Source organism: Sminthopsis crassicaudata, chromosome 3 (genome assembly GCF_048593235.1).
Source record: "Sminthopsis crassicaudata isolate SCR6 chromosome 3, ASM4859323v1, whole genome shotgun sequence".
Lineage (NCBI taxonomy): Eukaryota > Metazoa > Chordata > Mammalia > Dasyuromorphia > Dasyuridae > Sminthopsis > Sminthopsis crassicaudata.
The window spans coordinates 581,600,173-581,672,261 of record NC_133619.1 but is presented as its reverse complement, the minus strand read 5'-3'; the positions used below and the strand labels follow the sequence as shown (position 1 = coordinate 581,672,261).

At 35.5% G+C, this 72,089-nt stretch overlaps 5 protein-coding genes across 5 annotated transcripts; all 5 read left to right on the top strand.

Moving 5' to 3' along the window:
* Positions 1-10,329: 10,329 nt before the first annotated feature.
* On the top strand, positions 10,330-11,286 carry LOC141559854 (olfactory receptor OR51C1-like). The gene has a single exon (XM_074297511.1). The coding sequence runs from the start codon at positions 10,342-10,344 to the stop codon at positions 11,284-11,286; it is 945 nt and encodes a 314-aa protein (XP_074153612.1). The 5' UTR covers positions 10,330-10,341.
* Positions 11,287-22,002: 10,716 nt separating this feature from the next.
* Positions 22,003-22,965, top strand: LOC141559853 (olfactory receptor 51E2). Its single transcript, XM_074297510.1, has one exon. It carries the CDS (start codon positions 22,003-22,005, stop codon positions 22,963-22,965), a length of 963 nt encoding a protein of 320 aa, XP_074153611.1.
* A 15,797-nt stretch (positions 22,966-38,762) lies between these two features.
* LOC141559852 (olfactory receptor 51E2-like) lies at positions 38,763-39,725 on the top strand. The gene has a single exon (XM_074297509.1). The coding sequence runs from the start codon at positions 38,763-38,765 to the stop codon at positions 39,723-39,725; it is 963 nt and encodes a 320-aa protein (XP_074153610.1).
* Positions 39,726-53,827: 14,102 nt separating this feature from the next.
* On the top strand, positions 53,828-63,165 carry LOC141563631 (olfactory receptor 51G2-like). Its single transcript, XM_074305004.1, is given in 3 exon segments — positions 53,828-54,089; positions 60,185-60,794; positions 60,797-63,165. Coding segments are annotated over 2 exon segments (1,107 nt in total). The 5' UTR covers positions 53,828-54,089; positions 60,185-60,583; the 3' UTR covers positions 61,693-63,165.
* Positions 63,166-70,886: 7,721 nt separating this feature from the next.
* Positions 70,887-71,849, top strand: LOC141559851 (olfactory receptor 51I2-like). The gene has a single exon (XM_074297507.1). It carries the CDS (start codon positions 70,887-70,889, stop codon positions 71,847-71,849), a length of 963 nt encoding a protein of 320 aa, XP_074153608.1.
* The last annotated feature ends 240 nt before the right edge of the window (positions 71,850-72,089 follow it).

Here is a 72,089-nt window from a genome sequence, read left to right as displayed (position 1 = left end):
GGAGGTAGCCCAGACTTTACAACTTTGAGGCAAGATAGTGACAAAAAGGGACAGTTATTTCCACCAGTCCCCATATTCCTTCATTAAAAGAATTTTAAATTGTGGCAGGGAACACATTTCCTTGGGGGTAGAGAATAGAAAGATTATATTCATTATGTTTCATTACAATAAATTTTCATACAAGTTGAAGGGAATTTTTTCTGCAAAGTAAGTCACAGGGGTCTAAAGCTTCTGAAAACATTCATATGAATAACTATCTTTCCAAGAAACATGATCTCCCTTGAGAAAATTACTTCAATTGGGTTGAAGAACAGAACTTTATAATAAATGGTAGCCATTATTACCTTTTTCCAACCTATTTTTGACATGTTTTACTATGTTAAAGTATATAAACATAATACAAATATTTAATAACCAGTGCACATGCTTATCTTTTATCCAGGGATCCTTACTATGACTAAAACTATGATGATTAAAATTTACTTCTCTCCCTTTGTTTTTTTTCCTCCTTTTCTCCTGATTTTTTTTTTCAACATTCATCCCCCACAAGGGGCTCTTCAGCATTTTCTAGGCTATTTGGTTCATAATGTCTGTCAGAGAGAATTACCACTGAGCATTACTGATTAAAGATCTCCCACGAGCAACTTTTGATATCTTAATTATTATCTCAATTAGAAAAAAATAAAAAAGATAAAAGTCAGAAACCCAGAGGAAAAAATAAGAATCATTCCAGATTTCACCTTCCTTTGATAGCTGTTCTAGAGGGAAATAAGTTTCAAAAAAAAGGTGGACTTCAAGCTACAGAGCTAGCAAGGCCAGAAGGAATAGAGCAGCAGAGCAATACAAACCTTTCTGTTCTTGAAGGCCTGGAGAGACTTACCTGAACTGATGCTGAGTGAAATGAGCAGGACCAGGAGATCATTACATACCTCAACAACAATACTATATGATGATCAATTCTGATGGATGTGACCATTTTCAACAATGAGATGAACCAAATCAGTTCCAATAGAGCAATAATGAACTGAGCCAGCTACACCCAGCAAAAGAACTCTAGGAGATGATTATGAACCACTACATAGAATTCCCAATCCCTCTAATTTTGTCCACCTTCATTTTGGATTTCCTTCACAGGCTAATTGTACACCGTTTCAAAGTCTGATTCTGTTTGTATAGCAAAACAACTATTTGGACATATATAGATATATTTTATTTAATTTATACTCTAACATATTTAACATGTATTGGTCAGCCTGCCATCTGGGGGGGAGGGGAAAAGTTGGAACGAAGAGTTTGGCAATTGTCAATGTTGTAAAATTACCCATGCATATATCTGGCAAATAAAAACTGTTATAAATTAAAAAAAAAACCAAAAAACTTTTCTGTTCTTGGTAGTCATCACTTCTGTTCCTTTATTTGCTTTCTTACTTATTTTATAAAGTTCTTAATTATTTTATAAACTGATCTGGCAGATCAGTTGTTGAAAACTATTTATTACCAGGCCAGAGAGCTGAGAAAATTCCAGAAGACTAGTTAAGAATAGCATTATTAAAACCAAGAGGATAGTCCTCAGTAGATTGAAACTGTAAAAGAGTTAGGCAGTGGAAAGACTATTGAATTTCAAGGCATGATGCTACTGCATTGATTCTCTTCTCTGACTCTTATAAACAATGCAATTTACCTTTCTTGGTATATAGGCAATTTATATAAAATGAGGGTAATAAGACTACTACTATTATTATTTCAGAACTATTACAAATAAAGTCTTTTATAAAAAGGAAAGCATATAATACATACATATAAACTCTTGCTTTCTCTCTCTCTCTATGTGTATGTGTGTAAGTGTGAGTGAGAGGTAGCAATGTATATATCTATATACATATATAGCTATAATTATAAAATATTGGGGAGTTGACCCTTTTGTAAATATGAAATCATATATATATATACATGGAGAGAGAGAGAGAGAGACAGAGAGAGAGACAGAGAGACAGAGAGACAGAGAGAGACAGAGACAGAGACAGAGACAGAGAGACAGAAAGAGATATAACAGACACATGGAAAGACAGAGAAAGAGACTCAGGGAGAGAGAAGAGAGAGATTTTATATATATATTCCCCCTTTCTCCACATATACATATACATACAAATATATATATACACATATACATACATATATATATATATGTATATATACATATACATACATATATATATATGTATATATACATATACATATACATACAGACATATATAAAGGGGTGGGGATGGGATCAGGGATGGCTTTGTATATATCTATATCTATATCGATATAGATATAAGTATAAAATCTTGTGGCTACTGAGTGACAATGTAAATAGGTTTCCAGGCTTAGAATTGGGAAGATCCATCTTCCTGAATTGAAATCTGGTCTCAGAAACTTACTAGTGTGACCCTGGGAAAGTCACTTATTTGCCTCAGCTCCTCATTTGTAAAATGAGTTAGAGAAGCAAATGTTAAATCCCTCCAAGTATCTTTGCCAAAAAACAAACAAAAATAAAAAAACATAAATGGAATTACATCCCCAGGCCCACCTGAAACTACTGAACAAGAAAGAAATCATAAAATTATTATGAAAAAAAGCCATTCGTAAATGATAAGCACACACATATACATATACATATATATATGTATATATAAATATAGATAGAGATATATTAGATAATAATAGTAGCAGTAGTAATAGAAATCTTCACAGAGATTTTGAACTCATCTATAACTATCCCATTTCTTCCCATCTGATCTATTTCTTTATACATCCCCTACACCAAAGGACCTCCTGATACCTTTGAAGCCTACTTAAATTGTCTTTCATTCCTTTTATACAGAGGGATTTAGTTGTTCATTGATTCAACTGTAAGTTATGCCATGCAAGAATCACACCCAAGATAGTTCATAAGGGAAAGTTTTGACAAGAAGCAATCCATCGGAAAAGAAAATATCAATCTATTTTAGTGTCTTTGCAAGTAAAACCCTATGGAAAGCATGAAAATGATAAAAGTTATGACACTAAAAGACAAGCCCCTCCTCTCCTGCTCTTTAAAAACTGTCAACACATGCTTTCTCTCTTTTTTCTCATTCATGAAGTAGAATTACTTTTCTCCTTGTGCAAATCAAGACTTCTGCTTGCAATTTGGATCCAATTCATTTCCATCTCTTCCAGGAGTTTATTTTAGTTTCTCTTTTTTCCTACCTTCTATCTGCTTACTGAATGCTCAGATTTCCCTCTTGCTCAAATTTTACTTCACCCTGCATTTTCTACCCACCACCCTTAATCTGTCACCCTATATTTTTCTATATTTCATAGCAAGACTATTGGAAAAAGTTGTTTACAGTCATCACCCATGATATCTCACCTTATATTATTCTCAATCCCTCTTATGCTATCTTCCAGATGCCACCGAAACACTGAATATGCTCTCTCCAAGATTATCACAATCTCTTAAACACTAAATTTCATGGTATTTTCTCAATTCTCATTCTCCTTGATCTCTCTACAATTTTAATACTGCCAAACATCTCTCTCTCCCTAAGTATTTTTGCTTCCTTGGTTTCAATGACCTTGACTTTTCTACTATCTATTCAGACATTCTTAATATCCTTTGCTACTCAAGTTTGTCCTATGTTATCTGTTCTTATTTCTTTATACTCTCCTTCTCCATGATCTCATCAACTCCAGTGGGTACATTTACTATTTTTACACAAATGATTCCCCAATTTACAAATTTTATTCTGATATCTATTTTGAACTTCAGGACTGGCAATAGGCAAATGCCTGCTAAAAATCTATCTGGATATTCTATTGATATCTCAATCTCAGTATACCTAAAATATAACATTATCTTGTTACCTAAAAACAACCATTTCTTTAAGACATTTATATATACATATATGTAAATATATATAACTTAAATATATCATAGTATACCTTACAGTGATATACATATGTAAATATATATAATATATATAGAAGCTATCACAAACTTTCAAATAATCAAGATTCATAGAGTAATCCTTGAATCTTCTTTGACAGCCATCAGCTGCCAAGGAATGCCTTTTCTACTTCTATAACTTTATCATCCCTTTTTTAGATTATTAAAATAGCCTCCTAATTTGCCTTTCTGCTTCCAATTTCATTTCTTCTATCCATTTTCCACAGCAATGACAAACTAATCTTTCTAAAGCCCAGAGATAACTATATTACTTTCTTTTTCAAAAAATCTTCAGTGGCTATCCATTGCATCTTATGAATTTTAACTGGAATTTAAATTTGTCCACAACCTTGTTTCTACTGCACCTGCCTTTTTAATTAGATCTTATTCCCCTTCCTTAATTCTACTTTCTAACAAAATTAGACAACTTGCTGTTTTTTTATTTTATGAATCATTTTTAGTCTCTATATATTTTTATAAGTCAATTTCCATGTTATGGCTGCTGTTATTAATATAATAGTGGTTATAAAATGAACCTGTGAAGTAATTCTGCTAAGGTTGTAAAATTCTTTACAATTATTATTTCTCTTGATTTTCATAACAAATCTATAATGCAAATGTATTTGTTATTCCCATTTTATAATTGACTAAACTGAGGAGCAAAGAGGTTGTAACAGCAAATAGATAAGTGAGATTCTAATCAATTTCCTTCTATATCAATGTCATTTACCATTATAATTTTTGGTCTATGATTTTATTTGGGAAATCAAAGCATATAATCAAGAAAATATTTCTACTAGTGCAAAATTTTTGTTACTGTTTTAATTTTCAGCTTCTGGTAGCAATATAGTTAGTTACCTAGGCAAAACTTCTTCAATTGTGAGCTGCAACTCCATATGGAATTGTGTAACTACATGTGGGTATATGAAATTATGATTTAGTATCAATAAATGTCTTATTTGAATATCTATTTTATATATGTAGGGTCACAAAAACATTTCTTGGGAGAAAGGGGGTCACAAATAGAAAAAAGTTTAAGAAACTTGACCTGGAATACTACAAGATTAGATGACTTGCCCAGCCTCAAAATGCCAACATGTGTCAGAAGTGGACTTGAACCTAGATTTGTCTCAATCTGAGACAACTCACCAATCTCTGTACTTGCTACTTTATATTGCTTCTCTACCTAATTATTAGTCTTCTCCTCCTCCTCCTCTACATCATCAACCTTATTTCATTCTTCTCATCCTTTCTGTAGGATTCAGTTAGAAGCAGTCCTGTGAAAAAATGTTGATCCTACTATTATTATTTAATGTTCTATAGACTATTGTACAAGTGGATAAAAATAGGTATTTTTATAGCTGAATACAGGTTAATACCAGTGCAATTGAATGTAAGCTGGATTTCTGTGGCCTAAGTGAAAACATCCTTGTTACAATATCAGTAGCCAACAGGACTATAGGCATAATGTTCACTCCTCATATTCCCACGTGATTTTAATCTCCCCTGTTGGGATTCTTGTAGTTTTTGTTACTATTCTTATTATAATTACTTCTCAAAATACTTAACTTTCTGCAAGGCTTATTTTCACTGTTTACTATTTTGTGAAACCTTTCCTAATCTTTCCCATTTATTAATGTCTTAAAACACATATAAAAATAGAGACCCTGAAGTAAAATAGTGACAAAAAGAAAAAGTTATTTACACCATTCCCCAAATATATTCCTTTATTAGAAAGAGAGCTAGAATTTCAGATTGTGGCAGGGAGTCCATTTCTCTAGGAATGGGGAATAGAGAGAATGAGATTCATTATGTTTCTCTGCAGTGAATTTACATACAGCTTGAAGGGAACATTTTGTGCAAAGTAAGTCATAGGAGCCTAAAGCTTCTGAAAGCATTCACATGAGTAACTGTCTTCCCAAGAAACCTGATCTCCCCTGAGAAAATCATTTCTATTGGGTTGAAGAACAGAACCTTATAAATATTTCCTTCCTACTCCAGGAACCTTACAATATCTCCAGAAACCAGGTCAGTGCACAGACTCTGAAAGTACAGGGACTTCACAATTAGAGACAATGTGGTGAGAGATTTACCATAACTTTATTCTTCAGACTTTGAATATAATATAGAGGTAAGCATGAGTTTCTTGTTATTAAATACTAATTGACTTGGGGGAATAGTAAAGAGGGGTGAAACCCTTTGAAATAGAGATTCTTAATGTATGTTTTTTTCTTTCTCTTTCTCTCTCTCTCTCTTTCTCTCTCTCTCTCTCTCTCTCTCTCTCTCTCTCTCTCTCTCTCTCTCTCTCTCTTTCTCTCTCTCTCTCTTTCTCTGTGTGTGTGTGTGTGTGTGTGTGTGTGTGTGTGATAGACCTCAATTGATTGATATGCTTGGACTCATTCTCTGAATAATATATTTAGGTATGCAAAATACATAGGAATATAAAATAAATTAATTATGTTAGAATATAGCTATACATTTTTAAAAAATGATTGAAGACTTCAGGTTAAGAACTCTTGATTTATGATGTATCCAAAATCAAAATAAGGACTTACAACCTCACTGTGATGGTTTTAGGTTGCCTTCTAGGGTTTGCTTCTTTAAAAAAATGCCTGAATCTATTATAGGTTAGTTCACAGCTTTAAAAAAATTGGCCAAAGGTCCTTGGAAAATTTCCAGATCAGAGTTATATGAGCTCTTCAGAATAAATGATCAACTTTAAGATAGGGGGAAAAAGTGCTTCCATATAAAAAAATACATAACACTCTAAAGCTGATGATCATCTTGCAAAATGATGACTTTCTGGAGAGTAAGAATTTCTTGGAGAGCAAGTAGGAGAACCTCTAAAGTCCATTATATTATGCTTGTGGGTTTTTAAAAAAAATAAACTTGTGTGGTTTTGTTTTGTTTTTGTTTTATCAGTGATTATCATCAAGGAGGCTAAAAGAAGACACATCAGATTAGGATTAGACTAGATGTTGTTGGAATTCCTTTCAAACTCTAACATTCTATGACTGACCTAGATCATCTGTAGAAATTTTCTGTGAAAATGGAGCAGCATATGGGAGAATCAGCCATAAATATTAATATTGGCTTGATAATTAACTGTGTGCCCACAAAATTAAGGAATTTAAAATAGGCCAAGGGAGCAACAAACCTTATAGTTCTGGAATTGGGTATTAGCCACTTTTGATAAATATTGTCAGGCAATAGGATATATAATTTAACTATGTCTGTTCATGGATATATAATTATGTTGTGAAAAGATATAATCATGGTACCTCAAACAGAAGCTCTAATTGAGAGGAGCCAAAGATTTCTGTATAGATCTAATTTTGGTGAGTGGATCAGGGAATGTTGAATACAAAGAGCATTATTAACTCAAAGCATTATCTGAACAAAGCAATTACCAAAAGAGATGTAAATAACCCAGAATTTAACCCTTTCAACAAGGTTATTCAAGAAGTTTGTTAACCTAAATTAATTCTAAGAATTAGACAGCACAGTGGACAAAGCAGTATCAGGATAACCCAAGTTCAAACCCAGCCTCAAACATTCACTAGGTATATGACCTTAGTTTTTTTTCCAATTAACAAATGGGAATGAAAATAACATCTGCTTCTCAAAGACATTGAGAGAGAAAATGGAAATAAGTATTTGTGAAGCCAGAAGCACAGTAACTGGCACATAGCAAGTACTATGTAAATATCTGTTATTATCATTATCATCTTCATTTGGTAGTGATTTGGGAAAGAATATATTATTGAAAGAACAGAGAGTTGACTATATTGTTCCTTCTATTTCTACCCCTTTTTCTTTAAGGGATGCTGTACTTTAGGAATCGAAAAAGTCACTATTGAGTAGTACATAATGGGATCAGATCACATATTTACATAAAAGATAATTAGGAAGGTTCCTATTTTTCAATAGTCACTAGTTTCTGGCAGTGAGAACTTTTAAGAGGGTGTTTGGAACAGGAGAAACTTGGATTCAAATCCTTGTAAAGCACTCATTAATTCTATGTATTAGTATCCTCATCTATTAAATAGGGATCATACTTTTTATACTGCCTAACTCAGAGGGGTTTGAGAAAAGTTCTTTGTGATCTTTTAATGCTCTATAGAAATGTCAAGACATTTTGAGAGAAAAGATTATAGAACTGCACATCTTTAGCATATAGAAAAAGGGAAATTGTTCAAGACCATTCAAAAGAGAAAAAAAATTCCTGGTCCATTATAATATCCTTTCATCTACAACATTAAAAGAAGAATGAAATTGTGGCCAGGGGTATGGGGGGACTTTATTTCACCTCTTTTATAGGGATTACCTTATATCTCCAGTTTTTTTTTTTCTGACACAGATAAATAGAAAAGTAGGGATTTTTTATTTCCTGAAATTAATCTTCTTTCAGGAAGCAATAAAGTAAGGTTACCCTTAACCTCACTTCAATTTCATCTTAATCTTAATGTTGTAATGTAGAGTATTTCCAGTAGTTTTCCACCCTTTTTTGTACTTTGTTTCCAAATTTCTGTTTCTCCTTTGTTGATGATATCATCCTGAGTCTTAATATTAATTGTTACTACAGCTGTTACTATAATAATAATAATAATAATAATAATAATATTTCAACAGGAAACTGAAAATTCTTACTTTTATTTTGTTATCAGCTATTACTGAGATGCTACTGAAGCTGTTTTTGCTTCTCATGCTAACTGCATATTAGTTGAGCCTAATTGCTATTTAGCAAGTAAAAGGTAACAGGGAGAGAAAAATAAAATGCCATTTAAATGATTATTTAAATGAAAAAAACTAGAAAATTCTGACACTTTTCCTCTTTAGTGGTTAGAGCATGCTTCCCTACATAAATTATTTTGAATCTTCTTTGAATTACACATATTGTTTTCCCCAAATAAATATAAGCTCCTTGATGTCAGGCACACTTTATTTAAAAAAATATCCTTAGCACATTTCAAAAGAATTTATTGAATCTTCTTTGAATTACACATATTGTTTTCCCCAAATAAATATAAGCTCCTTGATGTCAAGCACACTTTATTTTAAAAAATATCCTTAGCACATTTCAGGCACTTAATAAATAGTTTTTTAATCAATAAAGCAGTCTGATCTGATGATTTCTTTTTGCAGATGAGAAAACCACATCCAGAAAAGGGAAATGAGTTTTTCAAGGTCATATAGCAAGTTAATGATAATAGCAAGTTCTTTTTAGTCCAGGATTTTTTCCTCTCACCATATTACTGAATTTAACTGAATTTTGTCTGGGTCTGACAGAATGTACCTGGGTTCAATAATGCCTTGAAATTATCACAGATGAAGAACTGGGAAAGATCTCTGAGACCCTCTAGGTCAACTTTTTATTTTACAAATGAGAAAATTGAAGCAAGCCTTAGTTGAAATAGCACTTCCTATAAGAATATTTTCCTAATTCCCTGCAATGTGTATCAAGTATCTTTATCAGTGTACATATTAGTTTCTTTCCCCTAATAGAACATTCTGTAAACTGCTCAAGGTTTGAGACTGTTTTTTGTTTTGTTTTGTTTTGTTTTGTTTTTGCAGGTATATTTATAGTACCTAGATCAGTGTCTGGTCTATATCAGATAATAAGTGATTGTTTAACTAAAATGAATTTAATTAAACTTGAATAAGGTCAGACAAGTAGTAAATTACTAGAATTTAATCCCAGGTCCTCATTAGAAATTCAGATCTTATTCACCATAACTCATTCCTCCCTAGTTAACATAGATGACACATTAAAAGATTTATTAGATAAGTTTCCTTGGTTTTATCTATAAATCTAAAAAATTATTGGGATTATAGTAAGGGTGTAATGGTAAATTGATCAAGTAATTCTTGTTGGGGGGGGTGGGGGGGGAAGGGGAGGATGAACAACAAACACACTTTTAAGTTTAATCTGAATTATTAACACTTTCTTCCTTACTTTCTCAGGTCTAAACAGTCAAGCCCTGATTTGTAGCTTGGTGATTTCAGAAGCAAAAATGTTAATATTGGAAATATAGGTATCAGATCTTTACAAGCTGGTCCAGGTTCCAACGTTCCCATAAATTCACAGTCCTGCTGGGGCATTAGAAAAAATAATTGTCCACTAGGAAGACTTGGGTTCAAGTCCTGCCTCTGACACATACTGCCTTTGTGACAATAGCAAAAAACTTTTGGCTCTAAGCAATGCTCTAAGATTTTATGTCACAGAGCGAGTCTTGATCTGAATTGCTAAGAAACAGGACCAGATAACGATTCTAAATGGCACTGCCACAACCAATATGTGAAAGAATAATTTCCTTTCCATCCCAGGGTATGACTCATTCACCAAGATAATTCTGTCACTTCCATTCAACATGGCACCTTTCAACAACACCATGTTCTACCCTCAATCTTTTTTCCTCACAGGCATTCCTGGGTTGGAAAGCTTTCATGTGTGGCTCTCTATCCCCTTCTGCTGCCTCTATGGCATTGCTCTCTCTGGAAACAGCATGATCCTCTCTGTCATTATCTTGGACCCAAGCCTCCATGAGCCAATGTACTATTTCCTATCCATGCTTTCTTTCACTGATCTGGGTCTGTGTTTGTCCACTTTAGTCACTGTGTTGGGCCTCTTCTGGTTCAATGCACGAGAAATCAGCTTTGATGCCTGCATTGGCCAAATGTTCTTCATTCATGGTTTCACTTTCATGGAGTCCTCAGTGCTACTGGCTATGGCCTTTGACCGCTTCATTGCAATCTGTAACCCACTAAGATATACCACTATCTTAACTAATTCAAGGATTGCTAAGGTAGGGATGGTGATAGTCATCAGAGGCACAGCTGCACTGGTTCCTTTGCTCTTGCTCCTAAAACGTCTGTCATTCTGTCACAGCCATGTGCTCCACCATTCCTATTGTTTCCACCCTGATGTGATGAAGCTATCATGTTCAGACACTAAAATCAATAGTATATTTGGTTTATCAATTGTCATCTCCACTGCTGGAGTAGATTCAGTCTTCATTCTCCTCTCCTATATCCTGATCATCCACTCCATTCTCAGCATTGCATCCCCTGAAGAGCGCAAGAAGGCCTTCAGTACCTGCATCTCCCACATCAGTGCCGTAGCCATTTTTTACATTCCTATGATCAGCTTGTCCTTGGTACACAGATTTGGGAAACATGCCCCTCCTTATGTACACACTCTTATAGCCAATGTCTACCTGCTCATTCCTCCAGTGATGAATCCCATCATCTACAGTGTGAAAACCAAGCAAATCCGCAGAGCAATCCTCAAAATATTCCTTCCCAAGAGAATTTAGGAAGGCTATGGGAATTTTACAAAAGGTCATGGAGTGATTAGTTACAATCAGTAGCTATTTGGTTACAAAAGTGTAACCTCACTGAGACCAAAGGTTAAGAAAGCCCTTAACTAACAAATAACTACCATTAGAGATACAAGGGTCATGGATTTAGCCTTGTTGAGTATTTGACTCAATTGTGGATTCATGTTTAAGAATCATATTTTTCTTGCAAAAAATAGAATTACAGAATATTTGGGGTTTTTTTATGGCTCTTTCGATCAACAAGATAATGGAACATGGAACAGAGAACAAACTGATCTACACACAGATAGACTACACAAAGGACTTTTATCTAGGTTAGTAGACAGCGATGGATATTTTGATAGTGAGTCCCTTATTTTCCAAAGAATCTTTCCAGTCCAATAAGCCACACTCAGGGATTAAAGATCATTAGCAAAAAGAAGTTAGGGTAGTTAAAGATTTAGATAGCCTTTTATGTTAGGAAGTCAAGTGGGAAAAAGAACTCATGGAACTGCATAGTTCACTTTAACAATTTTAATGAAAAGAAAAGTCAGAAATTGTTCTTCCTAGATGACTACTCTGTGCCTCAATATCCCTCAGCTCCTGCAATTGCAAATTTGAATTAGGAACTCTTCTTCCTCCAAAAATGCCTCTGTAGTCCATTACTTATGTATCCAATCAAGCATAAGTTCTTTACTATTCAGAACTTGTTCTCCTACTGAACCTCAAGGATAGACAGATCATTCTCTGTCTCTCAAGAAAAATCTCTTCCCTCATTCAAATTTAGATGGCCTGGACTATATGATGCCTTGACAGAGCATTCTATCAAGCTTATTTTATGTTATGTCCTTTTGGTATCCATCATCCTAAAGAATTATCAGAAAAGGACCTCTCAGGCATTAATAAATAGATCCTGGCTTCCCTCTTCTCAGCTAACACTCTTCATTGCTAGGTGTTGTATAATTCAGCTTCATTCACCACTTTCCCTACTCTAAGATTTAAGCAGTTTGTCCACTTACCTGCTAGATATTTTTGAGGCTAAGCAAAACACTTTCAGTCTCCATTTGCCTTTTCAACTCTCCTTGCAACTTATCCTCATAATTACTCAGCTCCCCTAGAGCTAAGGCAGGCAAATTGCAATGAAATGCAGGGGATAAATAACTTAGCAGGAGTCATCAGGAAAGGTTGACATTCAAAAAACACGGTGGTATGTAAGATGATCCTTGAAAGATGACCCAAATTTTAATATGCAGAGAAACAGAAGAAAATATTCCAAGATGACAAAGAGAGGGAAAGAGAGAAGATGTCATGAGAGGAAATAGAAAGGAGGGAAAGTTTAAGGCATTTTGAAGAATGAGGTGAAGAAAATTAGCTGAACCAAAATATAAACAAAATATATAATAAAACATTGGGATAAGAAAAAGTAAGTTAGGGTTAGGTAATCAAGTGTTATCAAGGGAATCTGGAAGGAGCAAATGGAAATTAAATTGAACCTGGAAATATGGATAGTGTTTAGTGTTTATGGATAGTTTATGTGTTTATGGAAATATGAATAGTGTTTATGGATAATGATAGGGTTGGGAAGATAGGTATTCTGAGTGAGGAAAAAAGCATTTGACCATAGGTTCAGGAAGATGATGGAGATCATAAGGTTTTGTGGAAATAATGAATAGATTCCTTTGACTTAACCATGGAGTTTACATAGGGAAATGTGAGAAATAGCATCTTTTCATGTTTCTATACTCCTTATAGGAATGCAATTCCAATGTACATCTTACAAGGCACAAGGGAGAATAAGCATTATCATGTGTAACAGTTGGGGAAACTGGGTAGGAGTAGATGGGTAATTTGTATCATTGTCATGACTTCAATTTCAGAATTGAGTTACCTGTATTCTGCTGCCATTTCAGAGTTGTTTGAGGGAGATTGGAGATCATCAAAACCCTTCAGGGAAAATATTTTATGTGTAAACTCTATCTTGTAGTCAATTATGAAATATAAGAGGTTAACCAGCAGGAAAGTATCTTCTGTGTACCATGATCTTTTTCATAGTTTTTTTTTCTGTATGCACATTTTAGTAAGGGCAGCACCACAGTGATCAGAACCAGGACTTGGGAGTCAGGGAGACCTGAATTAAAATCTTATCTCAGAGATAGTACATTGGGCAAATGTTCTTCACTCATTATTTCACCATTACAACTCCTCAGGGTTCCTGGCTATAGCCTTTGACCATTTCATTACTGTCTATAAGATACTAATATCTCTCTCTCTTAATGAATCACCAAGGCAAAGATGGTAATTGTAATCAGGGGTCTGACAGCTCTGGTACCCTTGATCCTACTCCTAGGATCATAGGACAAGCCTGCACAAGCCATCTGATCACTTTTGATTTCAATTTCCTCTTCTATAAAATAGGTATAATAATACCATTTTTTCACAAGGTTGTTATGTGGACCAAATAAGATAAAGCATTGAAAGAGCTTTATAAAATTTAAAATGTTATATAAATTCTCACTATTAATATTATTTGTCATCTCATTAGATCTTTTTGAAATTATAAATTGTATGTTATTTTCTTTGAATCTCTACAAATCTAAAAGAGTGTAACTACATATAACTGGCTAGTTTTTAGACACACAATGTTCTTGGTATGGATCCAGAGAAGCAAATTTCAGGACTTGTCATCCAGTGAAAAACCCATGTTTTTCTCATAAATAATAACTCCTCCTCCAAGGAATTATCCAATATGATGTGGTTGTTGTGTTATTTTAGTGATGTCTGACTCTTTGTGACCCCATTTGAGGTTTTCTTGGCTAAAATACTTGGCTTGCTGTCTCCTTCTCAAACTCATTTTATAGATGAGGAAACTGAGGCAAAAAGGGTAAAGTGACTTGTCCAGTATCTCATAGCTAGCAAGTATCTGAAAATTGGTCTTTCTGAGTCCAAACTTGGTACTCCATCCACTTGCCACAAAACTGCCCCCCCCAATGCACTAGAACTTCTTATATTATTCTAGAATCCTTAAAATAGCACTCAGGTTTTGCATAGCTTTAATTACACTCTCAGTATCTAAATGGCCTTTTAAAAATATATATTAGAACATCTTTTATGTCACTTCAAGTAATATACTATTGTTAACAACTAGGGCTGGTTTTGGTTATTCTTTATTTTTGAGCCTGTTAACATCATATCAATAAGATATATAGTAGATGCTCAGGACACACTTGTCTATTAATTTATAATAATTATATGTAAATGTAATGTGTAACATAAATAGACAGATAGGTGATGTAGTGGATAGAGTGCCAGGTCTGGAGTCTGGAAGACTAATTTCCTTGAGTTCAAAATCTGGCCTCAAACATTTATTGTCTGTGTCAGACTGGGTAAGTCACTTAAAACAATCTACCTCAGTTTCCTCATCTGTAAAATGGGTTAGAGAAGGAAATGGTAAACTACGCTAATATCTTTGCCAAGAAAACCCCAAATAAGATCTAGAAGAGTTGAATATGAAAGAAAAATTACTGAACAACAACATGATATATTATCTCCCCTCAAAGAACTCATCATTTAATTAAGGAGATCAGATGTTATGCTCATGACCATGTTTGGCCAAGAGTTTAAATTATAGTCAGAACACTGCCTTCCTAAAGAAAGTGTCTAACAAAGGAAAGCAAAATCTAAATTGTCCACTAAGTGGTGCTCTCTTTTTAAAGTAAGTTTATCAGTTTCTAAAAACATAAGACAAATTACATGCATTAGAATGTAACTTCTTAAAGACTGCAATAGTCCAAATGTCCTAACTGCTCATATTATTAAAAATCCATGCTTCAGTAAGAGTGCTAAGCAGATTGAGCAAACTCCCATTAGTCAAGTTCAAAATATGTCTAGGGATGAAATGTAATATTGTTCAAAATATGAAAATATAAAATCAACTAATTTAAAATTAACTATTTTATGTTAATTTATCTTTTTCTGCCAATGTATTCTTTCATTTATGTGACTCAGACATAAAATTCTGTGATTATATAGTTTATTGAAAATAAATCAAAGAAGAAAGGAAATAAATCATTTCTGTATGAAATAATCGGCTCTCAGTACCTCCTTTGTCATTATCCCCCATGTTCCCAGATTGCACGTGTGTATGTGTGTGTGTGTGGGGGGGTGTTAAGTGAGAACAAAGAGAAGATTGAAGAATGAACTACATGAAACTATGATTGTAAGAAAGAAAGAAAAGGAGTTAGCTATACTAATTAGAAACAAATAGAGAATATTTTGGGAGAAATGAGTTCTATTCCCACTCTGCTCCAGTTTAACAGTCTATACAGATTAACCATGATCAGCATTATGACAAATCAGCATCTTCTCCTGGTCTTTGAAATCTTTCCAGGCTCCGGATCCATGCCACTCTTACACTTAATCTTCAATTCCCCACTCCCATTCCTCCAGGGATCTTATAGTCAAACCAACTCTGGTTTTTGTCTCTTCACTTCTCTTTGTATTCCTCCTAATCATAACTTACTTGCCTTGTGGTATTCTTATCAACAAGGAAATCTGAATCTATGAAAGCCAGTTTTGGATGCCACTATATACAGATCACACCTACCTCTTTATAATCTCAGATTTTTTTTTCATGTTTCTAGCAACAGTTCATCTGGATCTCCAGTGAAAGAGTATAGATAATTCCCTCTTGTGTGCTGAAAACATCTGAAAATTTTCCCCCCAGCCTCTGTCTCTGCTTCTTATACCTATCTCTTTTCTATCAAAATGTCTCTATTTCATTGGTTCTATGTTTCTTTGTCTGTCTGTTTCCGTCTCTGCTTCTCTCTGTGTCTCTGTCTCTGTCTCTCTTAGTGTGTCTCTCTCTTTACTTCCCATGCCAATGAATCAACAATTCAAAAGAAAAGGGGGCAAAGAGGCACAAGTTTATGTGGGAAGGAGGAGAATGGAGAACAATTGAGCTTAATATACTATAAAGGGTATATTGACTATGACCAAGTTTCCATAGCTAGGCTGCAGATATAATGTGATGTGACAGATAAAAGGGAGAAATCAGTGTGGAATTCTTAAGGAAGACTAAAGAGAGAGTAGGAGCTGACTTGATCTTTGAAGGATTGGTAGAATTTTTGGTGTGTGGGAGGAGAGGCAGATAAAGCAGACATGGTATGCATGATAGGAACTATCATGGTCACAACAGAGAAATAGGAATATGCCATTTGTACATGCATATGTCATGGGAGAAGGAGCAAGAAGGGAAATCCAGTTTGGATAAAGTATCAGAAATACTGTAAAGAAAAAAGAATTTCATTCAGGCATCAGATGGATTAGATAGCTTCTGAGTTTCCTTCTCTCTAACAGAAAGTCTGTTACCTTGTGCTACTGAATAGAACTAGTCTGGAGAATGAAAAAGAGTAAGTCACCAAATCTGTCACCAAATAAATTCATCATTTCACCTCATTGGCCCTCCCTGGTCTGTCAAATGAAGATAATCTTGTTGTTCCAATTTTTTCTTCTTTCAAGACCTCCAAAGATTTTTATGTCCTTGGCAAGTTTCTTTACTCCAATTTATCACCAACTGACTTCAAGTTTTTCTACTTTGGTTTCTGGTGAAATTCTGAGCCTCAGATTATCATGAATTTAGATTTATTTTTTTAATCTGCCACAGCACCAAACAAAGTTGTGAACTGAGTATATGTTTAATAAAGATATGTTGTTTGTTTGGCTATTTGTTTGACTGAATGAATGAGTGGAATATGAGACAAGATAGTTAGGATGGATTCAGACACTAGAGGGTCATTATGAAGTTTTGGGGCTTAAACTTATAGATTTTTAAAAACCTAAGAGTTTACTGTATGCAAAGAACAGATTATCATAAAAATGTATTTTTCTGTCTTCAAAGTCCTCTAGGGAATCCACCACCAGCACCACACATGCGCATAAGCACACTCAATATTTTTAGCACTATTCCTCACCATACCAATCCCCAGGAGGATTTCTTGGCAGCCGCATAAGAAAGCTGGAGCCAGATAGGGTCAAGCAGATTGTTCTTCTCATGGGTGGCTGGTCTATGCTGCTCTGTTGGTGAGTGGGCCAGCTCGGGTTGGTAGTAGGATAGGATATCCTTAGTGGAATGGAGCTCCAGGAGTAAGTGAAAGGAGGCCAAGAATGAGCATCAATTTGTTAAGAATGCATGGAGGAGGCTTCATATGTACAGTCTGGGCTGAGCAAGGGGAGAAAGAATAAAGCAACAATATATAGCATGGGATGATAGCTGAGCTAGAAGCTAGAGGATAAGAGGCTGGTAGAAAATTGATTTAGATTTAAAAAAATGGGGTGGAAAGTAGAAGACAGTGTCTTTGAGAGATATATTCTTTCTACAGGTGGTGAGAGGAAATGGAAGAATGGGAGCTTAGAATAATGAAAGAAAATTTAATAAAAGTAAGAAAAATAGAGAAATTGTAAGTCTTTATTCTAGGGAAAAGATGAACAGAAAGGACCTGAATTCATGAACTGCCTTGTGAACTTAAGTATCTCAGAGTGATGATGTGAGAATTTTAACTTAAAGTATTCTTAAGTAACTTAAAGGATTCTTCCATTATAAAATTTGGATTTTATAATGGTTTAGATCTTTACCTGATTGTGAAGAAAGGATGATGATACCTTCAACAAGCTCTGCATCTTTTAAAATTCATGACATTTAAAGTAGGAAGGGATGTTAAACACCATCATCTTCTAACTTGGAAATTTTGCAAGTGCAGAACTGAGGGCCAGAGAAATTAAATGATTTAACCAATTTCACACAGATATAATTAGCAGAGCTAAGGTTTGAACCCAGCTCTCAGAAATGCAGAATCAGAGTTCTGATACTTAAAAGGATCTAAGAAAACATCTTGTCCAATCATCTTGATATTGCAAATGAAAAAATTGAGAGCCAGGCAGGTGGATTACCTGACCCAAGATCAAATAGCTAAGTATTAAAGATAGGATCTGAATCAAAGTTTAATTAGTCAGAAGCAGTGTACCATGCTTTCAGTGTTTGGGGCTCTAAATTCAGAATTATTTTATAACACACCAGGCTGCCTCCTCCATTCCTCCTAATCCATAAATGACTTCTTCCCAAGTACAGACATGCCATTTCATTATGCTCTTTATTTCCCTTATCACTTCCAAACTATACTTAGCACTCAGCTTGGTATCAATCACTTGTGCCTCAGAAAGAATCAGACTCTTCAATAGCTATGCCTTGCCATCCCATCCTGAGATTTGCAATGTAACCCTTGAGGAATAAAAGACTTACCCTTAGGAAAGGAATTTCAGGGCTCATACAGTAATCTGGGAAGAGACCCAAAGGCAGAGACCTTCTCTGATCTATGTGAAGACTGCTATGATGAAGAGAGACCCCTCTCCTCTTCCGGGCTGAGTATGACAGAATCATTCACATAGTACAGATGGGAGATAGTCACAAATCAGGGAATGAGACCTGGGGAAGGATGTTGGACTAAGGGATAGGGGAAAGGAGAGAGACTTTGTAAAGAGTGAAAAGAACACTGAAGTTTGGATCAGAAGGTGAGTGGTCAATCTCATGGTCTAATGCTTAGGATCTTAGATATAGAATGAGAAGGGATTTCAGAGGCCATATAGTTCAAGTCCCTCATTTGGCAATGGAAGAATCTGAAAACTGGGCAGGAAATAATTCTTGCACCATCACAGAGTTGTATCCTGTGATTCCAGTCAGTTTTCTTTCCTCCAAATCATTTCCCTTTTCTGTAAAATAGGGTTATTATGTGTCCTTAAATCCCAGAGTGGTTGTGAGGATCAAAAGAAATTATGTATCTAAAGGGCTTTGGAAACCTTTAAAATCCTGTATAAATGCTAGCTAGCTAGAGTAGTGGTAATAATACCACAAAAAGCCAGTAGGTGGAGCAGTTAAAAGAGAACTAGACCTAGAGCGAGGAACACCCAACATGGCAATCAAACCTAAAATATTCATCAGCTGTATGATCTTGAGTAGATCAGTTAACCTCTAATTGCCTCATTTTCCTCACTTGTAAAACTGCAATGATAATAGCACCTGCCTCCTATATTTGTTGTGAGAATAAAATTGGTTAATCCTTATAAAGTACAAAGGTCTATGTAAATGCAAACTTTTTATTAGCATTGTTACTGTTGATTGGGTTAGTGTTGCTGTTGTTATGAATAAATCAATCAGTAAATACTTATCAAGCTCATTCTGTATTCCAAGCACTATGCCAATAAAAACAATACTTGTCATTGTCATATCACTAATATTATTATTATAAATCCAATGGAATATGCTGGGACAAATGTAAAATAATAATCAGTGATCTTTATATAGTACTTTAAGTTTTACAAAAGTGCCTTAGATACATTATCTTATTTGATGTTTACAATAGCTCTGTCAGGTAGGTGATTTTACATTCATGTTACAGATGAGGTTTTAAAGGATTTGCCCATGATCACACACCAAATAAGTGCCTTACACAGGATTTGAGCCCATATTCTTCAAGGCTTTTTTTATTCCATCCATTCAACCATACTGTCTCTCAAATGGCTGGAGATGGGGATAGAGGGAATAGTTAAAGGGCCCTTTTAGCATAGATAAATTCTATGGACAGTCCCTGAGAATTCACAGTCATCTCTGAACACCTTTCCTCCAATTTCTCCAACAGAAAAGTTAGCATGTTTTTACTTTTTCCTTCCTTTTCATTTCCACTCGTTCTACTTGAGACAAAATGACAGGATCTCCCACAGCAACTACACAAATACAGAAAGCTTCTCTAAGAGCAGCAGTTCAGAGACCAGGGGATGGAAATATACAGAGGAACTCTGGATCTGAAAGAGATCTTCAAAGGTGATTTCATTTCTGTTCCTGTCTCCAGGCTAGCTGGCCCCTGCAGCACAGCTGAAAGGTAAGAATTTATTCTAATGGTAATCCTGTTCTATTAAATAAGGGCAAGGCCCTCTCTAGTCAGGAATACAGGTATTCTTCTACCCAAACATTAATCCTTGAGGTTGCTGGTTAGTTAGCTCTTGTTTTCTAGGTTCTAGAGAATGTAGGTTACATTTTAGAATCAGGGGTAGTTTGAGGAAGCCAGGGAGAAGCATTTATGTGGGTAAATCATTTGGGGAGGGGCTAGAAAATGCCTTGAGGATGAAATATATGACAGGATAATATAGAAGTAATTTTTTTTTCTTGAAAGCAAAAATCTAAGTCTTATGCTTTCCTGGCAACAACAGGGAAGAACAGATTTTTGATTACCACAAGAAGAAACAAAGTGGAAAGGATTGAAGTGAATCATTCAGCTTTAGGAGAGCATTAAGGGGATCTGGCTCAAACTATTACTGCAAGAAGAGGGCAATCAGGGACAGTAGTAAGACAAATTTTTTCCTACTGATTTTTAAAAAATAATTTATTTTTTAAGTTAAAGCCTTTTATTTTTAAAGCACATTAATAGATAATTTTCAAAATTCACCTTTGCAAAATCTTATGTTCCAATTTTTTCCCTCCCCTAGACAGCAAGTCATCCAATATATATTAAACACTTGCAATTCTTCTATATGTATTTCCACAATTATCATGCTGCACAAGAAAAATCAGATCAAAAAGGAAAAAAATGAGAAAGAAAACAAAATGCAAGCAAACAACAACAAAAAAGTGAAAATACTTATGTTGTGATCCACACTCAGTACCCACATTCCTCTCTCTGGGTGTAGATGGCTCATGAAAGAATCTTAAAAGGAGGACAAACTAATTTCAAATTCATTCAATAACCATTTCCTAAGTGCTTTACTGAGCAGATACTATCAGTTTTTATAGAAATAGATTAGGCACTGCTCCTATTTACCAAAAGCTTATATTCATGTAAAATAATATGGAAACATTGCAATAATGCAATCCTAACTAAACATAGTATCCTCTGGGTTTCTAAACCTGCCCACTGCCTGAGATAACCATTTTTATGTTATGTTTGAATAGGATAATAATATGATCAAAATTTGCATTAGAAAGATGAAGTTGGTGATAACTTCCAGGATAGGTTAAATCCAGGGATTTCATATAGGAGTCTGCTGTAGTAATTTATGAAATTTATAATCAGTCTTAAATTGGATGTAAATCATGAGAATGTAAAATGGTTGAAATGTGTGAGTTCCCCCTAAAATCCTTGTACAAGGTATAGCTGCCATTTTAACAGTCCTTATTCTCTAGGAATTCTCACAAGTAGACTCTTCCATTCAGTATCTCAACAAAAAGCAAATTGTAGTCATATACTTTTGATAATATATAGAGGGCAATGCACACTGCCAACACAAGGTAAGCAGAACTCAGCCTGCAAAATTGCCAGATATTACCCATGCTTCAAGTTCTCGCTTTTACCCAAGTGTTCCAGTGTCTGAAACTGATCCATTAGAGATTCTTTCCTTTGAGGTAAGTCTTTCTCTCCACGAGCTACCATTTTACACAAAAATGACTAATGAAATTCAATACATTAATAAGAATTAGTTCATCTAACACAATTTTCTATGATATGGCTCTGGAGATTACAGGATCATGGAAGAAGGAAACAGATGATCAGAAATTGATGGAGAAATACTGGAAAGAGGCAGTTAGGTTGCTCTCCCTAATCATTTCCTTTTGTCTCCTATAGGTCTTGTGATCTTATCCCCTTCTTCAGTCTCTATCTCTCACTACCAACTATGAACTCCTGCAACTTCACCCACACCACTTTCATTCTCATAGGCCTCCCAGGATTGGAAGCTACCCAATTCTGGATAGCCTTCCCTCTTCTGTCCATGTATGTTGTAGCTGTGCTGGGCAACTGTACAGTGGTTTTCATAGTGAGGACAGAACATAGCCTACATGCCCCCATGTACCTCTTCCTTTGCATGTTGGCAGTTATTGACCTGGCCCTCTCTACCTTCACAATGCCCAAGATCCTTGCTCTATTCTGGTTCAACTCTCAGGAGATCACCTTTGATATGTGTCTCACCCAGATGTTCTTCATCCATGCTCTTTCAGCCACTGAGTCCACTGTCCTTTTGGCCATGGCTTTTGACCGTTACGTGGCCATCTGCCACCCTCTTCGGCATGCAGCTGTGCTCACCAACACTGTCACAGCTCGGATAGGGATAGTAGCTGTGGTGCGGGGTTCTCTTTTCTTTCTTCCACTACCACTGCTCATCAAGAGGCTTCCTTTCTGTGGCTCAAACATCCTTACCCATTCCTACTGTGTGCACCAAGACATGATGAAGCTGGCCCACACTGACACTATGCCCAATGTGGTTTATGGGCTCACTGCCATCCTGATGGTTATGGGTGTTGATGTTATGCTCATCTCACTTTCTTACTTTCTGATTATACGAACTGTGCTACAGCTCCCATCTCGGACAGAACGGGCAAGGGCCTTTGGGACATGTGTCTCACACATTGGTGTAGTTCTAGCATTTTATGTGCCATTAATTGGTCTATCTGTGGTTCACCGTTTTGGGAACAGCCTCAATCCCATTGTACATGTGCTCATGGGTAATGTCTATCTAATGGTACCACCTGTCATCAATCCTATCATTTATGCTGCCAAAACCAAGCAGATCCGATCCCGTGTGTTGGCCATGTTCAAGATCACCTGTGACAAGGAACTTCAGGCTGTTAGGAGTAGCTAACATTAGGAGTAGAAAACATTGAGGTTTTCTGTTACCATGGTGACTTCCTCTCAATTAATAGATGTTCTAATGGATTTCCATGTTCATGAGTGCATCAGAACTCTCAAAGTAGTACAGTAGGAAGAGTACTAGCTCTGGTGTCACAGAACTTTGGTTCAAATCCTACATCTAAAGCTACCTACCTGTGTGACAAATTAGCTAACCTCCTAAGGCTTCAGTTCCTTCAACTGTGAAATGAGAGATCTGGGCTAGATAGCTTCTGATGTATCTGATAGATCAAAATTATATGCTTAGGAACAAATTGTTCTCTGAATTTCATTTCTCTCTCTCTCTGAATTAGGGATGCATAGTTTGTTTACACTTCTTTCCCTTAGTGTAGTTTTGATATTCAAATAATATCATATGCCATGTACTCTGTAACTCCAGAAGAAGAATTTAAAGAACTCTAGAAATATTTGAGTTCTTTAAAATACTTTGATTTCATGATTTAGGAGACAGCATTATCTCCTAAGGCTTATAGTGAGGTTGTCCTTGCAATCAGTAAAATGTGGATTGAAACTCTACTTTAGACATGTTCTAAATATATATCCTTGGACATTTATCATTTGGATGCCTAAATTTCATTATTTGGAAAATGATTGGATTGGAAATGGTATCCTCTAAGGTGCTTACAAAGCTCTAAATTTATGATCTTATAATATTATGACATATATGAGTACTCTAATCCTTGAAGACTGATTTAGCCCCTTCTTTATGTCATTTTATACTTTCAAAAGTTGTAGTCACAGATTAATTTTTAAATTTGTTTATTTTTTTTTAATTAAAGCTTTTTATTTACAAAATATATTCATGGGTAATTTTTCAGCATTGAACTTTGCAAAACCTTGCGTTCCAAAATTTTCCCTCCTTTCCTCCAGTGTGATGACTGCATTAGCATCCTGGATACCTTAGAATCAGCCAGAATCAGGATAAGAAAAAATCCTTGGTCTTTATTCTTGGTCTTTAGCGGTAGTAGTGAGAAGAATGGACATGTAGGATCTCTGCGACCTCATTTCCTCGCCTCCCGCCCAGAAGTGACCCTGGCTAATCTCACTCCCCATCCTGGTTCCTACCAAAATTCTCTGTATACACCAAATGATTGGGCCAGCACAAGATAGTGGGAAGGGCCATTTTTCAAGCATATTCTTATAGAGTATTGTCCAATTGGTAATTAGCCTCAATTGCTCGATTGTGCGATCTCAGTGCATGAACTCAAGATTTTCAGCCCTTTACACTCCAGCCCCTCCCTTCAGTGACAAGCAATCCAATAGATGTTATACATGTCAAAATATATGTTAAATCCAATATATATAAACATATTTATACAGTTATCTTGCTGAATGAGAAAAATCAGATCAAGAAGAAAAAAAAAATGAGAAAGAAAACAAAATGCAAGCAAACAGCAGAAAGAATGAAAATGCTATGTTGTGATCTACACTCAATTCCCAGTCTTCTCTCTGGGTGTAGGTGGCTCTCTTCATCACAAGATCATTGGAACTGGCTTCAATCATCTCATTATTGAAATGAGCCACCTCCATTACAATTGATCACCATATAATCTTGTTGCTGTGTACAATGATGTTCTGGTTCTGCTCATTTCACTCAGCATCAGTTCATTTAAATCTCCCCAGACTTCTCTAAAATTATTCTGCTGATTATTTCCTATGGAAAAATAATATTCCATACCATTCATATACCATAACTTATTCAGCCATTCTCCAACTGATGTGTATCCACTCAGTTTCCAGTTTCTTGCCATTACAAAAAAAGGCTATGTGGTCATTGATTTAAAGAACAAACTGTGCTTGGTTTAAAGGAAAGCTATTTTTAGGGGGGCACTAATCTTTATTTGAGAGAAGTCATAGAAGAGAAATTAGACTTTTCCATAGAACAAAGTTGAGAGCAAGAATGATTTTACTTTTGTTACTTACATTTTGTCTATGACTCTTGCATGCATGGTATAATGAAAAGAAAAATAGATTTGAAGTCAATCTTGGTTAATATCTTGACTCTATTGCTTATTGTCTGGGTGAATCTGGGAAAGTTATTAAACTTTTGAAGCCTTAGTTTCCTTTGAGTGGCTTGGCCTAGATGACCTTTGAGTTCTTTTCTAGTGCAAACAATACTTCACAAGGGTCCTTGTTCTATCCCTAGTGCCTAATACAATGACTTGTGTGTATGTATTTATGTAATAAATACATATAATGTGTATATGTATATATCACACATACATATATCCTATTTCTACATATATATATACATACACATGTACCATCACACACACACACACACACATATATATATATATATATATATATATATATATATATATATACACAAACACACATATAGTCAATTGGTGACTAAACCAGCCTCTAACCTGTGGATGGCAAATGAGCAGATTAGAGACAAAAGAGTTAGGAATTAAACAAATTTAATTTGAAAGTCAAGGAAACAGCTTGCAAACAAAGTCCTCTTCCTAGAAGGGGGATTGACCTGCTTATGCAGGGGTAGTGTTTTAACTGCAAAAAACACTTATTGCTGGGCCACAACATAGGCATTCTTGGGTCTTATATAAACAGCCTTCAAATTAATGAGTCTTGTGGTTGTTCAGTAGGGGCACAGAGCCAGGTGAATGCGACTGGGAGCAGTAGGGCACCTGATTTGGTTCACTTGGCAGTTATAAGCATGGGAGATTACTGTTCTGCCACACTCAGGGAACAGCTTCCTTGCTGGACCTTAGCTCTGGAAAACAGAGCTCCTAGTAGAGAGATAGATAAATATGTATATATGTATGAACATGTGGATATGTGTTTGTATATATATTTATGTATGTTTATATATGACACTTAATAAATACTGGTTGAATTAAATTGAATTCTGCTTGATTACTAAAAGCAGTGGGTGGATATTGAAGGAACTCAGAGTTTTGCTTAATTAAAAAAATGTTCATTACAATTAGAACTCTCTGAAATTCAAAAAGGATTGATTTATAAAGCAATGAGTTCATTCTAACTAGTCGGTTTCAAGAAGAAAGCAAATGTTCCTCCTTTTTTTGAATGACTGTAGAGGAGATTCCAGTTCAGGTATACATTGAGTTTCACAACCTCTGAGGTTCCTTCCAACTCTTAATGTCTATCCTTCTATAAAGTTATTTAATATTGTTGAGCCTTATATCATCTATTAAATGGGCATAATACTGTGTATTACCAGATTGTGAACTATTGTAAGAAAAAATACCTTATTTAGCAATACCAAATCTTAAACTATATTATAAGGCAGTAATTATCAAAATTATCTGAACATATAATTATATATTCTAAAACATTTATAGCAGCTTTCCTTCTAATGGCAAAGAACTGGAATAGCCTTTTCTTTTTCTTTTTTTTTTTTCTGAGGCTGGGGTTAAGTGACTTGCCCAGGGTCACACAGCTAGGAGTGTTAAGTGTCTAAGACCAGATTTGAACTTGGGTCCAGCTGAATTCAGGGCTGGTGCTCTATCCACTGTGCCACCTACCTGTCCCTTAGAATAGCCTTCAATTAGGAATGACTAAACGAGTTGTGGTATATGATTGTGATAAATACTACTGTTCTATGAGAAATGATGAATTCAATGATTTGAGGAAAATAAAACATAGAAAGGCTTGCATAATATAATGAAGAGCAAAATATGCAGAACTAAGATAACGTATAAAATTTGAGCAACTAAGTCATTTTGGCTATTATAAATACAAATTAACTATGAAAAGCTTATGAAGGGAGATACTATCTACATCCAGAGAAAGAATTGATAAATGGAAGTATGTATAATATGGTTTTACATGGACATACACATATTTATGTGTAATAGTAGCCATCTTTAAGAAGGGGGAGGGATAAAAAAAGTTGCATGATAATTTTGTGCATATTTAAAAAGGAAAAGCAAAGTGTACATGATAGATTTGCAGTTTTGTGTGCAGTTCTCTCCCTTTTTTTTTTTTTTTTTTTTTTTTTAGGACCCTGAAGATAGAAAATCTCAAATTGGAAATTCACAATCTATATGTTGTCCTTATCTTCCACGTTTCTCCTTATTTTGTGTCCCTCAACCTAATAATAAAAAGCACATGCCTTTCCTCCATTTCTTCTTTATGACCAATGAAATGGGATTAGATTCAGGATATCTAAAAATTTAAGATGGCAAGTAGGAAGAGGCTTAAGAAATAATGGCTGAAAGGAAATAAAAGAAAGAAAAAGGGAGATGATTTCATTCAGGAAGATTTTTTTTTTCTTTCTCACTTTATTCTATGTATAATAAACTATGTGATCACAGTATGATAAATCTTTGTAGATTTGGTGGACTACATGTTCAGAGAGGGCCACCTAACTTGAATGGAAGCTTATAAGGCATATGTAAATACCATATTGTATGTTTTCATAGTTTGAACAATATTCTATTTCATCCCTAAATTAATTTCAGACCCATCTAATTAACTGATAATTACAACACATGATACAGGAAGGGAAGTCCCTAGGGATAAATTAACATCTCATGCCATATATGATACTAAAAAAATCAAAATGGATAAATGATTTTTTACACAAAAGTTGACATCATAAGTAAATTAGGGGAACATGGAAAAATGACGTATCTGTCAGATTTATGGGTAAGGGAAAAGTTTATGACCAAACAAGAAATAAAGAGGATTATTAGGAGTAAAATGGATAATTTTGATTACATGAAATTAAAATGCTTTTGCACAAACAAAACTAATAAAGCTACAATTAGAAGGAAATCAGGAAGCTGTGGGAAAATTTATAGCAAGTTGCTCTGATAAAGGTCTTTTTTCTCAAATATATAGGAAAATGAGTCAAATTAATTTTTTTAAAAAAACCATTTCCCAAATAATAAATGGTCAAAATATATGAACAGGCAATTTTCAGAAGGAAAAAAATCAAAGATATCAATAGTCATATTTTAAAAGTACTATTGATTAGAGAACTGCAAATTAAAACAACTCAGATACCACCTCATACCTATCAGACTTTTTTTCTCTTCAAGCCAATTCACCTGCCTAACTGCAGGACTCAAGGCCATCTTGACCTAGGTTAGACCCCCCCCCTCTAAGTGCCAGCCAGCAGATTGACAAAGATTAGGGAGGATCAGGAACAGTGTGCTGGGTATGTATTGTAAACAGGATGGCTAGAGGATGAGGTCGGTTCTTTAGAGAATGCCAAGTTTCTCCTTGGAACCCAAAAATACATTATCCCTTCATGTACTGACTGATTTATGTTTCCTGGATACTTTGCAGTTTTAGCGATTAAAAAGAGACTGCTTTGCTACAGTAAATGTCTTGACCATAAACACTAGAGTCTCTTTTTTTTTCTTGATTCCATGGTTGCTGCAAGAGCTAATACATCTGGCTTGTCTTTGGCAGTTCACAAGATTGGCAAACATGATAGAAGAGGAAAATCGTAAATGGTGAAAGAAATATGGAAAAATAGGTATACTAATTTACTGTTAGTAGAACTGTGAAATAATCTAACCATTCTGGAGAATAATTTGGAACAATCAGAAGGTCTATTAAATTTTGAGTTCTCTTTGACTCAGAAATACCATTACTAGGTATGTATCTCAAAAAGATCAGAGTAAAGAGAAAAGGACCTATTTGTATAAAAAATATTTGTAGCAGCTCTTTTTGTGGTTGCAAAGAATTGGAAGTTGAGGGGCTGTCTGTTAATTGAAAAATGACTGAATAAGTTGTGGGATGTAATTGTGATACAATACTCTTGTGCTATAAAAAATTATGAGCAGCAATGTTTCAGAAAACCTGAGGAGTCTTACATGAATTGATACAAAGTGAACTGAACAGAATTAGGAGAACCTTGTAAACAGTAACAGCACTGTTTAAGGATGATCAATTGAGAAAGAGTTAGCTATTCTGATCAAGGCAAAGATCCAAGACAACTCATGACAAAAAATGATATTTATCTTTAGGGAGAAACTGATGAATTGGAGTGCAGACTGAATCATATTTTTTCAATAATCCAGTGACTTTTCATCCTACAAAATTCTTATAAAGTGCTCTACCTCCAACTATACACACAATGCAGTAGAACTTACCATATTCTTCTAGCATCTCCAAAGTACTTGCAAGCCACTCAATTATTTTTATTATAGGTTCGTTTTCATTTTCAATACATAACTGAATTTTTGTTCTCAATTATCTTTTATGTAACTTCTGAGGAAAAATATATTTAATTTTATCTGATATTCTTTCAGTAGTCCTACATGTCTACAAGTCATGAAAATGCTACTATTTCCAAAGACACACAATTGAGAGTCATGTGAAGAGCAATATGGAGAGGTGTTTGGTGGATTAAATAGGCCACAAACTATTACTACCAATGAATTGCCCAGGAGAATTATTATAAAAATATTATCACAATGATATTACTATAAAAGAAAGCAGATCAATAACATAGTAAAAGTAAAAAAAAAACCTAGTGGTCTAGTCTGCATAGTCCATTAATATCCACAATGTCATGAGAACTAGAATAAAATTTCAGAACATTAGGTAGAACCTCGTACAGCATTTTCAGGAGAACATGAATTTCAGTCACAAAGAATTTTAAAAGTAATATATATATTGGCTCTGAAATCAGAGGACCTGCTGGTAGATACTACTTATATGATTTTGAAAATATTATAACTGCCTTGGTATTCTGTTTCCTAAAATGTAAAAAAAAAGGTGAAAGTGTATTAGACAACTTCCCAGGTCATTTCCATTTATAGATCTCACACACAGATGGAGGGAGTCCTCACAATAGTAAAATCAGCAATCTATCTTGATCATGAAGTATATATATTTTTTCATTTCAATTCTTCCAAAATCACAATGTTCCATGATGCATAACCAGAATATTCATTTTAAACATATTGGCTTTTGTGTCAGTGATCAGTTAGAAATTAATAAAAGCACTAGAAAATTTCCCACTGGAAACTACTGTACAAAATTGGTGCTAACTAGGGTGATCCTTTCTTTTTGAATTCCCTACCTTCATTCCAAATGACATAGAATAGAGGCTGGGGAAACACTTGTTAGTTGATATAAAAGTAATATATGACATCTTATCTCTTTTCAAAAAACTTATAGCCTAGTTAAGGAGAAAGATGTTTTATTTATTACCATGTTTAGCCATGAAACCATGATATAGTCAGAGTGCTGCCTTCTTTAATGCTAAAATAAAATAGTGTCACCATGATATTTATCCACCAAGGGAGGGAAATATTCAAATTGTCTATTGGATTGTGCTTTCCTTGTAGTACCAGTGAGCCAATCAGTTTCTCTCTGGTGCATGTACTTTCCTACTGCCCAACAGATGATTGTCAGCCTGTAAATACCCAGAACTTCTCCTCCTACTATAACTCTATGCTTCAGCAGTTTGAAGCATTTTGATCTAATGCTCAGTGGTCCAATTCAAAATATGTCTAAGAAATGAACTGGAAAATATTCCAAATTCAAATATGAAAATAAGAAATCAACAAGTCTGAATTCAGTTCATGAGCCTCCCATTCTATATTCTTATTTTTCTGCCGATTTCTTCCCTCCTTCACAGGACTTAGAAATTTAACACAATGTGATCCCATAGTATGTTGTACATAAACTGAAATGGAAAGCAGATAGATTTCTTATTTCCATATTAAGTCATATGTCTTCAGTCATTTCCTTTGCCACTATCCACTCTCTTCCCAGATTTTCTGGAGAGTGAACAGAGGACAGAGGAGTGGAATTTCAACCACATGAAATAATTTGTGGAGAAGGAGTAAAAAAGAGTTAGCTGTACCAATTAGAAATAAATGAATAATATGGTGGGAGAAATTAATCTCAACATAATCTCCAACTTCCCCCTCCCCCCAAAAATTTACCAATCTAATGGGATTTGCTGTTGCTTTGCACCATAAATGTAGTATCTTCTCCTTGTCTCTGATATCATCTTAAGCTAAGGATTCATAACTCTTATAGCTAATCTTCCAGAGGCTTCAGGTCAGTTCTGATTCTGATATCTTTCTTTCCCCTAATGTTTCTTACCATGAGCTACTTTCCTTATGGTTCTCTTGTAAACCACAAAAAGTGAATCCATGGATAATGGAAGAAAGAAGGAAAGTCATATAGATCATATCTGCCTCTCTATAATCTTAGAACTCTTTTGCTAAAATGATAGTTTACCCGATCCCCCAATGAGAGAAGACAGATACTTTCCCCTCCTGTGCCCAGAAAATTAGAAATCCTTTATTTTCTTCCCCTTCCCCAAACATCCCTCTCTCTCTGCCCCTTACTCTCTCTGGTTCTTTCTACTTATCTCTGTCTCTGTCTCTTTGTTTCTGCCTGTCTCCATCTCTGACTTTATTTCTGTCTCAATAAATGTCTATCTGAGCATCTCTAATTCAATGTCTGTGTCTCTGTCGGTCTGTCTTTCTATCTCCTATATCTCCAGGGATCAACAATTCAAAAAGAAAAACGCAAAGATTACAGGGCACAATTTTATGTGGGAAGTGGGAGGAGAATAGAGAACAATTCAGTATAGTATACTATAAAATAATAGATTAACTATGACAAGGTTTCCATGGTAATGGTGTAGCTACAATGTGAAGTGATAGTTCAAGCAGAGTAGTTTGGGATAGAACTGTCAAAACTAGAGAGGGGGGATAGAAATTGACTTGGATCTTGAAAGATCAGTAGAATTTGGGAGGAGAAATGAAGCAGATAGGATAGACACACCAGACAGGAAAAATCATAGTTCCATAACAGATATGGGAATTTATTGTATTTTTCACATGTATCAGATTGCTTGCTTTCTTTTGGGGGGAGAGGGAGAAAAATTTGGGACACAAGGTTTTTCAAAAGTAAATGTTGAAAACTATCTTTGCAAATATTTGAAAAAATAAAATACTATTTAAAAATTCAAAAAATTTAAAAAATATTTTGTAAGGCCTTCATTGGACTAGATGACCTCTGAGTTCCCTTTGTCTAACTGAAAATCTCCTGTCCTCTGCTGTTAGGTACTCTTGGTCTGGCCACAAAAAAAAAAGACTGTGAGTACCAGGGATATGGCTTTAATTCCAAATTTGTAACCAAGTAACTGTATTCTTAATCAGCTCATCCCTCATCTGTCAAAGGGAGATATTAATTCTATTAACCCATTTTTCTTTTGTTTCAAGGCTGGTTCAAGGACAGATCAGGTGAGCAAGGGCTCCATCCATGTTAAGGATTTTTATTATTTTTTCCCAGAATAACTCTCAAGTTTCCTGTCTTTGACATTCTCTCTTATCCTAATTTCTCATCAGCTGCCTTTGACCTTTCAAATAATGTTTCTGCCTTGGTTTCTGGTAAGACTCTGAACTTCAGAACAGCGGGACTTTGAATTATTTTAAAATTTGCCACAGTGCCAAACAAGGCTGTGAATAGAGTAGAAGTTCAATAAAGTTATGTTATTTGCTTAGTTTAATGAGTGAGTCTAAGGCTAAGAGTGGATGCAGACATTAAAGGACCATTGTGAAGAGTTTGACTTTAATCTTATATGTTAATTCTATTTGTGAAAAGTTTTTACTGTGTACAAAGAACAGGCTAGCATAGAAATATATTTTTCTGCCTTCAAAGTCATCTGGGAAAACACATACATGCATCACACAGAACATTTTTAGCAATATTTCTCCTGTCCCCAAATCCCATGAGGTTTCTTGGCAGTATCATAAGAAAGCTGTAGACAGACACGATCAATCAGATTGCTCTTCTCATGAATAGGTGATGTGTGCTGCTGTTTTGGTAAGTAAGACAGTCCTTGTTAGTAGCAGAGGATAGGGATAGGACATAAAACTCTCAATATCCTAAGTGGAATGGGGCTCCAGGAATAAAAAAGGAGACAAGGATTGAAATTGCATTCATCACAGTAGACATGCATAGGGGAGGTTGAGAGAGAAAGAGCAAAATCTCATAAACCTGTGTCTGATATGTTCCAAAACAACAAGGAGAAGGAGGAATAAAACAGCTATACTTAGACTGGGTTGGTAGCTGAGCCATGAGCCATTGGACAAAAGTCTGGTAGAAACACAGGAGAAATTGCTATGGATAAAAAAACAGGGAGGAAGGTGGATGGCAGGGTGTCTTGGTTTAAGTGTAATTTTCTATTGGGAGATGCTGAGTAAGAGTGGGAGAGTGGAGACTAAACATCATGAAAGAAATATGTGCAATAGTAAGAGAAATAAAGATGAGCCTTTGTTTTGAGGGAAAGAAGAGAAAGGACCTGAATTCATGAAGTAACTTGTAGAATTAAGTCTCTCAGTGTTCATATGAGAGCTGTAAGGAACTTAAAGGATCCTTCTACATAGATTTTGATATGGTGCTAGATCTTTTCCTGGTGGAAAAGAAGAGATGGTGATACCCTCAACTGGCTCTAAGCCTTTTATAATTCACAATATTTAAACTTTCAAATTTTGCAAGTTAAAAAACTGAGACCCAGAGATAAATGATTTATCCAATTTATTAACACAGGTAATAATTAGCAGGGTTAAAGATTTGATGCTAGGTCTCAGAATTATAGTAGACACTAAAAAGGACCTAAGAAAACATTTTGCCTAAATCATAATATTTCAAATGAAGAAATTGACAACCAGGGAGATAGATGACCTTATGCAAGGTAAAAAGTTAAGCATCAGAGACAGGATCTGAACCAAAGTCCAATTAATCAGAAGGGGTGCACCATGCATTCAATGGTTTTTGATTCTAAGTTCAGAATTATTTTATAACACAAAAAGCTGTTTCTTCTATTCCTCCTAATCCATAGGTGACTTCTTCTCCAGTATATACATGCCATTTCATCATGCTCTTTCTCTATTTCCCTCTTTCCCAAATACTTAGTACTCAGCTTGGTATCATTCACTTGTGCCTCAGAGAGAATCAGACTCTTCAGTTTCTTTGCCCTGCCACTCCAGCCCTGGGATTTGCAATGTAATCCCTATGTATCCTTGAGAAAAAAAAGATTCCTCTCAGGGAAAAGGATTCCAGGGTCAGGCACTAATTTGGGCAGAGATTGAAAGGCAGAGAACCTTCCCTGCTATGAGTGAAGACTGTTCTGATGGAGAGTAGCTCCCTTCTCCACAGGGCTAAGTATGACAGGGTGGTTCACAAAATACAGATGGGGGACAGACACAAACTGGGGAATGAAACCTGGGAAAGATGTTGGACTAAGGGATAGGGGAAAGGAGAGAGACTTTGTAGAGAGTGAAAAGGCCACTGAAGTTTGAGTCAGAAGGTAAGGGCCAATCTCATGGCTCTTATACTTAAGGATCATAGATATACCCTTAGGTCAACTAATTCATTTGTTAATGAAAGAGTTTGAAACCTTAGCAGGTTAAACAACATATGTAGCATTATAGAGTTGTGTCAACAATAGGATTTGAACCCAGGTCCTCTTACTCCATTTTCATTTTTTTCCTCCAAATCAGTTCCTTCTTTAATAAAATAGGGTTATTATGTGTACTTACATCCCAGAGAGGTTGTAAAGATCAAAAGATAATATATATCTAAATGCTTTGGAAATTTTTAAAGTCCTGTATAAATGCTAATTAACTAGTTCAGTAGAAATAATACTGTAATAGGCAATAAGTGGCACAGTGGTTAGATTTCCAAGCCTCAAATATATATTACCTGTGACCCAGAGCAAATAATTTCACTTTACTTTCCTGATCTGTAAAATAGGGATAAAATAACACCTAATTCCTAGATTTGTTTGATTATAAAATAAGGTAATATTTGTAAAGTACAGTTTTACATACATGCATTTGTTGTCATCATCACTGTTAGTGTTAGGATTCAAGCAATTAATAAATATTTATTAAGTGCTTCCTATGGGCCAGATATTCTGCTGCTGCTGCTGCTGCTACTGCTCCTCCTCCTCTTTATCCTCCTCCTCTCCCTCCTCCTCCTCCTCTTACTGTTGCTGCCACTACTATTTCTAATATAATTATTATCAATTCATTGAACATACAGGGATAATTGTAAATAACTAATGATTTGCTTGTACAGAGTATTGTAAAATTTACAAAAGTGCTTTACATATATTATCTTATTTGATGTGAATAATAGCCCTTGCTGGGTGATATTAATCTCATTTTATAGATAAACAAACTAAGGCTGAGAGATTAAACCATTTGCCCATGGTCTCGAAGAAAATAAGTGTCTTACCCAGGCTTTGAATCCAAATCTTTCCAGGTCCATCCCTCTATATATTCTACTACCTTGTCTTCAGCTGGCCGGGAGTGGGCCATATATGTGTCTGGGAGGAGGGAGAGAAGAATTTGAACTGTATAATCACTAAAGTCCCTTCTGGCACTGACTGGTTGTTTGGTGTGTTCCTGAGAATTCACAATCATCTCTGATTTCCTGTTCTCCTAATCCTCAAGTTCTCCCATCTGAAGAATCAAAAACTTTTTGCTTTATCCTTTCACCTTCACTCCTTCTTTGAGATAAAATGACAGGATCTCACACTGCAGGTACACAAAAAGGAAGCCCCTCTAAGAACTGTAGTTCATAGATGAGGGCATGGGAATGTACACTGGAATCCTAGGGCTGAAAGAGACCTTCAAAGATTTCTGCCTCTGCCTCCAGGATAGCTGGCCCCTGAAGCACTGATGAAAGATGAGAATCTATCCTAATTATGCCTTTTATACTAGGTAAGGGTATGGATTTCTCCATCAGGAATGCTTGCAGTCTCCTACCCAAATCTTAAGGTAATCCTTTAGGTTAGTAAAGTTTGTTTTCTTTTTCAGCCATCAGGGAATAGAGCCCACTCTGGGACACTATTCTTTACCTACTAATTCCCTAATGGTCCCTCCTTGGAGACCATTAGCCAGAAAGCTAAAGAGAACAAGAAACAGGGAGAATCTGAGGAGGCCAGAGGAAAGCACTTCTAAAGTTAAATCATTTAGAGATAGGACCAAAAAAGGAAGAATGCCTTCGGACATAAATGACTGGATAATGTAGTAACAGCATAAACCATTCTTTCATTCAGCAATAACTGAAATGTCCTATGACAACTAGAACAGACATATGAGCTTCTCCTTTCATCACTAAGGGAAAAAAACAAAGTGAAAACAACTGTAGTAGGCCATTGAGACCTCATCCAACTCTTGTTATTGTCTTTCAATTATTTTTGTTATGTCAATTTGATAGAGATACTAGAGCATACTCACATTTTCTTCTTCAGCTTATTTTACAGATGAGACAAAGAGGGTTCATGGAGAAGGTGTTTTTAGCCTATCTTCATCATAACTCATACTGACACCAGGTCTGGCATTCTGATGAGGAGTACCTTTCCCAAGACCTCTTGGATAAGACCCCTGAAATAACCAATCACATTCCTGCATCCAGTTAGTGCCTAATAGAATTCATTAGAATTAATTACACTCCAGTCCCCAGCTAATAGTATGATTTACCACTTATATCTTGTACAAGGTCCACTTCTCAGCTGAGGAGCTGCTATTCCTTAACTGAGAAGAGCCTATTGAATGTGTTATTCTAATAAATGCCTTTACTCGATTTGGAAACATTTTGAGTCTTGTTTCTTTAAAGACACCTGATACCCTCAACATATCCACTATTCCATCTACTTGTTCCATTTAATTTTAGGGGAGTATCAAGGAGTTTGATGTTCAAAGTATGACAGCAGAAAGGATGAGGCAATCAGGAACAGGAGGAAGAAGATTCTTAATAGAACGATAAATTCATTTCAAATTAATTCAATAAATATCTTACAAATGTCAATGCTAAACAAATTCTGACTGCTATATAGAGAATATTTATTAACAATATAAAATAATAATAATAATTACCACTCCTATTCACAAAGAGCATATAGTCTTATAAGTTTATATGCAGATTTTGCAAAGATGCCAGTCCAAGTTAATATTTTGTTCTCTGGATCTCCCAACCTGCGCACTTTTTAAGGTAACCATATTTTTGTGTCTTTCTCCCCCCAAAAACCTCGTGCTGCAGGTGCTTGGTTTGATTTTTCTACCTGAGCCTCTTTGGCTAGAGAGGCCCTCTCTTTTTGACCTTATGCCAAAATTAGCTATATGGCAATGTCAAAGGCACAGTGCTGAATAGGAAACAAAAATAAACTAAGGTATCATATTTTGTATAGATAGTATATTTACCTTTTATTTCCATATGTAGACTGTCAGCTCTGTGGAAGAACAGACTATTTCATTGGTGTCTATATTTTCTTTTTTTGTTGTTGTTTTCTGAGGCAATTGGGGTTAAGTGACTTGCCCAGGATCACATAGCTAGGAAACATTAAGTGTCTGAGATCAGATTCAAACTCAGGTCCTCCTGACTTCAGGGCTGGTGCTCTATCCACCACCACCTAGCTGCCCCTGGTATCTATATTTTCACAACAATTTTAACAAAGAGTTTAGGCACAAGCCAGAAACCATTAGCTAAAATTTCAGGACCCTAAGCTGTGTCTTTCATGTCTCCTGATTCTCTCATCTCTTCCCCATCAAAATTGCATCCCCTTCCTTGATACCACCACAGGCAGTAAGGAAAATTGACAGAGTCCCTAAGCTCATATGCCAGATGATAAGAATATACATTTTAATCTCTTTTCCAGATCTAAATGGCTTATTTCCCATCTCTCAAGATCAGGAGAAAGGCATGACAGAATTAAATCCCAGATTTAGCAGACCATTTACATCATATACCATAAATAGTATCTTGAAAACACAACAATTCCATGAATGCAAATTTGGAAATACATTTCCTTACATGTTCACACACAATATTAAATGATGATGATCCAAATAGATCTATAGCTAGGAATTCTGGGACTGGAAAACCTGGAAAGAAATCAAGAGACTATTATTACCTGCCTACACAAAGTGACAATTTGCTTAGAGAATAGACCACATGTAGGGAAATAGTGAAAGTATGGAAATAGTTCTTGAATGAATGAAGGAGGGACTTGGGATGAATAAAGGATACTTTATGAGGTTCAGGTATTTGTAGCTTATCTTGCAGATTGCTGTTCATGATGCTGTTTGAATAAGGAAGTAATGTGATCAAATTGTTTTTTAGGACGATGAATCTATCCATGATAGTTTAGAGCCAGAGAGACTAGATAGGAGCCTGTAGTTCATGAACTTTATAATCAATCTTGAATTAGATGGAAGTCATGGGAATGGAAAGTGGTTGAAATATGAGAAGAATCTTTCCTCCAGGTTTCTATACAGAGTGTAGCTGTCATTTAATAACTGCTATTCTCTAGGAATTCTCACAGATAGAGTCTTCCTTCAGTAAAAGGGAAAATGGTAGATATACTTTTGATGATATACAGAGGGCAAGGTATACTCCAAACACCAACATAAGTAGAAATAAGCCTGCAAAATTGCCAGATATTATTTATGCTTCCAATTCTCTCCTTCACCTAGGTGCTTCCAGTGTCTGAAATCAATCTATTAGATATTCTTTCCTTTGAGTTAAGTATTGCTGTCTCTGAGCTACCATTTAAAACACAATTAGTTCACGTCTCAGTAAGAATCAGTTCATTTGACATTAGTTTTCATGACATAGCCTTGGGTATTCTAGGATCATAGAAATTATAAGGAAGTAATGGAGAATATTGGAAAAAGGCAACTAGGTTGCTTTCCCTAATCACTTCCTTTTGTCTCCTATAGGTCCTGTGATCTTATCCCCTTCTTCAGTCTCTATCCCTTGCTACCAACTATGAACCTCTGCAACTTCACCCACACCACTTTCATTCTCATAGGCCTCCCAGGACTGGAAGCTACCCAATTCTGGATAGCCTTCCCTCTTCTGTCCATGTATGTTGTAGCTGTGCTGGGCAACTGTACAGTGGTTTTCATAGTGAGGACAGAACATAGCCTACATGCCCCCATGTACCTCTTCCTTTGCATGTTGGCAGTTATTGACCTGGCCCTCTCTACCTTCACAATGCCCAAGATCCTTGCTCTATTCTGGTTCAACTCTCAGGAGATCACCTTTGATATGTGTCTCACCCAGATGTTCTTCATCCATGCTCTTTCAGCCACTGAATCCACTGTCCTTTTGGCCATGGCTTTTGACCGTTACATGGCCATCTGTCACCCTCTTCGGCATGCAGCTGTGCTCACCAACACTGTCACAGCTCGGATAGGGATAGTAGCTGTGGTGCGGGGTTCTATCTTTTTCTTCCCATTTCCATTGCTCATTAAGAGGCTTCCTTTCTGTGGCTCAAACATCCTTACCCATTCCTACTGTGTGCACCAAGACATGATGAAGCTGTCCCATGCTGACATCACACCCAATGTGGTTTATGGGCTCACTGCCATCCTGATGGTTATGGGTGTTGATGCTATACTCATCTCAGTTTCTTACTTTCTGATTATACGAACTGTGCTGCAGCTCCCATCTCGGACAGAACGGGCAAGGGCCTTTGGAACTTGTTTCTTACACATTATCGTGGTTCTGACATTTTATGTGCCATTAGTTGGTCTATCTGTAGTTCACCGTTTTGGGAACAGCCTCAATCCCATTGTACATGTGCTTATGGGTAATATCTACCTCATGGTACCACCTGTCATCAATCCTATCATGTATGCTGCCAAAACCAAGCAAATCCGATCCCGTGTGTTGGCCATGTTCAAGATCACCTGTGACAAGGAGCTTCAGGCTGATAGTAGCAGCTGACACTCTGAGACTCTATGTCCTCATGATGGCTTTCTCTCAACCATCTGGAAATCACAGACCATTTAAAAGATTTCTATGTTCATAAGTGCATCAAAATGCACTGGAACTATCAGAATAGTACACTGGAAAGCATACTAGTTTTTATGTCACAAATCTGGTTTCAAATCCTACAACTAAAACTACCTGTGTGATCTTGGGCAAAGTAGCTAACCTACTGGGCTTTAAGTATAAAATGAGAGGACTAAGCTAAATAGCTTCTGAGGTTTTTGATAGATCTAAATCATGTAGTCAGGAGCATATTGCTCTTTGAATTTCATTTCTCTCTCCTCTCTGAAATAGGGATGTACAATTTGGTTCGCATTCCCTTCCCCAAGATAGTTATAAGATTCAAGTAATATCATGTCATCTACTCTATGACTTGAGAAAAAGAATACCAAAAAACTCTAGAAGTACTTGAGTATTAGGTTCTTACTAAGTACTAATGAGATAATGAGATATTAGGTTTTTACTAAGTGCTAAGTCGGTACTTAACAATTTTCTAGTTTCCGGCCTTTACCTGGGAGTTTGACTTGTGAATTCCTGGGGAGGAGCTTGCATGCTTAGGAGGAGCAAGTTTATTGGTTGAAGTAATTTTTTCCAGAAGCCCTTGCATTATCCCACGCCCATTCTCTGGGAGGATAAAAGAGGGCAGCTCTGGAGGAAAAGGGGGTCTATGCTCTAGACCAGACTTGAGGCAGCTCTCTGCAGGAAGGGAAATCACTTCTCTGGACCAGAGTTAATGGCAACTGTCTGGAGACAACGGTTCTCTACAGGAAGAAGAATCTGTCCGAGAGATTTGAGTTGACACAGCAGATCTCCTCCCAGAGAGCAATTGGCAGCTTCTGGAGACAACAGCTTGTTACACTTGAGTACTTCAAAAGTTCTTTGATTTCGTGATTTAGGAGATAGCATGACTTCTTAAGAGAGGAAACATGAAGATGTGGATACAAATCCCACCTTAATTGCTTACTAACTTTGTGATTCTTGACTAGTCATTTTGCCTTTCAATGTCTCAGTTTTATATTTTAAATGAACAGATTGGAAATGATGGCCTCTAGGAATGGCTCTAGCCTTCGTTTCCTCAGCTGGCAACATGAACTGGAAAAGGAAGTGTCAAAATTCTCCATTATTTCTGCCAGGAAAACTCCAAATAGGGTCACAAAGAGTCCCATGTGACTGAAATGACTGAACAACAGCAAAAAACCTCATAGGAAGGTCTCTTCTAGCTATAAATTTATGATCCTATGATCTAAATTGGAATTCCTATCATTGAGGGGGATAATCATATTTAATTATTTGAGCTCTTCTAATTAGACTGTACAGTATAAGTTTTTTGAGCACAAGAATTATTTATCTTTGGGGTCTTTCATTTTGTCTTCATGTTATGCATACATGCTACAGTGGATTTAACAATAGATTTGGAATCAAATAATCTTGGTTCATGTCCTGGTTCTGTCACTTGGTGTCTGGATATACTTGCACACATTATTAAACTTCTTTGGGCCACAGTCACCTTTGAATGGGTCAGTTTAGATGACCTCTGAGTTCATTTCTAGTTCAAGCTCTATTATCATTTTTGTTCTATCCCTAGTACCTAATTTGATTTCTTATAAAAGTTAGACATTTAATAAATGCTTGAATTAAATTGAATTGTTTGACTCTATTGATAAAACGTAGGAGCAGTGGATGAAAACTACAGGAATGCAGAATTCTACTTGATTAAAAAAACACAACATTCTTCATAACAATTAGAACTGTCCCAAATTGGAAAGGGCTTGATTTGTAAGGTAGTGAGTTCTCCACAACTAATTAACTTCCAAAAAAGTTCTTTTTAAGGGACCTTGTAAAACATATTCCAGTTGGGGAACAAGATGAGCTAGATGTCCCTGAGATTCCTTCCTCTTAGGTTATTGAAAACTCTGAGGTTATTTTGTAAAGTCATTTAATATCTTTGAGGCTCAGTTACCTCATCCATAAAATGTGAGAAACACTAGACGATTATATCATAGAGTTATAGAAAAAGTACTTTGTTAACTTTTAAGAGTTATGTCAGTGTAAGTAACTATCTTCATTATCATCAGTCATCATTGTTATTATATCACTCCCTCTCAAAACAAAAGATTTTTAGTTCCCATAGATTGTTCAAGTAATTCAGAGCCCTTCTTTTTGTGGCAGAGCTATGAAGGGGCCTAAAGATTCTTTTTCCCTCATGGTGATGTGAATCCTAAAATCAACTTATTTTCTCCCTTTTTCAGGAAATGCTGAAATGCTCATCCCAGAAACTTAGTTTTCCAGACTGTCTTATTGCCATAGTTAAGGCAATAATGTGCCTAGACTGCCTTGATTAGCATCTTTCAGATACCTAAAATGGGAAACCAGTTTTTCCCAGACTGTCTGAATTTGCCACATGTATATTTTGAACTAAGAATTGCTACTCTGACCTCATCAATGGGTTTGAAACATCCTAGGCAGAGATTCTAAAGTATAGAAGTGATTACTTTGGGGTCATTCAGCCCTTTAATAAATAAAGGTAACCAAATTATGACTACTAATAGAGTGTGATGATCTTATTGCTGTTTCCCATCTTCACATGTGAAAATGGAACAAGAGAGTTATTTTATGTTACATCAACAAAGAATTATGTTAAACATAAAGATGAAACTGAACCTAATGGCCTAAGAAAAATGAGAATTTGGACTACATAGCCATCAAAATTCCTCTGCCTTTAATGTTCTTTGACAAGTTTTCAGTATATAATCAAAAGAATTTTTAATTTTTACCATTTTTAATGCCCTCATTCCTCAAATATCTTAACACTTCATATCTAGCTTCTATCAAAGTTGAGCAGTTAGGGATGTTTGTTATCTTTGTTATCCAAACATCTTTTCTATGCTACCTCCATCTTTCTGACCTCTCTCAACTTTGCTCTCATTTAAGCTCACCATAGTTGAAAAACCTATCACTAACTTATGTGACATGGAAGAAATCGCTTTCCTTTTCTAAGCTTTATTCCTCTTTTTATGCGTACAAAATGATGGAGTTGATTAACACTAATAGTCTAGGATCTTATGAAAAGGAGAATGTAACAAAACACTCAAAACAGTGAATAGGCAAAGAATTCTATTTGCATTTTAAAGAAATCTCTTGACAATTGGAGAAACAATTCATTACCTCAAAAAATGAACATTAATTGGTAGAATTTCAAATGAAAGGACAGGATAATTGGGAAAACTTTGTGAATAGTCCCACATAAAACAACCTTAAGTATAAGGACTGTTGTCTTCTATCAACAATGAATTCATGCCTGGTTGGATGAAAAAAAGAAACACCATCACTAGCATTCCTTACTCCTATTCCTTGTGAGAAAGAAAAAATTGTCCTAATCTAAGAGTCAAAGTTCTGGGGTCTTCTCATTATAGTTCAAGCAGGGAAAATCCCTAAGGCTATATAGGAAGGCCAATGGGTCCCTGAACTGACACCAGACAGAGAAGAGACAGATAATTTGGAGTGAGAGAAAAAACACATTTTTCTTGACAGAGTTTCAGCTTGAGCTAGTGACACTATGAGAAGGCATTGCCAAATAAGGAAAAAATATCCCTGCAATCAATCCTTAACCCTTTTGAGCTGAGGATCTTAAGATTTGTAGCTAAAAATAATCTTAGTTATTTACCGTTATTTTAAAGATGAAGAAAAGGAATTGTCCAAAGTGACACAAGTAGTAAGTAGCAGATGAAACAGTTACAGATATATTTGGTCTCCAATCTTGAGAAGGCATTCAAACTTTTCTGAGCTGTTACTCAAGATTTTAGCAATAAATTCTGTGACTAAAGTGACTTAAACAGAAGAAGCCCTTGGAGGCATTTTAATTTCTTCTATTTTCCAAATATTGGGAAAATGTTTTCTCCTTTCTAACCTCATTATTTAAAGGTGGATCACTGAAATTTCTTTCTTTACAGAAAATAAGATATGGGATCCTAGGAAATCTCCCTATTATTAACTCTTCCAGAAGAGTCCAATCATCTGTAAGATTTTAATTCCACTCTCTCCCTTCATATCTTTTTTTTTCCTAGTAAGGCAATTGGGGTTAAGTGCCTTGCCCAGAGTCACATAACTAGTAACTGTTAAGTGTTAAATATCTGAGGTCTGATTTGAACTCAAGGCCTCTTGCAGAGCCAATGTTCTGTATACTTGTGTCATCTAGATGCACTCACTCTCCCTTTTCCTTTTCAAACCTTTCTACAAAGGGAAACATTCATGTCATCTTCTCAAAAACTCATGTCTTGAGGGCATCAAAGCCCTTTACATCTCTCACAGGAACATTTGCCCCATCCCAAACAACAGGATAATAATAGCTAGCATTTATAATAATATGTAGGGTATCTGTATGGTTCAGTGGATAGAGTACTGGGCCTTGAATTAGAAAGTCTGAGTTCAAATCTGCCCTTAGATATTTGCTAGCTAGCTGAGTTGAATCTGATTCAACTTCCTGATTTGTAAATGGGGATAATAATAGCAATTACCTCCCAGGGTTCATATGATGCTCAAATGAGATAATATTTGAAAACCACTTATCACCGTGTCTGACACATAATCACACTATAAATATTAACCATTATTATATTGTGCCTTAAGGTTTACTATATCACCCAATTTTATCTGCATAGTAACCCTGAGAAATAGGTGTTATAGGTGAGGAAACTGAATCTGGGAGAGGTTAAATTACTTACCCAGAGTAATACAACTAGTAAGTGTCTGGCACAGAATTTGAACACAAATTCTGGTTCCAGTTTCAGTGCTCTATCCACTGGTCACCCAGTGCTCTCTTTCTTTCTCTCTCCCTCTCTCTCTCTCTCTCCTTCCCCTGTGGTTCTTTAGCACTAGAGGAGATAAGAGTGATTTGTATTCAGCAATAGCAGGTCTACTTATCCCAGTCGTGACTTTCATACTCCACTCACCAAAAGACTTTTTATCTGCATCCTATTTCCTATGTAAAAGGCTCTCTGTGACTAGTGCCTAGTGACAACATAAGCCAGGAGAAATCCTAAATGAAGATTTCCCTCCCATAAAAGGTCTTTTCTTCCTCCCATTCCAAATTTATTTAACAGACCTTTCTAAGTGCCTAAAAGGAGATTAAAAAAAAAACAAACAACTTGGCTTAAAAATCATTCCTTGCCCTCATAAAGATTAAACTTTTCAGGAGGAGAGAAAATATTTACTCAGACTAATAAAATACTAGATGGGGATGAAGGAGCCAACATGGAGATCCTGACAAAGAAACAACTCTGAGAATGTTTGAGAAAAGAAAGGGAGAGAGAGAGAGGAATTAGAAAAGCCTACAGAAATCTTTGGCAGCTGAGTGAGGAGCTTTGAAGAAAGAGAAGGTTAATGAAAAGTAGAGATGACAAGGAGTGTATTTCAGGCACTGGACAGGACATGTGGGAGTGAATAGTGCCTGATCATGTAATGTTGAGTTCAGAGCACAGCTAGTATTTCAGTCTATCTGAGATTTAGATTACTGGAAGGGGTGTTGTGTGAAAGGGCTGGCTCTAATCCATGTGAGGTATTCTAATACAGATGTCTGGGAATTTTAGGCAGTGTACATTTGCGCACGTGTGTGTGTGTGTGTGTGTGTGTGTGTGTGTGTGTGTATGTGTGTGTGTGTGTGTATTGAGGTGGAGGTAGGAGTGTACCACTCAATTCAGGAAAGATTTTATCAGCAAGTTCAAGTAGTATCTTAGACTTGTGTGACAGGAAGGCAAAAACAGAAATCTGAGCCCTTCAGAAGTTTAAAACATACTAGGGAGATACAATATGATTGTATTGCATAAACAGCAGTATCACAGAAAAGTCACACTGTTCTAGGAGTATTAGATGAAGGAAGATTTGAACAAAATGGAGAACAGGATGAACTAGGGATGTCAACCAGCAAGCATTTGTTCATCAATCTATGTGCTGGGCACTTTGTTAGGTCCTGGGAATACACAGGTAAAAATTGTCTCTGCCTTCTAGAAGCTTATATTTCAATGTGAGAGACAACATGAAAAGAATTATGTATGTCCAAAAATACATGAAAGGAAAATTTAAGGTAACCTCAGAAGGAAGCTACAAACAGGAGGTGAAGAGCACTGATGATGTTTTTTGCAGAAAGTAGGATTTTAGTTGAATATTGAGCAAAGCAAGAGAAGTTGAGGCACAGATGAGGAAAAAGAGCATTCCAGATATGAGGAATAGACATTGCAAATGGATACTAGAAAAGATTAAGCATTTATTAAGCACCAGGCATTGTACTAAGTACTTTACAAACATTTCATTAATCTTCTCAATAACTTTGGAAACGAGGTACTATTATTTTTCCCATTTTAGACTTGAGAAATTGTGATTTATTCTGGGTCACACAAGTAGTAAGGTTAAAGGCCAGTTTTGAATTCAGGTTTTCTGGATTCCAGGTATACATTCTAAACACTGGGTCACCTACCTACAGGGAGATATGGAGTCTGGAGATGGAGGGGCAAGTGAAAGGAATACCAGGAAGTTTAGTATCACTAGATCACCTGGGACCTGGGAGTAGAGTACTTAAAAGTGAAATTTAGGAGGGGCTTCATTATTAAGGTGTAGAAAGGCTTCCAAAGGATGTAAGCACCTGAACTAAACTTGAAGTAAAATGATATATGAGGTTTATTAGGTGTGAGAGGGTTACACGGGCCATGTGGTACTATTAATATCTATCAGTGGGTCACTGCACATTCTGTGGAACCAGAATGAAAGAATCTGAGACATAGAAAAAATTCCCATGGCTACTTAGTTTATTCCAATACTGAATACCTTGATTCTCTGTTGTTGTTGTTTTTTACCCTCCATTATATTGATAACCAATTCAGTTCTAAACTTTCCTCCCTTCTCAATTTCCTTCCTCCCTCATTCACTCATGTTTAGGCATTTTCATACATAGCCCAAACCACCCCCATCTGCTACTGCTTCTTCTCCTTGTACACTTATGAATGAATTGGAAATCACTCATACAACATGGCTGACCCCTACCTATAAAATCTATTTTATACAATCTCAGATATTCCCTCATCAAAGTAAAGCAATCTCTTCATGCTTACCTCATTGATTCTCTATCACAGTGCTTCTCAAAGTGTAGATCAGAGAATCCTGGTAGTCAGTGGAATACTTTCAGAAGATCTACAAATTCAAAATTAGATTTTATTTCTAATATGGCAAATATCTATAAATATAACCCACATAAACAAAAACTCTTTGGCAGATTGTCAATAATTTTTAATAGCATAAAGATTCTGAGAACAAAAGTTTAATAACCACTACTCTATCCTATTCCCTTCAGGAGATGTTTCAAATCTTTACTTCTATCTTGTAACCTACTTTACTACCTCCCAGCCCACCTTCACTGTTAGAGGACTTACTTCATAGCTTATTAAGAAAATAGAGACTTTTATAAATAAAATCCCTCTTCTTGTCATTTCACAACCCTTTAATATCAATTGCTATTCTCTCTCCTTTTAATCCAGTGTTTGATGAAGAGATACCCCTTCTTACTAAAGCCACTCTCTCTAACTGTACACTTGAACTCATTCCTTCTAATTTTTTCCCCAACAGATCACCTTTTCCCTTTGCACCTTGTTGAAGAAGCCAGAGAGAAAAAACTTTCTAATTGGAGTTACTATCCTTGCCATCCCCCTTGCTGCCCAAATCTTCCTCCATTCCTGGAGTTCCAGTTTCCCAAATATCACTAGATTCTTGGCTCAGTCTATCATTTTTTTTTACATGTGAACCAGATGGTTTCTGTCCTATACAGGATTCCCCAGTGGCTGATTGACTGTAGTTGGCCTGGATCCTAAGCTAGGAATGGAGTATAAATACTCCTTTTTGAGAGTCCTGTATTCTGCCCTTCCCTCCATCTCAGCACTAAAAACAGGCTCTTGTCACCAGGAGGGGGTGAGTGACTATACGGGCTGACTAGAGGGGTAGAGGGGGCCTGGGAGAAAAATTCAATGGGAATATTCCAGGGAAAAGGGTGGAAATGGGGATGCCAGTTGCAAGGGAATTGGATTAGAAGCAAAGATCTGAGGGCACCTGGTGCAGGGGACAAGAAAGTGAAAGACTTGTAAAGAGGGATCCAAAAGGGGGATCTGGAGAGGAATCTAAGGAGAATTATATGGAGTGCCTTTTATAAGGGAAATCTAAGAATCAGGAACAGTGGCAAAAATTGGTTTAACATCAAAATTGTCAGCTCTTAATCCTAAAGAGCCTTGTGGCTCTTTTAGGATGATCTAGAATCCTGGCCTTCTCAGAGAAGGGCTGAGTTGAGCAGGCAGGGTAGAGAAGATCCAATGATATCCCAGAGAACAGAGAGTTTTCCTTGTTTTATAAAGCACTATAGGTGTCAGGCAATGTCCTGAAGTGAGGGTAGAGGGACAAACATGAGATGGTAGAAAAGAAGTCAGTTCATCTCTATTCATTCCACAAATGCATCCCAGAGCAACAAACAGGGTGAAGAAACTGGGATATGCTTCCTCCACTACCTAAAATCTTTTTCTTCATTTCAATATTCCTCTCATTCACCATGCTCACTGAAATTCTTAGGCTACTTTCCATTTGTATTGAAGAATAATTGAATATGCTGTTCAGCCATTGGGGGAGCAATGACTCAACTAAAGAAATGAATGTCTAATAATATGATTTCAGGCCCTATGATGGAGATCTTCTGGTCCAGTCTATGGGAAGATTGCTAGATCTCTTACAATACTATTGCTAGCTTATGTTACATCTTTAGGTAAGTTTGGTCTTTACACAGTAGAAGACAGAGAGACATCTTGAAATAATAGAAAGATTAGGGAGACAAATGAACTGATTCAAATCTTTCCTCTAATATATACTATCTGTGTGGTCTTGAACAAATTACTTAACCTCCGTGTCCCTCAGTTTTCTATACTGTAAAGAGAAGGGATTGGACTAGATGATAGATTGTTGGCCTGAAACTAAGAAGATCCTGACAATTTATGGGTAAAAATATGAGCAGAAAGATGGGTGCATGAAACTAAGAGTAGCAGATTTAAGTCTTGTTGTAAGAGAAAAATAAATTACTAGCAATTCATTTATTCAGTAATCATTTGTTTTAAGTCTATTATATATAGAACTTTGTACTAAGGGCAGTAGGAGATACAAATTTAAGGTAAGATTTTTGACCTTCCCTTTAGGGAGCTTATAATATAGTAAAGGAATACATACTCATAGAATCTAGTAGAGGAACACACAAAAAGAGTAGAAAACTGTAGTGCAAAATCGTTTTGTTGTTTTTTTCCCCCATGATTAATGCATTCCAAAAGTACAAAATGCTATGTGACCTAGGGGTAAGAGGGATGAACTGACAGAAAAAAAATAAAGGAGGTTTCATTTAAGAGGTGACTTTCCTTTGGATTTTTAAAGATAGGTCTTTAAGGGACAACGGTAAGAAGGATAAGAAGGGTATTCCAGGGAAAGTAAAAGTAACATAAGCAAAAGGATCAAGAAAGGCAAATATAAATATTACTTGGAGACAATAATAAAGTTTAATCAGGATATAATCTTTGTGAAGGGGAAGAATATGAGATGAGGGGGGGAAATTCATTATTACAAAACCCAGAAGGAGCCACTGAAGACTCTTTTGCAAAAGAGATTCTTTGCAGGTACAGGTTAGATTAAATGGCCTCTCAAGTTCTTTCTAGTTATTGCCTTTTGCAATTCTGTAAATGGATTGGGTTATTGATGGGATATGAAAAGAGAGGGAGTCAAGAAAAATTCCAAGTATCTAACATGGGAGAGTTGGTGGTATCACAAATACAATTTGTGATGTCAAATGGAGGAATAGGTATGGGACCTGATGATATTTTAAAGTGAGTATAAAGCCCTAACACTTGGATTCTAGTTTATTAACTTGTGCAATTTAGCAGCTTTAAAAAAAATCTCTATTGTAGATAGAAGTGTGTTTTGTCTATTTTTTCTTGTAAGAAGGGAAAAGGATATTGGATGTGAGAGCCTTTGTTCTGCTAGGGAAACAATAATAGATATTGTAAAATTATTTGAAATGTAAATTTCCTGGATAGAGTAACATACATATAAACAAATTTTAGCAAGAATAATCGATGTTGGATTTTAGAAAGAATATACTGATTGTTAGAATCAGGATAGGAGAAAGGAAGCTGAGAAATCTCCTTCCCTGTTTAAAAGTGGGTGAAAACTCCAACTGTCTGGGCTAGTCTATAGTCGTATGATCTAGAAGCAAGTAATTAATGAGAAATTCTCTGAGAAATCTCAGATGTGGCATATGCTTGACAGTTAGGATGAGATTCCCTTATTTACTCCTCTGGGTGAGAACTTCCTAATTTCCTACTGCTTCTGGATTGGGTAAAGAAGACTATTTTATAAAAATTGATGAATATCCCCTGAAAACTGATCTTTTACCAGGGTAAAGGTTCTATCATTGGCTTTCAGTTTCTGCACAGTTACATGGTTAGCATGGATCTATTGTTATCCTTGAGAGGAAGACTTGGATACAAGAAGAGATTCCTATCATCCTAAGAATCCTTCATCTCAGGGCAGGTCCTCCTACCCATCCTAAGGCTGACCATCCCAGGACACACTTTTGATCCAACAGAACCATGAATCCTACAAAGCTAGTAGATAGAGATGAAGAAGAACATTCCAGGCCTAAGGATAGTCTTTTCTTGATTGAACTCATTGAAAAGCTATTTATTCTGCATAACTTCTCCTTTTCTTCCCCTCCCCTTTGTCTATAACCATGTGCAAATCAAACTCAGCATATCCAAAACAGACCATATTTTCATCTTTTCCAAATTTTTTTATTTCTCCTAATTTTGTTTTACTATTGTTGAGGACACATACTCATAGTTATTTGGGTTCACACATCAGAATCATCCTTAAATGTTTACTCCCACTAAATTTATATATGTAGTCTGTTCTCAAATCTTATCATTTCCAACTTTTCCTCTAAGTTTTTTGTTCTCCACCCAAATAGTCACTAGTCTAGTTCAGACTTATCATCTCTTGCCTAAAATATTGCCAAAGCTTTCTAATTGTTCTACATCTCATAAATTCTATTCCTACTCTCAGTCATCATCTACTAAATTGCCCAAGGGATTTTCCTAAAGCTAATATTTGAGCTGTGGCCTATTACTTATGATCCTCTACTCAATAAATTCCAGTGGTTTCCTGTCACCTGCATAATGAGATAAATATGGATCTATTTGATTTTTAAAACTCTTTACAATATACTCCCTCCTACCTTTCCAGTCTTATTATACATTCTTCCCTTCCACAGGCTTTATTATACAACAGAGACAACAATAGATAATACAACAATAGATAATGGACAATCTAACATTTTATATCCAATTTCCCTGTGTTTGGCCTGGCTATATCTAATTCCTGCAATATTCTCTCTGTTTACCTATGCCTTTTAAAATTCCTGGCCATCAAGACTCAATTCATACACTAACTTTGGGAAGACCAGTCCCCAATCCTACTTGTGTCTTTCTCACTACTTTCCTCAAGTACTATTAGTGCTTACCCCTCAGAGACTGCTTTCTGTTTACTTAATATAGATCTTGTATATATACTCCTTAAGGCAAAGACTCTTTTTTGCCTTCTATGTGTCTCCACTGCTTTGTATTTGTGCTAGGAACCTGACTGACTCTCAGTTTCACAGGTTTAAGAAAGTTCACATGCCTCACAATCTCCATCCTGGACATAGCAGGTGCTAGGGATTTTGAGGGAAAAGAAGTGGAAAGGTGGATCAACCTCCTCTCATGTATGAGAGCATTTATATACAAAATTCCCTCCAATTCTCACTTTAACAATGAGGAAAGGGGAAGGGAAGTAATACATCCAGGGAAACCCCACTAAGATATTCTAGCATATAAACTTTGTTTTAAAAAAACAAAATTTGCCCAGCACAATTTTGAAAGCAATATGAAAAGAATCCTGCCTAATTCACTTTTAATCTATAAAATAATTTCATTTTTGTATTTCCAAAACAACAATATGGGAAACAGAAAGGATAAACTGTCATACTGTTTTGCTTGCTTTTGTGAATTATTAAGGAATAGAAAGAAACTCAGGAAATTTTCCTTACCCACCTCCAAAAAAAACCCCACACTCTTCAGTTTCTTTTTTCTTCAATAGCATTTTATTTTCCAAAACCATGTAAAAATAGTTTTCAATATTCCTGTTTGTAAGATTTTGTGTTCTAAATTTTTCTTCTTACCTTTGTTACCTTCCCCTTCCCCAAGACTGCAAGTAATTTGACATGGGTTAAATATGTGCAATTTTTAAAAACACATTTTCATATTTGTCATGCTGAGCAAGAAATCAGACCAAAAGGGGAAAATTTAGAAAGAAAGCAACAAAGAAAAAGTGAAAATACTATGCTTTGTTCCATATTCACTCTCCATAGTTCTCTTTCTGGAAACAGATGGCATTTTTCATTCCCAAGTCTACTGAAATTGCCTTAAATCACCACATTATTCAAAATAGCCAAGTTCATCACAGATATCATCACATAATCTTGTTACTGTATACAGTGTTCTCTTGATTCTGCTCACTCACTGAGTATCAGTTAATGTAAGTCTTTCCAGGCTTTTCATTTGCTCATCATTTATTATAGAACAATAATATTCCATTGCATGACCATAACTTACTCAGCCAATACCCAATTGATAGGTATCTAATCAATCAATTTCCAGTTTCTTTCCACTACAAAAAGGGCTGCTACATGTGGGTCCTTTTCCCTCTTTTATGATCTTTTCCCCATAAATATTTGTTATATAGTGAGTTCTTGTCTCAGAAGCTGGAGTCTTTGGGTTTATCAAACACTAGATTGCTATAATCATTGGCTCTGTATTTTGTGTACCTAACCTAGTCCACTGATTCAGTACTCTATTTTTTAGCCAATACCAAATGTTTTTAATGACTGTCACTTTATTAATATAGTTTTAGCTCTGGTATAGCTAGGCCATATGCCTTTGCATTTTTCATTAATTCCCTTGATATGCTTGACCATCTATTCTTTCAGATGAATTTTGTTATTATTTTATTATTTAGTTTTATATCTTGCAACTTTGCTCATTGTTAATTGTTTATGATAATTTTTTAGTCGATTCTCTAGGATTCTCTAACTATACCATCATATTATCTACAAAAATGATAGTATTGTTTCTTCACTGCTTATTCTTAATTCCTTCACTTTCTTTTTTTTCTTATTAGTAAAGTTTACATTTCTAGAACAATATTGAATAATAGTGATACTGGATAACTTTGTTTCACTCCTGATCTTATTAGGGATGCTTCTAACATCCTAATTTCATATAATGCTTTCTGATGGTTTAAAAAGATGCTACTTATTTTAAGGAAAACTCCATTTATTCCTATATTCTCTAATGTTTTAATTAGGAATGGATGTTGTAGTTTTTGATTAGGAATGGATGATATATTTATCAAATGCCTTTTCTGCATCTATTGAGATAATTATATGATTTCTGTTAGTTTCGTTGTTAATATGGTTAATTATACTGATATTTTCCTGATACTGCAACAGTTCTGCATTCCTGGTATAAATGCCACTTGGTCCTGATATAAATGCCACTTGGTCATAGTATATTATTCTGCCAATAAGTTGTTGGAATCTCTTTGTTTTCACTTAAGATTTTTGCATAAATATGGTAAATAGTCTATAATTAACTATTAGCACCATATCTGTATCATAAAAGGAATTTTGTAGGACTCCACTTAATTTTCTAAATAGTTTATATAGTACAGGAATTGATCTTTATTTATTTATTTTTCTTTTATTTATTAATTTTATAATTATAAATTTTTTTTACAGTATATATGCATGAGTAATTTTTTATAACAATATCCCTTGTATTCATTTTTCCAGATTTTCCCCTCCTTCCCTCTACTCCCTCCCCTAGATGACAGGCAGTCCCATACATTTTACATATGTTACAGTATAACCTAGATACAATATATGTGTGTAAATCCAATTTTCTTGTTGCATGTTAAGTATTGGATTCCGAAGGTATAAGTAACCTGGGTAGATAGACAGTAGTGCTAATATTTTACATTCAATTCCCAGTGTTCCTTCTCTGGGTGTAGTTGTTTCTGTCCATCATTGATCAGCTGGAAGTGAGTTGGATCTTCTTTATGTTGAAGATATCCACTTCCATCAGAATACATCTTCATACAGTATTGTTGTTGAAGTGTACAGCGATCTTCTGGTTCTGTTCATTTCACTCAGCGTCAGTTCATGTAAGTCTCTCCAAACCTTTCTGAATTCATCTTGCTGGTCATTTCTTACAGAGCAATAATATTCCATAGCCTCATTTCTTACAGAGCAATAATATTCCATAGCCTTCATATACCATAATTTACCCAACCATTCTCCAATTGATGGACATCCATTCAGGAATTGATCTTTAAATATTTGGTAGAATTTACTTGTAAATCTATCTCATCCTGGAGATTTATTCTTAGGGAATTCATGGATTGCTTGTTCAATTTCTTTTTTTAAAATGGGATCATTTAAGTATTTTATTTCCTCTTCTGTTAATATGGACAATCTATATTTTTGTAAATATTCATCCATTTCACTTAGTTTTTCAGAATTATTGGCATAAATTTAAACAAGATCATTCCTAATTATTGCTTTAATTTCTTCTTCATGGGTGATAACTTCATCCTTTCCATTTTTTTTGGATACAGATAATTTGGTTTTCTTCTTTCCTCTTTCTAATAATTTAGCCAAAGAATTATTTATTTATTTTGTTGTGTTTTTTTTTTTCATTACAAATCAATTCTTAATTTTACTTATTATTTCAATAGTTTTTAAATTTTTAATTTGATTAATTTCTCCTTTGATTTTTAATATTCCTGATTTGATATTTAATTGGGGCTTTAAATTTTGTTCTTTTTCTAGTGTTTTTAGTTGCATGCCCAATTCATTGAGCTCACTTTCTCTATTTTATTCATGTAAACACCTAGAGATATAAAATTTCCTGTAAGAACTGCTTTGATTTCATCCCATTAAAAATCCTTACTTTCTTAAAGTGTTTAAAAATTAAATTTCTCTCACCAGACTTCATTATACACTCATTAAAAAAAAGATTCACGATTCTAAACTCATAACTACATCCACTCTATCTACATAAAAAGAAATCTATAAAATAGTGAGCTAAATTTGCAGACTTCTCCCTAGGAGACAGGAAAATGCTATTTCTGTTCTGGGAGGTTAAATGCTGGGACTTTTTTCCTTTGCAAACTCTACAAGTCAGAATTGCAATCTTTTGCTATTATCTCAAAGTTTCCAATGATTAAGAGGCTCCCTCCCAAATCTGCTTCCATTCTACTTTGAGATTATGCACCTCTTCTGAACTATTCAATAGTACCTAATAATGTCAACAAAAATGATCTAGAGCACTTTTGCATATGGCTATATATAGCTTTGATTTCTTCATCCAAAATCTGTCTATTCATATCCTTTGATCATTTATAAATTTAGAAGAGACTACATATGCTTTAGGGAGATGTTTTAATACATCAAACTTACCCTTCTAAATAATGTTGTCCTTTTGGGCAAAAGAGTTCTTTTTGGAGAATCATAGTGACAAAAAAAAATCATAGCTGGAAGAGGCTAAAAAGAAAATATCCTATTACACCCCAGAAATCCTTTATAACTTCCTTAACAAGTGGTCACACAACATGTAATTGATGACCACCAGTAATGGTATATATACTTTCTTACAAGATGGGGTAAGATCACAGGGATTTTAGTCTCAATGTTTGAAAAGACTTCCCAGAGGAAGGGACCTTTTGGAAACTGTTGTAATTGAGTCAGCCCAGAAGACATTGGCCGTAGTTGTACCAGGCTGATGGGGTCATGAGAGCCAGACAGGTATTTATTTCTGTGAGGGAAAATTTTCCCAGTGAAACAGCATCTCTGGGGACCAAGGACAATAAAAATCCAAGCCTAAATCTTAGCCATGTTTATGTTGGCTGGTTGATCTCAGAGCACCAGGTTAGGTCTCAGTTCTCACTGTGACTCAGAACAGCTGCTGAGAAGGCCAACTCCCAACACAGCAGGGAGGTAGCTAACCTAACATAGCTATAGAGAGGAGGAGATAAAAAAGAGAATTCTCATATATGGAGAGCTCAAAAACTTCTTAATTGCAAAAGAAAATATTCCCACAAGATACATGTTTATAGAAAGGTCATTCTAATAGGACATAATCTAATATAGTAAAAATAGAGAATCTTGATTTGGGAGAGATTTGAATTTAAATCTCATACTGGCTATTTAATGACTGAATGATGTTAGACAAAACTTTAATCTTTTTAACCTCTCTGAGGTTCATTGTCCTTATTTGAAATGCTGTCCCATTTTAAGCATTCTAACCACTTCCACTCCTACTCCATAATTAGGATCCTTCTTTTTATTTTAGACCTCTCTCTCTCTTGCTCACATGGGCACTTGCATTTCTAGGGATGACATGTAATGCCTGGTTGTCCCAGTATTTGTTATAGCTAAAGTTATAGCTATTAGTAACAAAAATGACTGAGACCTGTTGAAGACCTTAGCTTAAAAAGACCAAGGTGTCCTATTTCATCCAGGGCTATCTCCAATCATCTTGGTCTATATCTGGCACTAGACCCAGATGGCTCTGGAAAGGTAAGTGACCTTGCACAGCCCTCCCTCACTTAAATCCAATTCACTTGCTTGTCATAGCATCATTTCCCTCATATCACAGTCCTCTTCCAAAATGAAAGACAAATAGCAAAAATGAACAGAGAGAAAGAGAGAGGCTTCTTCAGGGAGGAACTATCCTTAAGGTCCAAAAGAAAAAGAAAAAATAATAATAATTTGAATTTGTATAGGGCATTAAGATTTGCAAAATACTTCACAAATATTTTATTTTTTATCATTACAACTTTATCCCTGGATGGTAGATAGGTACTATCCCTACTTTTCAAATGTGGAGTCTGAGGAAATTAGATGTTAAGCAATTTATTCAAGGTCACACAGCTAGTAACTATGTAAAGAAAAACTTGAATTCTGATCTTCTTGACTGTAGGACCAATGAATAAATTACTAGACCACTTATGTACCTTGTAGGACACTTTCTTTGCTACATCTGGCTACTATATCCACTAACCTCCTCCAAAACAGACTTACTGAAGCCAGAAACAATCTGACATCTCTAACAGTACAAAAATGCAGACACCAGGTTAAGGAGCAATCCTTTTGTATTCCAGTTCACATCCAGTTCACACCAAGTCAGCATTTTCATTTCTTTAGTTCTATATCCAGAGTTGCTCCAGATTTGCTTCCTCTGCTTCTCATGAACAAGGCTGTCAGAAGAATAAGTCAAATATCTTTACCCACTGACATCCTTCCTGAACTCCAAGATCCAGCTGAAAACTATACTCCAGATTATTTTCTCAACTTTCCTAAGTAAAGATGATCCCATTGGCTTAGTCTTCCAGAATTTCTTTTGACTTCTCTTATGTTCAAGATAGTTTTTTTCCTAATTTCTATTATAACTTCTTAGTAAAAGATGGAGTAGGAGTGGCTAGATTGTATTATGTGGCAAATGTCTTATAATTTGAGTATATTATAAGTTCCTTGAGGATAGGCACTGTTTTTTGCCTTTCTGTGTAGCCCTAGCACTTAGCACAGTACCTGGTACATCGTAGAAATTTAAGACACATTAAATGACTGAAATTCATAAATCAAAATAGCTATATGGTAAGTCAAAATAACTACTGCAAATTTATTTTCAGTTAAACATATTATCTTGAACATGAGAGATGAAAGTCTCATAATCCTCTGATCTAAACAGCTCGAATAAGGAATGTTACTTTCAGTTCTGGGCCCTACATTTTAGAAAGGACATTGCCAAATGGGTATCCATCCAAAACGATGGTGAAAGAAATGGCTAACTGCCTCTAGATTACAGAATGCAAAGACCACTTGAAGGGGCTTAAGATGTTTAACCTGAAGGAGGGAAGACTCAAGAAAAAAATCACATATCTGTCTTTTTTAAGTGACTAAAGAGGGTATCATATGCAAGAGGAATTAAACATTCATATCTTGGCCCTTGAAGGTAAAGCTAATATCAATGGAAATAGATTGAGGACAGTTAGATCTAATTCCAAACAGCTAACCACAAGTGGAATTGGCTGCTTCAAGAGACATTGGTTTCCAGGAGGAGCTAGATGGCACAATGGATAGAGCACCAGCCCTGAAGCAGGAGGACCTGAGTTCAAATGTGATGTCAGACATTTAACACTTCCTAGCTACATAATCCAGGGCAAGTCACTTAACCCCAATTGCCTCAGCAAAAAAATAAAAATAAATAAAAATAAAAGAGAGAGAGAGAGAGAGAGAGAGAGAGAGAGAGAGAGAGAGAGAGAGAGAGAGAGAGAGAGAGAGAGAGAGAGAGAGAGAATGGTTTCCTCCTCACTAGGGATTTTAAAATAAAGTTTAGATGCTATAATGATTTGAGTAACAAAAATACAGTCTGGTGTGCCTGGAAATTAGGTAACCTAAAATGTTTAGGGGATATCGCTGAGTAATTTCAGTCTAAATGAATGGGGAATAAGAATCTCTGAGATTATCTCCACAACAATATTTTCCTTAATTCCAAAGACCCGAATGAGTTAAGTAAATATAAATTAGTTTACTTAGTTGGACTTAGCTATAATGGGCTACTGTAGGGAGCAGCAGATTTTTATTTTTTTTAATTAAAGTTTTTTATTTTCAAAATATATACACAAATAATTTTCAACATTCACCCTTACAAAACCTTATGTTTCTATTTTTCCCTGACTCCCCCCACCCTGTCCCCTAGATAGCAAGTGATCCAATATATGTTATATGTGAGGTAGCAGATTTTTAAAAATAAATATTTAATAGTATTTTATTTTTCAAATACATACAAAGATAGCTTTCAACATTTATCTTAGTAAAATCTTGCTTTCTAAATTTTACTTGCTCACTCTCTCTCCTTCCCAAGATAGCAAGCAATCCAATACAGGTTAAATATGTGCAATTCTTCTAAACATATTTCCACATTCATTATGCTATGCAAGAAAAATCAGAACAAAAGTTAAAAAATACAGGAAAGAAAAAAAAAACCAAGCAAACAAAAACAATAAAAAGGTGAAAACACTATGCTTTTATTCAGTCTCCATAGTTTTCTCTCTGAATGTGTATGGCACTTTCCATCACAAGTCTATTGGAATTGCCTTGAATTACCTCATTGATGAAAAGAGCCTATTCCATAACAGCTGATCATCACATAATCTTCTTGTTTCTGTGTACAATGTTCTCTTGGTTCTACTCACTTCACTTAGTATCAGTTTATGCAAGTCTTTCCAGGCTTTTCTGAAATCAGGTGCTCATCATTTCTTATTAAACAATAATATTCCATTATATTCATATACAATAGCTTATTCAGCCATTCCCCAATTAAAACTAACCAATTTCTAGTTCCTACAAAAAAGGATTACTATAACCATTTTTGCACATTTGGTCCTTTTCCCGCTTTTATGGTTTCTTTGGGATATAGACCCAATGGAGATGGATCTCTAAACCCAATGCACAGCTTGATAGCTATTTGGGCATAGTTCCAAATTGTTTTCCAGAATGATTGAATCATTTCACAATTCCACTAACAATGCATTAGTGTCCCAGTTTTCCCATGTCTCTTCCATTTATCATGATCATTTTCTGTCATCTTAGCCAAACTGAGAGGAGTGAAGTGTTACCTCAGAGTTGTCTTAATTTGTATTTTTCTAATAAAGAGTGATTTGGAGCATTTTTTTTCACATGCCTAGAAATGGCTTTAACTTTTTTTTGTCTGAAAATTGTCTGTTCATATCCTTTGATCATTTATCAATTAGGGAATGACTTGTATTCTTATAAATTTGACTCAATTATTTATATATTTTAGAAGTCTTTATCATAATTACTGGCTGTAATTTTTTCCCTAGCTTTCTGCTTCTCTTCTAAGCTTGGCTGCATTGGTTTTGTTTGAGGCAGCTGATTTTTTTTTTGTCACCGGAATTCTTCAGTTGGAAGTATAATGAAGATTTGTCAATTATGCTATAAATAAAATCCTATTTAATTATGTATTGAACTAGACTATGAGTTTCTTAAGAGCAGGCAGTTATCTTTTGACTTCTTTGTATCCCTATCACTTAGCAGAGAGTCTAGTATATAGTAGGTGCTTAAAATGTTTATTGATAACTGACAGATGGTGTCAGATTTTTCTGAGATTCCCTAATCATATGATTCTATTAAATAAGCAACCAGGTTGAACTAATGCTGTCTTTCTTTTCCCCAGGTGTCATCCTCAAATAATGTAAGAAGAAAACATCTTGACTACCTTTGACATCTAGGAGTTTCCTCATTGGCCACATTTTCAAATTCTGATATCATTAGAGCAGTCCTCCAAGGTTTAGCCTTGATGTCATAGGCTATTTTCTGTATTTCAGCACTAGACTGATTTCACATTTGAATACTTCTCAACTGGTCACCAAATTTACAGTGACATGCAGAGTTCACCCTAAGGTCCTTCATCCGTGGGCACTAAAGAAAGAAAGGAGAGAGAGAGAGAGAGAGAGAGAGAGAGAGAGAGAGAGAGAGAGAGAGAGAGAGAGAGAGAGAGAGAGAGATATTAAACCTTTGGACTTTCTCACCTACTCTGCATGGAGTACCATCATTCTCAGCCACTAAATAGGTCATGTCATCCAACCACACAATATCCCGATTGCCAGCATTTCTTCTGCTTGGAATACCCTGGAGAGAAGACATCCACAAATGGCTTTCTATTCCCTTCTTCCTCCTCTACCTTGCAGCTGCTCTAGGCAATGGTGCTATCCTGGTGGCAGTAGCCCGGAATCCATCACTTCGTGAACCCATGCATTGTTTCCTCTCCATGCTTGCTGTCACTGACCTGCGTTATCAGGAACCACACTACCAACCACATTAGGATTATTGTGGTTTGGTATCAGTCAGGTGGCCTTTGATGTCTGCTTGACTCAAATGTTTTTCATTCATGTTGCCTCAGTGGCAGAGTCATCAGTATTGCTAGCCATGGCAGTAGACCGATGGACTGCCATTGCCTGTCCACTACGGTATTCTGCTCTCTTAACTCACAGAGTGGTTGCAAGGGTGGGACTAGCTGTGCTGATCCGGTCAGCTCTCACATTGCTGCCACTGCCATTCTTGTTGCTCAGGCTGACTTATAACGATCAGCGGAGACTTACTCATTCTTTCTGCTTCCACCCGGATATCATGAAGCTGGCACGTAATGAAACTGAAGTCAATGTGCACTATGGTCTCTTTGTTATCTTGTCTACGGCTGGTATTGACTCAATACTCATCATTCTCTCCTATATCCCTATAGCAAGGGTGATTCTGGGCCTTGGGTCATGGGGAGAGAGATTGCGGGCAGCAGGGACCTGTGTGAGCCATGTGGCTGCTGTTCTAGTATTCTTTGTGCCCATGATTGGACTTTCAGTCATGCACCGATTTGGGAGTCATGGTCCATTGCCTCTGGCCTTGGTGGGCTACATCTACCTTTTGGTGCCACCTGCTCTCAACCCTGTCATCTACAGTACTAAGTGCCAGTGCATGTGGAAAACCCTGCTTAGGCTCTGCTTTTACCAACCTGGAGTCCCCAGGTGGACATCATCTCCTCATTCCAGCCACACTGGACATAAATCTCTCCCAGTTACCTGCTCTCAGAGATTTTCTGTTCAAACAGTACAAATAGAGTCACCATCCATGGGGAGTTCCCAGTCTGATGAAACAAGCATTGGTCTAGTCTTTGGAGATGCTCCAGTATGACGGGGAATGTGTGGGATAGATCCAATATCAACAAATAAGAAACCAATTAAATTAATTCTAATACTAAAGAAAATGATCCAGAGTTGTCAAAGCAAATACTGAGGGATTTGGTAGGTGATAATGAAAAGTGGGATGAATGAAGTAGCTAGTTAGGTGTATACACTCAGGCTGAATTGGTTTTATTGGCAGTAAATGAGTTTTAAACAAAAATGACTGGTGTATCATAGAAAAAATACTACATTGGGAATCAGAAGTACTGACTTATTGGTATTCACTGCCATTTATAAGATTACATGTAATCATGTAACCACTTATATTTCCATTTTCTTTAATTGTTAGATAGAAATTAATTAAATTTACATCTTTTTAAAAGCTGCTCTGAAAAACAAATAATGTATGTTAAAGCACTGAAAACCATAGAACAAAAGAAAGATGTGAGGAATTGTGGATATAGAAACTTGGAAGGGAAGATGAACTATCTGCCTTATATCTTTGTACACCAGAATTGCTGACAGAAAATCCCTCCTAATTCTGCCATCCTCCAAGGGTTACACAGAGGTGTTAAGAAGCCCAATGTCCCTGTCCTATAAGTCCATCACTTTACTGGTTCAAAGCTCTTAAAAGTTCAAGTTTCAAAGCTCTATTACATACAGTGAACTAACAGAAATCTAAATTTTACCACCATTGATTGCCTGTACTTTCAACCTCTGTCCCTTCTAGAGGGTCCCCCTTTTACAAAGCAGAAGCATCATGTGATATTCCTGTGTTTATTATAACAGGAGAAGACTTTCATAAAATAATATTCAGGGCACAAGAAATTATTGGCTAAAAGTTATCTGCCCTGTGAGATTACAACCTGGAGGGGGCAGCTAGGTGGTGCAGTGGATAGAGCACCAGCCTTGAATTCAGGAGGACCTGAGTTCAAATCTGGTCTCAGACACTTAACACTTCCTAGCTGTGTGACCCTGGGCAAGTCAGTTAACCCCAGCCTCAGAAAAAGGAAAAATAAATAAATAAAAATAAAAATAAGAGATTACAACCTGGTATTACATCTTCAAATTCTAATCTACTACTAATTGACTGTAAATTCCTTGAGGGTTAAGTATGAATTTTTCAGGAAAATGATGATGGAGAACTGAAAAGAAAACAGTTGCCTTGTATGATGGACACACTGGTGAAAAAAACTGCCTTTCAGCTTTTGCTTCTGCCCTTACCCTTTGATGCTCAGTTTTGGAAAGAAAGGATAATAGAGAGGTTTGGACTTCTGCTTCCCTGCTCTGCTGGCCAACATGGCCATGGTTTCTCTTATGCTATTTTTCCATTTTATTGTTGTTATTTTTAAAACTTTCCTGATAATACATGTTTGCACTTACCTCTGTTCATGTATTCAAAAAGAGAAAAATTGGAGCCTGTCTAAATTCTTTTCTGGTGTGGTTCATGATATTGGTAAAATGGTATTGGAGTAAAGTTAAACAGATATGAAATGGAGTTTTGTTTTGTTTTGTTTTGTTTTGTTTTGTTTTGTTTTTTGGTAGCACAACTGGAAGAACAGAGAAAGGGGGAGAGAATGTACTCATTTGGATTTCCTTAATAGAATAATATGTTGTATTTATTCCCCTCAAACCAGAGAATTCAATCTGAGGTCCATGAATTCCTAGGAATAATTCATGGATGGATTTCATAAAAAGTATGAATTTCTTTTTTTCCTCCCAATCGTTTGAGAACTGAATTTTAAAATAAGAGGTTTCCATAGTAATCTTATGTATTTTTATTTCAGACATTTAAATATATTATCCTTTGAAAGGATTCATAGGCTTCACTAGACTCTCAAAAGTGATCCATGACCCAAAAAATGTTAAGAATCCCAGCCTGGGACTAACTCAAGCTAATAAATATAGAGTAAACCTTATAGAGAGGGATAAAAAATAGTCTTGAAATGCTGCTCCTCAAAAACTATTTTTAGCTTGAAGAATTTCTATCACCTAAGCCTAGTTTCCCATAAGACCTCTATAGTCAAGTAATATCTATATTTTTATTATTAATTTGGTCCCTTATTCATGCTACTTGTGAGAGTTCAGGGAAGTATTATGTCTAGAGTTTTCTACTCTTTTTACATTTAGGAAGCCCTTACTTTATTTAAGTCACTTGAGTACTCTAATCCTTCTCAATATTGTAACAACTGATTATTCCCCTGTTCATTAGGGATCCATATTATAAAAAATAGGCTCACTCTATTATCTATTATAATATTCCTATGCTGGCTTGAATCCAGGGAAGAAGAAAATCTTCACTATTAATCACTAATGAAAGTCTCCCTTTTCATGAAGAATTAACTGGAACAAAAGTTAATTCTGTTAATACAAACAAAAGTTATTACAAACAATATCTTTCATATATCTATCCTCAAAATTTCTATAGAAATTCCATTCAATCCAAGGTATCTCTCAAACTAAAGGGCATAAAGATAATGGCTGTGTGCTTGTATCTGACTGAAAATCCTGAGGATAGTTGATAAATATCTTCCATTTCTTGACTCCTTCATATCCTGACAGAGATCAGGAATAGGTTATTGGAGAAGGGGAATGGGAGGCACAAAAACAATTTGCTGGTTGAATTCATTAATTGGACACTTCAGAAGTAAATTATTTTTTCCTAGAATCCACAAGACTAAGAACCATGTAGACATGAGAAATACACACATACACACACATCCCTCCCTTCTAAGAAACTCAAATCTTTCTCTTATGCCAAAAAGAAAAAAAAATCCTCCACTATTTATTTGAAGCTCTTTAAACTTAGCCTTTTTGTCTCTTTCCACTTTTCTTATATGTTGAATCTCTTTGAGTATTTTAATTACCCTTAGGACATTGGAAACTCCCTTTCCCACTTCTGTATCTTTGCACTGACTATCCCTTCATTCCTGAACTGCATTCCCTTCTTCTCTCTTTTTCTTGGAATCCCTTTTTTTTTCTTTTAGAATTAGCTCAGTGGTTACATTCATGAATACTTTCTTAGTCTACTAAACTACTAGAGAAATCCCTCCTAAATCTAAAACTTGTATTATTTGGGAGTGTATTCTGCACATTTTCATATGTATGCATTTTGGCTCTTCCTGTAAAGTATAAATTCTGAAAGCAACAATTGTTTCAGGGTTCAGCACAATGCTTAGCAAAACAATAAATGATTATTACTGCTTGTTGATTGATTGATTAATTGATCGATCCAACCACGGAAAACTCTTCAGACTTTTTGAAATCTTCTTAGCATCGGGATAACTCAGAACTACCTGAGAGTAGTGTTAATTGTAGGAAGATTCATTACATAGCAGTATGCCTAACAAAATGAAAAAAAATTATAAAGTTTCTGTCTATATGTTCCTTTTTCTATTCTTCTTTAATCAATTTTTTCTCTTGCTTTGTCTTTCCCTTTAAAAACACTGAATTAAGAGTAGGAAAATCTGGTTCAGATGGTCTAAACAGAGATTCTTAACTTGGTTGTGCATGAATTGTTTTAAAAGTTTGTTAATCTACTACTCTTTTCCCTTTTTGCTCTTCCCCTTTTCTTTTCCCTTTACTCATTTCCCCTCCTCACATTTCTCTTTCATTTTCCTTGTTTCATCCCACTAGAACCATCACCTACAAATACTCCCTTCAGGGCTCTCATCATTCTTATTCCATGACTCTGCCTGATATAAAGTGTGCTATTTAGAAGGGAATATTTCCTCTGAGACTACTTTCAAAGACTCCCAGTAAAAGAATCCTCTAATCTCAAGGGCCCTGGAAGCTCTAATTCTACTTTTTATGCAAAGGTATAAGGGATGGGCAGAGTTACCTCTAGGCTCAAAGGAAAACTGGGTGAAACTAGGCTGATCAGAAGCATCACTCTATTATGTAAAAGCTAAGGTTAGTGATTGCACAAATTTCCCTAATCTTTTTTTTTTTTCCAGATTGGTAGGGTTGGATCTCTGATATGCAAAGAAAAAAATCCTATCTTCCATTTTCATTAAATCTGTTTAGCATTTTCCATCCCTACTTAGAGCTACTTTTAAATAAAATTGATATTTTATCTGATGTTTCCCTCAACCCCTTGCCTCTGCTCTTTCAAAAGGTTCATAGGAAAGATAACAATTAGAACATGGGAATAGGTTAAACTAGGGAGTCTAGGTAATCCACAGGTAAGTATAATTTTGAATGGACTAAAAAAATCACTGCCTTCTTAAAATCTAGAGATTTTCTATCAAGATAGATATCTTAGCATATAATACCATGTTTCTAGGAAGAGATGCTTCATTCAAAGAAGTTAAGATGAGTGGTTGAGTGATATGCAGATAAAACAGGAAATAAAAATAGCTCATAAGAACCTTATCTTCCACAGATTTTGGTTTTATATAAAATTTTATATAAAAATTAAGAACATATCTTAAGATCATAATGCTATAAACAAAGATTCTTAATATTGAGGGTCATAAATCCAAGTTGCAATCTGGTGAAACCTACGGACTTTTCCTAGAATAATATTTTCAAATGCAAACCATAAAATGTTTATGACAACAAAGTAAACCAATTATGTTGTAATGTTATCAACATGTTATCATGTTGTTTAAAAAACGTTCATATTCACCACGTTAAAAACTCCTGTGTAGACCAAAAGAACCAGATTTCCCAACTCTAAATTTAGTGTGCTTTCCCCTGTACCACACTGGCTTTTTAAAATCTGGAATTCCAAAATTGAATGATAAGGATTATTACTCACATTTCCATAATCACTATTTCTTCAGGCAGAAATCAATTCAGTAAAAATTAATGTATGTATATATTTCTTGGTGAAGGAGTGTAAGAGCTGGGTCAAATTCTTTTCTTCTAGGTGTCTAGTCTCTCAGAAAGAAAAACATACAATTATATATTTGAATTGAGATAATTCCTTAGAGATCATCTAGTCTGTTGTTGTTTTTGTATTTTTATTTATTTATTTATTTTTACAAATAAGGAAATAGAAGAACAGAGAGGTATAGAACATAATCCACTCAGTCATTTAATGAATCAGTGGTGAAGAGTGGCTTTTACATGTAGTCATATGGATACTTCTTATAGTTTATTTCCTCAGTCTATATATTTATTTATTTGAATTTTGGCTTTTCATGTTCTATAACTATCATGTGCAACCAACCTAGTAAGAATCTCCCTGCTTAATTAACACTCTTTTCCTCTCAAGGCTCCTCCAAATTTAATTATACTCACTACAGAAGATACCCAGATAAATTTCCCATATCAAAGGTTCAAATCTACATCATCAACTCTCTGCTGTACATCCAAATCATTTGTGATATACCAAAGGCTTCTAAATTTAAACATGTTCAAAACATAAGTAATCATCTTTTCCTCAAAATCCTCACCAATACCCTAACACTCTAATCCCTACCATTATTTTAGACACCCAGATTCCAAATTAGACCCCTTCTCAACTCTTCTTCCTATCTCTACCCACCTCACCATATTCAATAATATGTTGAATCCTGTTAATTCTACCTCTCTAATATCTCTTGCATTTGCCTCTATGCTCATACAGCACTTTACTTTCAGCTCCCAAGTACTGAACTACTGGACAAGAAACTAGTCTCCTAATTAATATTCCTACATTATGTCTCTTCCCATTAAATTAAATACAATTGCAAAAATTGATTAATTAAAATTTAACTGAGTATATCACTCTCCTACTCAGGAAGCTTCAATATTTTCCTTTTACATCTAGAATAAAATACAAATTCCTTGTTATATTTTCATCCTTTCAGAATCTATCTACAATTTAATTTTCTAGACTCAACTGATTACATAATAGTTCCCTTTATCTTTTCTGTGCTCCAGTTAAGCTGACATATCGGTTACTCCCCAGATAGAAAATTTTATCTCCTTCCTCATTATTATTGCAAAGACAGTTTTCTATGGCTAGAATGCTTTTATCCTCACATGTGCCTCAATGAGCCTGTAATTCCCTTCAAAGTTCTGCATAAGTGGTATCTCTTCCAGTAGATCTTTTCTAATACTCCCAGCTCACATTTTTCCCAATCTCACATTACTTGATATGTATTTTATTTATGTTTTACCCTCTTACTAGAATGTAAACTTTTCATCTTTACAACAACATTTAGCATGGAATCTAGCATATAATAAAGATTAAACAAATGATGGTTAATAGAGGGAAAATCAAAGTTTCTTCACATCTTTACTTCTTTTCTGGCTCTATCTCTTCTTACTTCTATGTACCTGAAACCTCTCACTTCTCCAAGCCCTCTTCTCTTTGGTCTCCTTGTCTTGATTCCTTCTAGATGGGATGACCTCTCTGTTCTAGAAAACTGAGAGACATCCAGAGACAAGAGTCTTGTGTGGTCCGATGGGGACAAAACAGAGAAAGCAGATGAATTATTGCAACTTCTACCATAGAACCCCAGACTCTCCTGTATGTAAGGCAAAAGAGTTAGAACAAAAAGCTGCAATTTCTCTTCCCACTTCCTTCACTCTCTGCCCACATCTATCTGTTACACTCACAATTTCCTATTTTTAAGAGAGATTTGGAGTTTCTTTGTGATATGCAAACAGAAGGAAAAAAAAAACTTGGAAGGAAAGTGCAACAATAACATCAATGAAGAAGATGGCAATGATACCTTAGTTGAGTTCATCTTTGCAAAGCATTTTCATATTTTTTTTCTCTTATTGGATCCCAGAATAATTGACATATGTCTATATCTATCTATCTACAAATAAATATTTCATCCTTCCTGGATGCATTTTTATATTTAATTGATCAACCAAACAATACAAATAAGTACTCCCATTTTACAGATGAGCTTAAGAGAGGATAAAAGTCACCCCATATATGACCTGCCAAAAATAATATTCAAATGGAGGTAGAAGTGGAAGAAAGTTTATCTTCAGATGTAGCATTTGACATATTGCAAAATATACTCTGGGCAAGTCAGAAATTCTTCTATTCATGAGGTCAAATCTGTTCTCAGACTAGCTATGTAACCCTGGATAAATCACTTAATGTCACCTCAGTTCTTGAACTGTAAAAATGAGCTGGAAAAGGAAATGACAAACCATTTTAATATCTCTGTCAAGAAAACCCCAAAGGAGGTTACAAAAGAGTTGAAAACAACTGAATAAGAACAAAGTATTCTATAGACTTATGTGTTACAATTTAACAAACTTTGGAGTTAGATTCTTAAGAAAATAAGATTTTCTGGATTTCGATTATCTGTTCTTCTTTTTCCTCAATAAAAAGGATTCTACTTCAGACTTCATTTTGCTGCATTTAGATGATTTCTTTCTTCATTGATAACCCCCTCGTCTCAAGGGAGGAAAGAATAGGATGAGGAGTAAGGGAAATGTCCTTTCTACTCTCCAATTACTATCTAATTCAACTAATATTATAGGCACTCTATATGAAAGTTTAAGTTGGGAAAGTTGATGAAACTATGAGATAAAGTTCAGTTCATACTCTCAGTCAGAACTGAGATTTGACTGAATTTAAAGCCTTTTCTAACTTCAGTCTTTGTGACTGAGGTAGATAAAGACATGGGTTGAAACAAATAAACAGGATTTTCCTTACTCAAAGACAGCATATCCTTTTCTTGGGGAAAATATTTGAGTTTTAGAATAGGAGACATATTTGTGATGATGAAGTTTTTCTCCCTTGTCTTTTCAATGGCAAGGAAGGGAATGAGGGGAGGGGAGGATTCAGAACTGAAAATAGAGTAAAATTATATAAAATGAAGAAAAAAGAAAGACAAATGGTAAATAAATATAAAGAAGCATAAGTACTGTAATTCACAATTTGTAGGTCAATGTCATGAGATATAGGATGATTGGATATGGTTGATATTAATAAGAGAAAAAAAAACTTCCTTGAGTACTTTAGTTGTGCTTTAGTTTTTGTTTGTTTTATTTTTATTTTTAAGGAGAAGGGACAAGGATTGATGGAAAGGAAGGAAGAGATAAGTGTATCCTGGTGAAATTATGACCAATGTACAATGTTAGAAATTTAAAATAAGACCAGAGAATTTCTGGTATAATCTCAATGAGTGTTTCACTGTTATTTAGTTGATTGGTCTTGATTTGGAAAGGTTTTGTGTATTTTGTTTTATTTTTAATTTTGTATGGTAACTTTTTAGCAAAGATCATTGAATAAGGCAAGTGATTGATATTTTTTTGAAATGTTGGGGAAATGTGGAGGAAAGAAATTTGAGCTACTTTGCTAGATAGACTCTGGCTGATATATCAAAACTCACATGGTTATTTGTCAAGGCTCTCTGCAAATCCAAAGAAAAGGTAAAAAATTCAGTGTTATTTGCTCAGATTTTAATCTCATTAGTCTAAGTTAAAATCTCAAAATATAGAATTTCAGAAATATTTTCTTAGTAAGATTCAAACGAGGGCCTGAAGTTTGTCAGCAGCTCACTCTGTAGCACTGGAGTCCCATCTTACAACCACAAGTTCTGGCAAAGATCTTGCTTTTGATAATAATTCTGAACTACTTTTGATTAACATATATTTATTCTTCCCAGACATAGTTCTCACAGGCTAAATATATGCTTCAGTTTTGTTCAGATTCCCTTGGTGATTGGTCAACCATCTTTTACTCAAGAGCAGAAGTGCTGAACTTAGAGTCTACAGATTCCTTAAAGGGATCTGTTAATACATTACAAGGGATGTCTTACCTTGGAAAGGAAAAACTGCATTGTTATTTTCTGAACTATAATTGAACTGAAATTTAACATTTTCTTCAATTATTTAAAAACATTATTCTGAAAAGAGATTCATAGGCTTCACAGACTAATGACTAATACTAAAAGAAAAGGTTAAGAATTAATGATCTTAAATTTATTCAAATTAATTTATGAATATTTTAAACAATTTATATTCTAGGAAATCTACGAAGGAAAAGAATTCTACATAATAGCTGAAAATTATATTATAGGATATCCACTGATGACTAATAGACAACTTCCATTCTACCTAAATGGGGAATCAGGTTTTAATATCTGATACCTGAGAAAAATGTCTGCATTCACTTCTGTATTCTTGATCAAAACATTTGTAGACCTTGATGCTATCTTCCATCTGCATCTATATGTAAAGTCTGAAATAGTGTCATCTTTTGAGAGATTCGGTCTGAGAGACTCCTTCCATCTTTAAATGATGTCGCTTCTGCAATCCCATGACAACAGATCTTTCTTCCAACCATCTGCTTTCCTGCTGATTGGCATTCCAGGTCTGGAAGCTGTTCATGGATGGCTCTCTATCCCCTTTTGTTCTATGTATACTCTGGCTCTCACAGGCAACTGCCTGATCCTGCTAGCCGTGAGGAGGACTCCCAGTCTGCACCAGCCCATGTATTACTTCCTTTCTATGTTGTCTCTCACTGACTTGGGACTCACTTTGTGCACACTTCCCACCACCTTGGCTGTGCTCTGGTTTGATTATCGCCGCATAGCCTTTGATGCCTGCTTGATCCAGATGTTCTTTCTCCATTCCTTCTCTGTTGTGGAATCTTCAGTGCTTCTGGCCATGTCCTTTGATCGCTTTGTGGCCATCTCAAACCCATTGCGTTATGCCTCTATCCTTACCAACAGGGTCATTGTCAGGATTGGAATGGCTATTGTGACCCGTGCCACTGTTTCTCTCTTCCCTGTACCTTTCCTACTGAAGAAACTGAATTTCTGCCCTGAAAAAATCCAACTTTCTCACTCATTCTGCTTTCATGCTGATATGATGAAGAAAGCCTGTGCTGACATCACTGTCAACATACTTTATGGGCTTTATGTAGTTCTGTCTACAGGATTTTTGGATTCTTTGCTAATTGCTCTATCCTATGGCCTGATATTACACACAGTGATGGGATTAGCATCTCCTAAAGAAAGGGTCCGGGCTCTTAATACTTGTGTCTCCCATATTCTAGCTGTTCTAGTCTTCTATATTCCAGTTATTGGAGTGTCCATTATCCATCGCTTTGGTAAGCATGCGCCCCCAATCGTACATGCCCTTGTGGCCTATGTCTACTTAGTAGTGCCCCCTGTGCTCAACCCCATCATCTACAGTGTCAAGTCCAAGCACATTCGGGAGGCAATGCTTAGGTTGCTAAGGAGAAAAGGTCAAAGTTAATTTCTTTAGGCAATAGTTCTAGGATCTTAGGAAACTAATGACGGTTGAGTTGGGGTGGGAACTATGAATATAATCATAATCATAAACAAAGTGAATTTGTTTTGGCAAAGCCTTTAGTATGTAGATATTGAAGGGAAGAGATGTCAAACTCTAGAGGCAAGATGAAAGTTCAGTGGTTAGAATTAGATATTTTTTAAAGTCCCATTCCAATAGATAACGTTCTGGACTTCTCCACCCTCA

Bases quoted from the DNA above. Each gene is read 5' to 3' on its own strand.
- LOC141559853 (XM_074297510.1), top strand. From the start codon at position 22,003: ATGAACTCCTGCAACTTCACCCACACCACTTTCATTCTCATAGGCCTC.
- LOC141559854 (XM_074297511.1), top strand. From the start codon at position 10,342: ATGGCACCTTTCAACAACACCATGTTCTACCCTCAATCTTTTTTCCTC.
- LOC141559852 (XM_074297509.1), top strand. From the start codon at position 38,763: ATGAACCTCTGCAACTTCACCCACACCACTTTCATTCTCATAGGCCTC.
- LOC141559851 (XM_074297507.1), top strand. From the start codon at position 70,887: ATGTCGCTTCTGCAATCCCATGACAACAGATCTTTCTTCCAACCATCT.